The sequence below is a fragment of the Magnolia sinica genome, chromosome 4 (assembly GCF_029962835.1).
Source record: "Magnolia sinica isolate HGM2019 chromosome 4, MsV1, whole genome shotgun sequence".
Taxonomy (NCBI): Eukaryota; Viridiplantae; Streptophyta; class Magnoliopsida; order Magnoliales; family Magnoliaceae; genus Magnolia; species Magnolia sinica.
In genome coordinates, this window is record NC_080576.1 from 14,013,505 (window position 1) to 14,074,452 (window position 60,948).

Here is a 60,948-nt window from a genome sequence, read left to right on the forward strand (position 1 = left end):
GAAACCTTTCTAGGGACACCTAAGCTTTATATACGGGCGAGAGCGAATTAGGTACACCCCAGGTCGAGTACGTGCACAGCTAAACGAAGAAAAATTTCTAACAGAGCTCCCACCGAAGGAGCATTCATTGTAAAGTGAGAGATTGTTGGTGTCCAACCAATCATGTTTCGCCACATCACTTCAGTAGCCTTGTTCAGTATATAATCCACGCCCCTTCATGTAGGGGAGCTTCTAACCAATCTAAGATGGGTTCATATTCCAATAACTCTAATTACACTTCTAAATCTCTTTTTAACTTCCCAATGTTGTAAAAAAATTCATGAAATGAAAATGCTGCTCCTGCAGTTAATTCACTCCTCATAAATGTCGCACCTGCAGTTAATTCACTCCTCATATTCCACCATTTGGATTCTCCAAACCTTCGATGTTATACTCCACTGTTTCGATTCTCCAAGCCTTCCTCATTCCTAAGCTAAACCCTGAAAAGAATTCAAATATCCAGCAAGACACAGCACAGCACCCTTCTCCTCCTCCTGCTTCTTCTTCTTCTAATTTCATGAAATGTCATCAAAATTTCCACCAAATTAGACTAATTAATCGTGAAATATTTGGTGCAATTCACACTTCAGTCCGCTACTTACTAAATAATTCTCAAAAGTTCTCAAAAATGTCACTGTTTTCTACTACTAGTCATAACAAGAATGTGATTGAAAGGTGTTCTCTTTAATCAGTGAGTGGGGTTTATAATTTTGGGGTGGTCTGTTTTTGTTTTTTGGTTTGCTGGCTTTTTTGGAGCCTTTGGCTTCCTCAATAAAAATTTCAATTCTCATAATAAATTTTGTAATTAAAAAAACGTGATTGAAAATCCAAATTCTTCTACCCATCTTTGCCTGGAAACCGAACAATTGGGAAGTCGCATGCAACTACAACAGATTTTAATCATGCCAAACAAAAAGGCCCAATTCATAATCTAATAACAATAAAATCAGATCGAATTATCAAGTATTTGGGCTCTAATGTACATAATCCGAATACCAAAGAACCCCGAAAGACATAGACAGAATCCGACCGCTTTCACCACCAATTCGACGAATTCCAAAGCAACCCATCAAAAAACTATTTCAAAAACCCGAGATTTTCTTGACCCAACAACAAGACCAAAAGCCTAGAAAGGACCCGAACCCGTCGTCGAGTGCCATTCAAAAGCAGCAAGAACAGTCGAACGGACAAAGAGGGGTACCTCCAGAATCTTTCCCAATCCCCAGCTCCTCGGCGGAGTAGATGGTGAACCCGTCCTGCGTTTTCCTCCTCGGCCGGGGAGGAGGATCGACTGGCCCATCCCCTTTGAAAGACACCTTGTTCTTCTTGCTATTTTCATTGTTCTTCTTCTTCTTCTTCTCCTTCTTCATGTTCTCCTGATCTGTATTGGAGATTTCCGGGTCCGGGTCTGTCTTCTCGGGTTTCTTCCTCTTCTTCTTGAAGATCTCTTCGATTTCATGGCCTGGTTTTTGCTTTTTGGAGATGGGTTTTTCGTGGGCTGGAGGAGGCGGTGATGGATTTCTCTTCTTCGCCATGGAAGAGTCGGACTATGGGCTGCGGGTTCCTGGGAGCGAGACTGAGCTATGCGTAGGAAGGGTTTCACAAAGTAACTTCGATACTCTGGCGGAGGGTGATGGTTAATACGTAGGCACCCAGAAATGGACGCGGATTGCGTCCTACCCCGCCCGTCTCTGACCACGAACGGGCAGTTCTGTGGGCGGGCTCACCGTTATGTAGAGCTGTCCACGAGCAGAGTTAGCTCGGTAGCTCGCTCCACTCGGATCGAATCTAAGTTTGAACCGAGTCTAGCTTGAAACGAGTTTGAGCCAAGTCCGATCTCGCCCCAGCTGGACTCGACTCAACTCAAGTACTGCTCGAACTCATCTCAACTTGGCTCAACTCAATATAGGGTATATATACCCTTCAAAAAAAAAAAAACCCTACTTATATGGGTGGAACTATCAAACTATGAGGGTAAAAATATCCAAAAAGAAAATCATGACAACTCAAATACCAAACATCCTGAGAGAGAGAGAGAGAGGGGAAAAAATAAAAAACAGGATCTTGATTGTTCTAAGAACCTTAGAAAAAGGCAAAAATAGATATATATATATATATATATATATATATATATATATATATATATATATATATAAAACATAAAAATCGGATCTTAATCCCTTTGTAAAATCCTTTTATAAAAAAAAACCCCCAAAAAAGAAACAAAATCTAGATAACTTTTTCAAAAGATTTTTTTTTTTTTTTTTAAGATTCTTGACAGCTACAGAAACCTTTTATAAAAAAGAATCATATCTTAATAGGTTAAAAAACTCCAAAGGAAAACCCTAAAAACTCATAGAAAAATCACTTCTCAAATCCCTCCAGAAGAAAAAATCTAAATTTCAACAACATCAAAGACTTAAAAGAATCCCATCTCTTCAACTCAAATCACCTGATGTGAGACCCAACCCCGCTTCTCCCTCTGGCTTGCAATCTGTCAGATCTTCGAAGAGCAAAAGCAAGAGTTGTTTATGGGCAACTCGGATCAAACTCTGCTCAAACTTTACTGAGCCGAGCGCGAGCTGCTGCTCCGAGCCGAGCATGTGTTGAGACTCGAGCAGTCCGAGTCGAGCACGAGCTAGGCAAAGCTGGGATCGGCTCGACTCGTGTACACCTCTGTTGTTATGTATTGGTTTATCCATGACGTCGTCCCTTTTCTCATATATGAGTGCAAAAATAGATGCCGATCCAACACTCAAGCGAACCACACCATGGATGAATCTTGCATTTAATGCTTTCTGCGTTTAATGAAACCAGGCTTATTATTTCGCATGATCCACTTGAGCGTTGGATCTGCCTATTTTTTCCTCATATCTTCAAATTAAAATGATACGAGAAAAAGGGACAAATTAAATGGATAAACAAATACGGTGGGCCAGCCTGCAGAACTACCCTTTCGTGGCTACCGGGTGTAGGACACAATCTCTGTCCCCAAAAATATTGTACACGTGGAAAACAAGTAGCACAAATGAAATTGTCCATATGTGGGTCCTGATTTAGATGGATCATAAAACGTATGGGCTCCACGGTTGCGAGGGTGATTCGGTAATGACCTCTCCAATTATTGGTCGGTACCAGTGAAGCTTCATGTATCCCACCACAATGTATGTGTTTTATACATGTCTATCCGACCAATTTTTTCTAGCTCATTTTAAGCTAACGGCCCAAAAATAGGCAGATCCAAATCTCAGGTGGACCATGCCACGGGGGAAAGTAGTGATTGAACATGCACCATTGAAAATTTCTTATGAGCTGTGAAGGTTCTAAATCTAACTGATATGTGTGTTTCCATTCCTCCGAGTTTATGTGACTTTATGTACAGGTTGGATGACAAATTAACCCTACCATGGGTCTTAAGAAGTTTCAACAATGGCCTCAATATCCCTACTAGTTCCTTTAGTGTAGTCAACGTGGGCTTTGGCTTTGCCTTGACAAAGTAAATGGATTGTTGTATTTGATGTCTTAAATCTAATCAGATTATGCGCATATTTTTTCACAAAACTGCAAAAGTGCGGGATTTGGAAGCAATGCCATGATTTCTAGATTTATCATTGCATTTACAACTATATATATATATATATATATATATATATATATATATATATATATATATATATATATATATATATATATATATAGGTGTAAACAAGATTGAGAAGTATTCTAAAAAATTCTAAGGCTTTCTAAAATGGTTATAGGGTTTCTAAAAGGTTGGAGTAATGGAGATATTTGAGGATTGCTCAAGTCATCAAGTTTGATATTGAGAAGTACCCATGTAAAAATAATTTTGAGCTATGGAATATCAAGATGGTTAATCTATTAACTAAGCAATGCGAAGTTAAGGCTTTTGAGGAGCGGAAATCGACTATGAATGACGAAAACTGGAATACTCTTGACGTGAATGTTTTAGTTTCCATTCATTTATGCCTCATGGATGAGGTTTCGTACAATGTTTTGAGGGAGAAAACTACAGCTAATTTATGGGCGAAGCTATGGGATATCTATGCGAAAAAATTCTCTAAATATCACCTACACTTGAAGCTACAATGGTGTACCTTCAAGATGGCAGAGGGCGGAGATCTTATTAATGGTTGTGATGCGTGCTGATGCAAAGTGGTAAAGCAATAACACTCGCATCAAGGCAGTTGAAACGTTATGAGCAGAATTATCTAACTCACGACTTAAAGCTTGCAACTGTAGTGTTTGCCTTATAAATTTAAAGACATTATCTTTATGATGAGCAGTTTGAATTGTACTATGATCATAAGAGTTTAAAGTATCTTTTTTTTTATCAAAATGACCTAAATATGTGACGGAGGAGATGAATGAAATTCTTCAAGGATTATCATTTCAACATCTGCTATCATCCAGGCAAAGCGAATGTCGTAGCCGACGCATTAAGCAGGAAGACACGTAAGTTGATGGTAAGTTCGATGATTAAATAATGAGATATACTTGATATAGTTAAAGATTTTGATGTTAGACTTCGTATCGATGAACCTTGGGCTTATATCGGTAATTTATTGGTGTAGTCCACTATAGTAAGTAATCTCTTAATTATCCATTTAAATTAGCTATTTAATTCTTATATTAGGATGTAGTTATTCAAGATTTTTTTTCTAGGTACGACGAATAATAGAAGCACAGAAGATTAATGCATGGCTGTAAGAGAAAATAACAAAAGAAGCAAGAAAGGACAGCTCGGAGTAGTGAGTAGGCTTTGATGGTGGGGTCAGATTTCAAGGGAGGTTATGTGTTCTAGACATATCTAAATTGAAATAAGATGCTTAAATGAGCGCACCGTACAAAATTCACCATCCACACATGAGGAACCAAGATGTACCATGATGTGCAGCATCAATATTAGTGAAGTAATATGAAGAGGGAGATAGCCAACTACAATACAAGGTGACTTACCTATCAGCAAGTTAAAATGGAGCATCAGAAGCCGTTGGGACTTTTATAATCGTTATGGGTCACAGAGTGGAAGTGGAGGCACATATTGATGAATTTTATTGTCGGACTACCGAAAATAAGCCGTCATCATGATGCAATATAAGTGATCATTGATGGGCTAACAAAGTCAGCACACATCCTTCATATACGTATTTCTTCATCCCTAAACGAATTAAGTAAACGGTATATCGATGAGATCATTAGGCTTCACGGCATTCCTGTGTCCATTGTATCCGATTGAAACCCTAGGTTTACATCGCGCTTTTGGAAGAGTCTTCGAAAGGCATTGGGAACGACGCTAGACTACAATGTGACTTTTTATCCGCAAACTAACAGACAAATAGAGTGGATAAAACAAATCCTATACAACATGTTTCGCAGCTGCATTATTGACTTAAAGACGACCACCTCTATTTAGTATAATTCACCTACAATAATAGTTTTCAGTCCAATATTGGCATGACGTTATTCGAAGCTTTATACGGAAGACCTTGCAGATCACCAAATTGTTGGACCAAAGTGGGTGAAAGAACATTGTTGAGACCGAAACTAGTGCAAGCGACATCCGAGAAGATTGTCGTTATCAAAGAACGTCGACGTACCGCTTAGAGTCGCCAGAAGAGCTACGTTGACAATCGCCAAAGGAACTTTGAGTTCGTCATAGGAGACCATGTGTTCCTGAAGATATCCCCGATGAAAGGAGTCATGCGGTTCGATAATAAATGAAAATTAGCACCACGTTACATCGGACCATTCGAGATCTTGCAGAGAGTGGGCCTCGTAGCCTACAAACTAGCCTTACCTCCTTGGTTTTTTTACATTTTCGACGTATTTCATATATCTATGCTTCGAAAGTACGAAAGAGACATATCATATATCATTAACTGAGAGCTACTAAAAATTCGAGAGAAGTACCCTCATCTCTTCATATGATAGGTATGTTAAATTTCGAAGACGAAATTTTTGTTAAGAGGGATAAAATGCAACAACCCATTTTTTTGTGAGAACCAACCCCACCTTCCACACTTGCGTGTGGCCCATCTGAGTTTTGGATCAGTCTCATTTTTGGCCTCATGTCCTCTCATGGACAGGCCAAGATGATGGACAAAGTAGATTTATAACATCATTAGTGGGACCCACCACATTAAAAAAAAAGGAATTATCTTTCCACACGTCACCACAGACTAATCCACTCTCTCCCTTCTTCTTTCCTTTTCGTATGGTAATGGGCACCGAACCCTCCCATCAATCGAAACTGTCCACATTCCCCACTCTTCCATTTCATTACCCACCTCATTTAAAAAGGGAAAAAAAACAAAAAAATAAAAAAAATAAAAAAAAAAAGAGAGAGAGGGAGAAAGAGAACTCCGTAGATCAAAAGAGAGAGATTGGAGCAGGGCCGAATCATCATATTTTTTAAGGTAGGTAATCTTAACTCGAAGTTTAACATTTTCAATTAATTATTATGTTATTTATTCCAAAATTTTAATAGTAATATTGGTTAAATTAATTATTATGTGATTGATCTTTTTATTTAAAATTTATTTAATTATTTAGTTTAATTGCTGAAACTGTGAAATATCCCTTGAAATAATTGTTGAATTAAATCGGTTTAATTCATAGTTAAATTTTAATTCAATATTCAAATATACATATCTTAATTAATAAATTATTGAAAGTATAAATTGATAAAAAAATAAAATCTAATTTTAATTCTAAACTTGTAGGAATTAATAATTTAAATAAAATCTGTTATTAAAATAATCAAATTCATCAACTTTGAAATTTATTTAATAAATTAGATTATAATTTGATTGATTTAAATCTAAAGTTAAATTTAGATATAAATTAATTCTTAAATTATAAAAATACTTTATTGTATAATTTATTAAATTTTAATTTAATATCCGAACAATATAATTTTTTTTTAATATTTGTTAAGTTTATGTGGTAATTAAAATAAAATTTAGAATTTAGAATTTAGTGAATAAAATACGAAATAAATATAAATTAATTCTTAAATTGTAAAGATATTTTATTTGTATAATTTAATAAATTCTAATTTAATATCATAACTATATGTGTGTGTGTGTGTGTGTGTGTGTGTGTGTGTGTGTTTGTGTGTGTTAAGTTTATGTGATGATTAAAATAAAATTTAAATTTTAGAATTTGGTAAATAAAATAAGAAAAAAATATAAATTAATTCTTAAATTATAAAGATACTTTATTTGTATAATTTATTAAATTCTAATTTAATATTATAACAATAATATATATATATATTTGTTAAGTTTATGTGATAATTAAAATAAAATTTAAAATTTAGTGAATAAAAATAATAAATATTTTTATACTAATATTTAACATTAAGGAAGTAAAAAATTTGATTTAATTAAAGATAGAATTTAAAATAAATTTCTTATACGTTTTAATAATTTCTAAATTTAATAATAATAAAAATATTATTTTATTTAAATATTTTAGTTATTAAAGTTTCAACAATATTATATATAGAATTATTAATTGGAAATAAAAATTTATATTGTTGACACTTTCGATTGCGAAACAATGGTTCGTCTTACATGCATGTTTAGTATTCATTGAGCATTGATTTTAATATGTTGGGTGTGACGTAAGCAAATAGGGTGATCGTATCCCTTGGGTATAAGACCCTAAATCCAGCAAGTAGGGCGATTGTGTCTTTTAGGTGAAAGACCTTAAAACCCACTGGATATTTTGGAGTCTCCTCTGTATGCGGCGTATGAATACAATTGTGTACAAGGACATATGTCAAAGGTATAACTAGAGTAGTAGTCTAATTAGCTAATATATGAATGAGTCCATCATCATGAGGTGCTAGTGCATGGATGTTAATGCAACGTGGCCATCCACTTGGGTACGGTGTTGTAAGAAATGATATATATTGTTTATGAGAATTCATGGAAAGTATTATAGGCATCACAGTTTTATAATTTTATTGCTTAAATTCATGTTATTTTATTATTTGTATTTTATTTTCTTCCATTGTTTATAAAAAATTGATATAATCTGAACAAATTAAAATTTGGGTAAGAATTGACTTTATTGGGCTGTTATGTTCACCCTGCTACAAAATGTATGGGTGTAGAGCTGGAATACTACGAGCAGGCGGATCTCTACTATTAGTTTTATTTTTCTAAAAAATTAAGTTTAGTTTAAATTTTATTTCAGTTTTTGTTATTTAGGTTTAGTTTAAATTTCAAATTTCAATGTAAAATTTTTTTTTTTATCAAAAGAGTTGAATTTAATAAATATTTCAGTAGTATTTTTTTTTTAGATAACTTTAAATATCCATTAAATTTGATTGAATCCCATGAATTATAATAAATATCAATGCATTAAAATTCACGAACTTGAATATTAAGGCATGATAGCAAGTCATTGACTCGATGAAAAGAGCCAGGGGAATATTGCAAACCACTACATGCTATGATGGTGCACTAGACTCTCACCGAAGGCCAAATCAAAATTTATTGTGAAGAGTTTTCAAAATCCATTTCTAATATATATATATATATATATATATATATATATATATATATATATATATATATTATGGACTTCAATCAATAATAATAATAATAATAATATTTATTTGATCTTCAAAGTAAATAAATACATGCCAAGATTTGAACTGTACGTACATGACAAGATTTGAAAGCCCAAAAATAGCCACATGTGATGTGTGGGCTACACTTTCCTAGTCGCCGATTGGTCACGACTCACGTCGATCCATTCCACGACATCACGAAAAATAAAAAAGAAAAAGGAAAAAGAAAAACCCAAGATTGTCAGCGCGGTACAATCCACCTGCCCGAAATCCGTAGCCATGGCTAAGCGAATCACGCGAGGAAAGATGGAAGGAAACGGATTGGCTACTCCCGTTTGCTATGTGGGTCCCACCATGACGGATGTGTTTCATCCATTCCATTCATCCATTTTTACAGATCATTCTAGGCTTGATCCCAAAAATTAGAGCGACATAAATAGGAAAGTAATAGTGATTGGATATCCGCCATTAAAATCCTCCTAAGGCCCTCTCTAATGTTTAATTGACATCAAATCTGTTGATTAGGTTATGTATACCCAGATGAAGGGAAAAAAATGATCAGCTTGATCCAAAAATTTTATGGACACAAATTTTTCTTTAACGTTTGTAGTTCATTCAACACTGTTTCCTGTAATGTGGTCCACTTGAGATTGGTATGTACCTCATTTTTATTCTCATATATAAAATGATCTAGAAAAATAGATGTACAGCATGGATGAAACACATACATCATGGTGGGGCCCACATAGCACCGACCAAGCAGGGGAGTTGCCAATCCGTTTCCAAGATAGAATCGGTGAATCTCCGGAAACGTGCCTAACCGTCCACGTCCCGAGAGCGGATTAGGTGTGGACCCGGCCTCACGGCGGACGTGGCAGCCCTTACCGTGGGGCCCACCTTTATGTATGTATTATATATCCACTCCATACATCTGTTTCTGCATATCATTTTATAGCAGATGTAATTATCTGGTGGACCATACAAATTGTAGATTGAACACTCTACCATTAAAATCTTTCTGAGGTCCACTGTAATGTTTACTTTCCATCCAACCTCTAATAATGTTAATAAACTTGGATGAAGATAAAAAGGAAATATCAGATTAATCAAAAACTTTAGTGGCTCATCAATTATCATTAATGTCTTGAGTTCTCCATAAGGGCTCCAAGGGGACACCGTGATGTATGAGTTTTATCCATACGGTCCATCTTTCCCTTAAATTTTTTCATATTATTTTACATCATAGTACTAAAATTTGTGGATGTCCAACTCTCCAGTGCACCACAGGTTGATGATTAAAGTCTTATCATTTTAAACTTTTTGGAGATTGCATAAGCTTTGAATCAAACTTATATTTGTGATTTACTTTTATCCAAGTTTATGTAATTTAATGAATAAGTCGGATGTTAAATAAACATTACCGTGACTAATTTGGATAAAAAATAAACATCAAAATGAACCATAAGAAGCTTTCAATTAAGAGTGTTAAGGCCAGGTTAGGCCCCGTAAAATAGTAATTTCGAACGGAAAAGCACAACAGCATGATCCAAAACAGTTGGAATTTTGGCTCAAGACCAACCCACTATGCCTAACCGGTTGATAACCCTAATTTCAATTGTGGTCATAGAGGTCTCCATGTCAACACACCACCGACATTGGTGGTGTGTGTCACACCACGCAATCCGCTTCCCGTCCTCGTTTAGTAGAATTAGGGCAAGGAGCACCAAGTGAGCCTTCAACGTGAGGTTATCATTCCAAAGTCCAATCGGGTCCACTCATTACATTTGTCTTCACCTAATTATTGGGCTGTCTCTCGCATACGTGCACCGAGTTGGCACGTTGGCCTGTCTCTCGCATATTGTTTTGCGTTGGTGTGGTCCACCTGAGATTTCTATCCCTCTAGTTTTTGGGATCAGGCCACAAAATGATCTGTAAAAATGGATGAACAGCATGGATGAAACACATACATCATGGTGGGGCCCACGGTGCACCGACCATCAGCCACGGGGCTGGTGGCAGGGGGATTAGCCCATCCGTTTCCTGACGAGGGTGTTTTGATTTCATAACTAGCTGATTGGCGGACGTTGAACGGTCGAGATGGAAATGTCAACGGAATGGATTCAACAAAAATGCCAACAGGGATCCACCGTTACATATGTTTCTTATGTCCATGCCATCCATCCGTTTCGCCTGACCAGTTTTTATTTACCCAAAAAATGAAGTGAATCGAAACCGACCACACTTCAGAGATTTGGATTTCTGCGTTTCTGGGCTCATCCCCTAAAACGATCCCGACAAATGGATCAACGGCGTGGATATAAGACATACCTTGGTGGCTCCACAGTCAGGGATCAAGCCGGATCCGTTGAAAATGACCCATCTTAAAATAGCACCAGACCCGCGTATCAACCATCACATCTAACCAGAGCATAAAAAAAGCAACTCCCCTCTCCCCTCACACCGTTTTCAACTATCCCTAAGGCAATAAAAGAATCCCAACCATCCCTCAGACAATAAAAGACATCATGGTGGCCCCACAGTCAGGGATCAAGCCACGTCCGTTTAAACAATCCAGATATTGGAAAATGACCTATCTTATATATAATATAGCACCAGACCCGCGTATCAACCATCACATCCAACCAGAGCCTGAAAAAAAAACACCAAACGCCCCTCTCTCATCTCCACGTTTTCAACCATCCCTCATAAAAGAATCCCAACCCACGGGCAGAGAAGAAGAAGGAGAGATCTGTCTTTCTGCTTTTGGGGGAAAAAGAGAGAACGAAGGAGGTGGGGGTAATTTTCTACTGTGCGCTAGGATGGCGAAGGATCTTACCCTGCGCACCCTCTTCTTCCTCCTCTGCTTGGTGGGCCTTCCTTCGAGCCGGGCCGTATGGTTGACCGTCCCTGCTTCTGGAACCAAGTGCGTATCGGAGGAAATCCAGACCAACGTCGTCGTCTTGGCTGAATACAGCGTCATCCCCTCTGACGACCGTTCGCATCAGATGCCCACCATTTCCGCCAAGGTACTCCAAGATCTCAATTGGGTTTTCGTTATTCGACGCGCTTCTAATCTCTTTCATGTGCTTTCGATCGAATTGGCGTTTGGTTGAAAGATGTTTCTTTTTCTCCAATTACGATTGCGATTTCCGGGTTTGATATTCTCATTTAGGATTCAGATTGAGTTACTGTTGATGATGATTTCGATCGATGGCTTGACATGTGGTAGCTCTTGCCGGTCAAGGACTGAGATCGGCGTATTGGGTATCACCTCGTTCACAGCTTATACCCAATACATCATACATGTAGGTCTATGCGCACAATTTTCATCGGTGGGAAACAGCGCCTTAGCCCTTAGAATGGATTAAACCATGTTAATAAACATATGAAAGCACATATCTCCCTCAGATATGTGCTGATAATAGGTGAATCGGGAGCAAGGTTTTAAATCGGTCTATCGGTATCAAATTATTCACCTCTGACATGGTCCCATATTGCCCTTGTATCGGGTTGTTTCGGGCCGATTAGGGCTGATACAGCTGTGTTGTTCAAGGCGATACCAATACATACGATAGTTCAAACTGCTTGAGGTTCTTGTGTTGACTGACTTGTATTGTTGGGCATCGAAACCAATATGTATTGGACAATACATATTGTTTTCGGACAATACTTTAAACCTTGCTTGTGGTGACTATGTAATCAGGTAATCTAACGGTCTTCAAGTGGATGTATTGTATGGGTATTTTGACTATTATAGGGACATATTGCTTGGAATTTGGCTTGCTGTTGAAGTTTTGAGATTTGTAGTGTTTGATGCTCAAGAACAGTTAGAAATGAATTGGTTGCTGCACCTGGCCCAACCATTTGGTTATTCAAATGTCTTCCATGATCGTGGTTGCAAAAACTCTCCAGGATTGGGCACTATCTTGACCTCAACCCTGAGGGATCCTAATATTAATTGTTATTATTAACTAAATGATCAGATGAGAAGTGCTAATGTCACGTGCACAATATAATGCCCAAGTATAACATGCACTCCATGGGATCAGGTGGCACAGGTGACATCCAGAGCACTTATCTTGTGGGGATGGGCCACATCGAAGAACCACAATTCTCAGGTTGCCTGATACCTGCCTGAATGGAGAATATTAGTTCATTGAATGTATTTTTCCTTCAAAATTCCTCTGATTGACTGATAGCATCGTCAGTTTAGCATGGCATCTGGCTTAGATCACTATGACGAGGCCCTCTAGAGCAGTCAGCAATGCTCTGAAGAGAGCTTCCTTGAGGTGAAGATTCCATCATCAACAGAGACAAGGAATGTTCAAAATAGGTCTCTCCTTAGTAGTGGTGACTGGTAAGTGATGCTTCCTTTGAGGGCATAAAGGACTTCTTTTTTTTTTTAGTCAAAAAATAAATATAAAGGATCTAGACATGGACCTGGTTTTAGTTAAAAGTAGGAATCTGCAGTGAGGAGACTCAGGGATTTGGGCCCCTCCATGCCGTTTACTATTGTCCGATATTGAAATCGAGGAATCGATCTCACTGCTTACTCTTCTCTAGACGTCTAGGCCAATTTCTGGGGAAAAAAGATAGAATCATGCGGTGTTGGGAGAATTCTGGATGTTTTCGGTCCTATATCTCTATAATTTGGATCATGGCTGTGGTTCGGTTGGGGTCGACAATTCTATGAAGCATTTTTGGCTTTATGGAGCTCCGCTAAGAGTAGAGCTGCCTTTGCATGGCTTGTTGGAAGGGAAAGAGTTCTAATTGTGGATAATATTCAGAAATGGGGAATGATGCTCCCAAATATTTGTGTCATGTGTACGGCTGATTTGGAGATTGCCAATCACCTCTTTCTTCATCGCCCTATTGCATCTAGAGTTTGGAATTTATTTCTCTCCAAATTTAATGTCTCTTGGGCCAACCTGATCTCTATTAGTTCCCATCTTGATAGGGTGGCATTATCACGACCTCAAAATTCAGATACTGAGTGTGTGCCCTCATACCCGAGTTACGGTCCATGACTCGTACACTTAATGTACTTAAATCAGTGAGTCACACCATTTTAATAGAGGCATATAATATAATCTGAATTCCATGTTCTCATTAACATCCATCAATACACTCATATCAACCACTAATCCATTCACAAACGTTCACCACTACACATCCATAATAATCGAGAACACTAACTAAAACATTTATGTACACCCATTTGAGACTTTTATTAAGTCATTGTTTAGAATCATCTAGTTATTAAAAAAAATATAAAATCTAAATAAACAGCTATTTCAGAGCAGAAATGAGAATAATAGTAGGAAACACATGCCCCATTTAATCATTCTACCGATCCAGCGAAGTAAGCTCGTCTTCGGTTAAATATGTTCTGTTCTTGTGGATCACCCACTGGTTTGGCCTTATGTTTATGCTCTTGAGTCGTTGTATCTGCTTTAATTCCATCTGTACGGTTTTTCCATCAATACACCGTCAGCTGGCTAGACCCAGTGAGTAAACCTATTATGGTTCGTGTATGATACAATTAAAATAATACACACAAGTAAAGTATAACAGTCGAGCATAAAAAATCATAAATACAATGCAAATAATGCAATTAATGCAAATGTTGTGAATGGTGTTAATGATGCATTAAGTGGGTATAAATAGAAACCATCCACTTGCTTGGGTTGGATATTGACAACTCACATATGCACTCAGCAGGCTTCTACCATTGGTAGGCATGGGCAAGGCCCGCATCTCACCCCCATTGGGCAGACTTTGACATGTAGTGGGCTTCTAGTGGGTACAATGGGATGTCCAGTAGGTAATCGTACAAGAGCGTTAACGATGCAAGGCATGAATGTTTAATACATCAATAATTATATAAATTGTCATATACGTCTCTATGTATATGAGAGATATTTCATATGTTCATAATTCCAAGAATATCTCAGCACTAATCAGTCCATAATCAATCCAATTCAGTCGTTCACAATCATAATCATAATACAATTAACCACATCAATACAATTCTTAATTATATAGAGAGGAAATATGTTGGGATCACTCACTTGATGATTTGGTGAGGAAATTTAGTGAGAAATTTGAAGGAGCAAATCAAGGAATACCTATAATTCATATACAGTGCACCACAATATTAAAAATGAATGGATGATAAAAGATCAAGTTCATAAAGCCCTCCTTGATTTCTTTGGATTACTCAGGCCATAAATGGGAGTGATTCTTAGGTTTTACAAGGTAATGTACCTAATGGATAGGGTTTATCTTATCCATTCTAGCCAAAAAGGCAGACTAGATATCTTATAAGATGAACCACCACATGGATGGCTTGTATTTTGTAACAACATGCTATGATGATACATATTATAGTATGTGAATGTGTTGTTGTCCTAAACACACCTGTGGCTTGGATAAGTTTTACCATACATCCACGTATGGTAGAAATATAATATATTATATATATCTAACACATTTTTTTCAATGTGGGTCCTACTACAATGATCTGAACTAATTACCTGGTTACCATTGCTGTGGTGAACCTTGGGAAGAAATTTCGATTCAATTCGAAATATGTGGGAGCCGCAATAACCTAAAAGATTTTCATACAACCACCATTGTTTTTTTACTGATGCGCCACACAAATTTTGGATGTCCTAAATTTACACTCCGAGCCCAAAGTGGCCTTTCAAACCAAATGGATGGGGTGGATACAACTAGAGGTGGGTAGGATCCGACCCGACTCGTTGGATCCGACTCGATTGAACTGGTCGAATCCAATTTGACCCGAACCGAAACCGAAAGCCAGGGTCGGATTGAGTAGACCCACTCGGATCCGACGCTAAATCGAGTCGAGTTTGGGTCATGTAGCAACTCGATCCGATCCGATCCGATCCAGAATTCAATTCGGTTCGATCCGATCCGGAATTTGATTTCGGACCGGAATCGGGTAGTATAAAGTCAGATTTTACTTTTTTTTTTTTAATTTAAAAAATTTAACCTTTACTCTTCTTCTTCCCGAACCCTAATCGTACCTGAGCCGACTTCCTCTCATTCCCTCCTTTTTCTCCCTCTTTCTCTCCCGATTTCCCTCATCTCCTTCTCTCTCCTGATTTTCCTCATCTCCTTCCTTCCCTCCTCCTTTCTCTCCTGATTTCCCTCATATTTCCTTCCTATTACCAGTCTTCGGCTCGGCTTGACTCAGCCCAATCTGAATCGACCGGATAGACTCAACTCGATCCGACTCGGTTTCCCTGATCGAGTTGGACTTGGTTCGGGTTAGGCTAGCAAGGAATCAGTTCGGATCAAGTCAGCCTTGCTGGACTCGATCCCAAATTGGATTGAGTTCGGGTCAGGTACTTGCAAAAACTAGATCGAGTCAAGTTGGACCTAATTTGGTCCAAGTCCATGGCCTAAGATGGTCTCCAATGTCTGGAAACCGCACTCGATTTCCAACGTTGGAACCAAATTTTATTTATTTAATTTTTGAATGGGTCCCATGATAATCTGAGCCATGGGTGAGATGGGCAATCCCCACATAAGGGGTGAGCCCAAAAATCTCCTCAAAACAACACTTCTGTGGCCCACGTGAATGCTCATTAGTAATCATTTACTTTTCACGGTTGAAGGCACTGCGGTCCACCTGAGTTTTCTTTTGAGTAAAATTTTCAACGCCAAGTCTCTTATTAAGTGACAAGATCAATAGAGAGTATGGATTTGTCACTCGCAACAAGACAACCCCACATAGATGACCCACGGATCCGGATCAATTCTGGTTCCGTAAATACATAAATTTCGCTTTTGCAAGCCGGAGAACTTCGTAGCGTTTTATATATTTTTCTGATGGTCTACACAATGTGTGCACTAAATCTATTCCATTCACCAGTTTACCAACATCGTTTTAGGGCACTGATAAAAAATGAGCCAGATTTGTGATTATGGTGGACCGTACCATCATGAACAACATTGACTATTCTTCCGTAATTAAAACATATATCTTCCTTATATTGGGCCATCGTAATTGTCTGTCTGAGATCCGAGTTGTTCATTGGTTCACCTAATTGTTTTTGAAGGGTTAAAAGAATTATTATCTTCATTGGAAGTCCCTGCGGCCCCGATAGATCTTCCAACGGTGAATATACCATGAATTTTATTTTGGATATTATGGCCCACCCAAATGTTGATTTAGCCAAATTTTTGGATGTTTGCCATATTTTGATTCTCGGAATCTAATGGACCGAATCAATCGGGTCCCACATGCACCAGTAAGCCCAACACATAATTCAAGTGAAAGCAAAAAAAGTATCTGTTTATATGTTTTGCTTTTCTTCCTTGTTTTACATGCGTGAGGTGCTCCAAGGTGCACCGTGCATATACACATTTGTTGATATGTGTGCACATGAGTTGTGCCCATGGTAAATCCGCACCGTCCATCATGCAGGCCCAAAGCATAATAATATAAATAAGTAAAAAAAAAAATATTAACTAAAATACTGACCTTGCAAGCCCTTCTTCCTCTTTATCTTTCTCCCTTATCATTTCCCTCCTTTTTTTTAAAAAAAAAATTCCTGCTTGGAGAGAACGCCCCGCCCTTATAAAAAGAGAATGGTTCCTCGGATAAGATAAGGGTGAGGATTGTTGCAACCAATTTCATCATTTAAAAAAAAAAAAAAAATTTAAAATTTTAGCCCTTGTAAAATTTTGGGTTGACAAGGCTCTTCAGGCTGAAAGAGATAGTGATTCTTGAATTCTTGAGAACAGATAAAAGAGATGGGAAGTTAGATCAGGATTGCACCCAACCAACAACAGCCGTTAGAGAAGAGGCAGCGAACTAGTGGTCAGTTTCAAGCACCTAGTAGTCGAGATCAATTCTTTTATGAGAACTATACATATTGCAGGAAATACGAACACAAAGCCCATTTTTGCAGAACCCGACTAATGGATATTGGCCAGATCTAGCTAGCCACTTCAACAAATTCCCCCTCGGTTGCAACTTCCTGCATCATCTCAGTAGTCTGGGTAGTCTTCATAGGCATCATGATCCTTGCCTCTCAGGCCACAATAGTATCAGCAGAACCGGCCTCAACAAGCAGCTCAGCCTCCGGTATCTCAGAATTAAGGAGGACAACTTTTCAGACAACCCCCTTAAGCCAAAGTATATACTATAACACTTGTTGAAGAACCAGAACTAGATAACATTGTTATTGAAGGTACGGTCAATGTACTCGACAAACCTATTGCTATATTATTTGATTTTGGAGCCACCATATCATTTATTGCAAGTGCCGTAGTGAAACGACTAGGGTTGTAACCTATTAACCTTAATAAAGCAATTACCGTAGAATCACCAGTGGGGAAAATTGTTACCTTGAACAAAATATGCAAGTCGTGTGAAGTCACTATATGCAGTATTATAATGCCAGCTGATGTAGTGGTGATGGATATGAAAGGATATGACGTCATTATAGGAATGGATTGGCTTACCACTAACCATGCTAAGATTGACTGTTGTGCTAAGACCATTGCATGTTCCATTCCTAGAAAAGAATATTTTCAAATCCTGGGAAAAAGAAGGATAATAATGTAGAGCGTATTATGGTACTGAAGGAAGAGGAGTTGTCAGAGTTGAGCATATAACAAATCCCAATTGTGAGAGAGTATCCTGAAGTTTTCGAGGATATATTTGGATTACTGCCTCGACGAGAAGTAGACTTAGTATTGATCCATTGCCAGGCACTGCCCCGATATCAATGTAGCAGTATCGAATGCCTCTAGTTAAGCTAAATGAATTGAAGGAACAATTGGAAGGATTGAAGAATCAGGGTTTCATCAGGCCCAATACTTCACCATGGGGTGCACCAATACTTTTTGTGAAAAAGGATGGTAACATGCGTTTATGCATAGACTATTGTCGGCCAATATTCGAAATATCGGTATCATGCTATGCATCGGGTAATTTATCGCACTTTTTCGGAAACATGGGGAAACATTGGGAAAATGGTTGAATTTTTCAATAAAACTTAAGGGATTGTTAAAAAAGAACTTAATAAACATTTTAAAATCATAACATCTCAGAAAAAAGTGCACATAATAGATTTCCTTTATAAAGGGTCATAAGCTATGTGTTGGTTGACTGAACTAATGCAATTATATTCAAATTGAATGCGTAAGATTTATAAATGTATCAAGCATGTATGAAAACACAATTAATTCACTCAAAAGCAAAAAAGGAAGTAGAAATTGTAATACATATCCATCAATAATGTGACCGGATTGATAAACTTCCCACGTCTCCCCATGCAATAGAATGTGGACGCGAGTAGCGACTCGCTATTGAATGGTGCTTTGTAGGCTCCACCACGATGTATATGTTTTATCCACTCCGTCCATACATTTCGCCAACTCATTTTAGGGAACGAGCCCAAAAATGAGGTAGATTTAAATCTCAGGTGGACCACACCACAGGAAAAGTTGGTGATTGAATAACCACCATTAAAAACTTTCTAGGGGCCACAACTTTTAGATGAAGTTGATATTTGTGGTGTCACTTCATCCAGGCCTTTGTGACCTAATCAATAGGTTAGATGGAAAATACACATTATAGTGGGCCCTAGGAAGTTTTTAATGGTGGCCGTTCAATCACAACAATTTTCATTGTGTGGTCGACTTGAGATTTGAATTTGCTTCATTTTCCGATCATGCCCTAAAATAATGTGAAAAATTAAATTAATGGCATGGATATAACACATACATCATGGTGAGGCCTAGAAAGCACCATCCAACCACCTTGCTACCAGTAGTGTCAGTAGGGTCCCGCGGATTTAGGGAGTTCCTATGCTAGGATGATGGGTGGGGCCCACTATGATGTTTTGTGAGAAATCCACCCCGTTCATCCGTTTTGAGAGCTCATTTTAGGACATGCGACCAAAATGAAGTGGATCCAAAACTCAAGTGAGTAGCACAAGCGGAAACAGTGGGATTCAGTGACCACCTTTGAAACATTCATATGGCCCCAAAAGTTTTGTATCATGCTAAGCTTTCACTTCATCCTACTGGAAATGACCTTATAAACGGTTTAGATGGCATATTAACATCAAAGTGGAGTCCAGGAAGGTTTCAATGGTAAGAAATCATTTCCCCAATTTTCCCTCTCATGTGACCCACTTGTGTTTTGGATCTGCCTCAATTTTGCTCGCGTCCTAAAATGAGCTCTCAAAACGGATGAACGAAGTGGATTTCTCACAAACATCACGGTGGGCCCCAACTAGCATCCTAGCACAGAAACTTCTTGCCAAAGGCTTTTGCAAGAAATCCATGTCCCAATCCACGTACGCCCTAATCCACATGCGACAGAATAGTGTTGTGGGTGGGACCCTGATTGTGGGCCTCACCACGATGTATGTGTTGTATCCACACCGTTCATCCAGGTCTTTGTGGCCTCACCAACAGGTTGGATGGCAAATAAACGTTCCGGTAGACCCCATGAAGTTTTATTGGTGGGGATTCAATCACTACTGTTTCATGTGTTATGATCCACATAAGATTGGATTTGCTTCGTTTTTAGGATCGTGCCCTAAAATGATCTTTCAAAATGGATGGACGGTGTGGATGTAAGGCACATACATCACAATGGGCCCCATAGGGAACCCCCGAGGATCCAACCAATCCGCGCGGAACCAATGATATGGGCATCCACCCAAATTGCACGGATGGAGCAACAATGTGGGTGGGACCCTGACTGTGAGCACCACCATGATTTATGTGTTGTATCCACACCGTCCATCCATTTGGAGAGATTATTTTAGGGCTTTAGCCAAAGAATGAGGCCGATCCAAAGCTCAAGGGAACCCCAACACAAAAAACAATGGGGGCAGTCATGCCCACCATTGAAACTTGAAACCATTTCTAGAGTGGTCACCATGATGTTTATTTGAGATCCAACCTGTTCATAAGTTCATACAGATATGGACGAAGAGAAAGCACAAATATCAGCTTGATCGAAAGCTTCTGTGGCCCCAAAGAAATTTTTAATGGTAAGCATTCAATCCCCATTGTTTTCTGTGGTGGGGTCCACTTGAGCTTTGGATTTGCCTCATCCTTTGTCTCATGACCTAAAATGATCTTTCCAAATGGATGGACGACATGGATATACAATACATACATCAATGTGGGCCTCACCGAAAGGTTCGCACTGTCTTATGTGCAACCGGGTTGCACCGAATCCACTCTCCCTTAAAGGGCGCAGATTAGGTGTTTCCCAAGTAATAGCTTACTGGGTGTTAACCCTACAGGGGGGCCCACCTTGATGATATTCTATATATCCAATTTGTCCATTCGTTTTTCCATCCCATTTTAGGACGTGGTCCCAGACATTAAGCACATCGAAATCTCACGTGGGCCACATCGCATGAAACAATGATGATTGAACAACCATCATTAAAAACTTCGTAAGGCCCACCCGAGATTTGGATTTACTTGTGTTTTTGGATAACTTCCTTAAATGATTGAAAAAAACTAATGAGTGGCGTGGATATGAAACACATTCATCAAGATGGGCCCCAACACGGTAAGGTTAACACCCACTAAGTTGTTGTCCACATAACAACTAATCCACTCCTAACTTAAGAGACGAGAGTTTGAGAGAAGACTCTCTTCTTCTCTATTAAAGAAGCTGTAAGTCCTCACCCGTTCCCAAATTCTCTTTCGAAATTCCTTTTTTTGGCAAATCCCAACCAAAATCCCATCTTTCTTGGCGGAAAATTGGTTTCCTTCCAAAATAATTTCCTTCGAAGAAAATAAAACGAGTTTTAGGGATTTTCATTTTCTTACATGATCCGGCAATGTCAACTGCGGCCCATTAAATCCAATCGAAAGTGACTCCTTCAGAAAAGATCACAAAGGTAAGATAATTTTTTTCTGTATTTTTTGAATTTGTGGATGGAAATTTTCGCAATATCAAGGATTATCGGTTGATATATCGCAAATATCACTGATATCTCACGAAAATTTGCGATATCTTGCAATATATCGCACGGTACACAGAAGCTTGTCAAATTTTCAGTATTTTTTTCAAATTTATGGGGGGTTTCGTATCGTTAGGCCCTGATATCGATATATTAGCCGATAGTATCGATATTGTGAACATTGTTGTTAGCTGAATGAAGTGACGATTAAGGACAAGTATCCTCCGCCATGTATTGACAAATTATTTGATCAGTTGAAAGGAGCATGTTATTTCTTAAAGATTGATTTAAGATCAGGATATCACCAACTGCGTATTAAGGAGTCGGATATTTATAAGACAACCTTCAAGACATGTAATGGGCACTACGAATTTTTGGTTATGCCCTTTAGGCTGACTAATGCCCTAGTTGTGTTCATGGACTTAATGAACAAAGTATTTCAGCCATATCTTGATCAATTTGTCATCGTGTTTATTGATGATATACTGATCTATTCGAAGATTGGCGAAGATTATGAGATACATTTGAGAACAATGCTAAAGACTTTGAAGGACAATCAACTGTATGCCAAATTCTCTAAGTGTGAATTTTGGAGGCAGAGTGTTAAATTTCTGGGGCATGTAATCACAAAGGTCAGTGTTGCGGTTGATCCAACCAAGATCAAAGCGGTGATGAAGTGGGAGCAGCTCAGGAGTGTAACTGAAGTTGGGAGTTTTTTGGGACTCGTTGGGTACTACAAGAGGTTTATCAAGGACTTCTCTAAAATTTATAGCCCACTAACAAGTCTGACTCGGAAGGGTGTGCCTTTTAAATGGACTGATAAATGCGAAGAAGCGTTTGTTAAGTTGAAAAAGCTTTTAACCTCTACTCTTGTTCTCACTCTTCCCAAGGAGGGAGTAAAATTTGTCATATATACTAAGGCATCAATTTTGGGCTTTGGTTGTGTACTTATGCAAGAAGATAAGGTGATCGTGTATGCGGTAAGGCAGTTGAAGAATCATGAATGCAATTATCCGACTCGCGATTTGGAATTGGACTCAATCGTATTCTTTAGAGGTTTGGCGACATTATTTATATGGTGAAAGATTCAATATTTTCACAGATCACAAGAGTCTTCGATATTTGTTCTCTCAGAAATATTTGAATATGAGGCAACGAAGATGGGTTGAATTCCTGAAAGATTATGATTTCGAGCTATTATATCATCCTAGCAAGGCAAATTTTGTGGCAGATGCCCTTAGTAGGAAGCAACAAAAGTAGCAAACCATAGCTAGGCTAATGGTTCAAGAGTGGCAAATGATGAACTATGTGAAGGACTTCGATGTTGAACTACCATTCTGAGAACAACGTATTCGCTTATGGGCACAACTTTAGACCAGTTTACAGGAAGCCATGGGCATGACTTTAGACTACAACACAACTTATCATCCACAGTCTAATGGACAGGCTGAGCGTGTGAATCAAATACTTGAAGATTTGTCACGTGTATGCACTCTCGAGTCTAATGGATAGACTAAGCGTGTGAATCAAATACTTGAAGATTTGTCACATGCATGCGCTCTCGATTTCAATGGTAGTTGGGATGATAACTTACATTTTGTTGAATTTGCTTATAACAACAACTATCAAGCAAGTATTGGTATGACTCCGTATGAAGCATTGTATGGACGCCCCTGTCGTGTTCCTAACTGTTGGATTGCAGTAGGAGAGAAATGTTTGATTAAGCCAGATATTGTCCAAGAGGCTTTTGAGAAGGCGGAGCTCATTCGGAAATGGCTTCAAGCAGCTCAAAGTAAAAAAATAGTTACGCGGATAACCGAAGACGTGATTTGGAATTTTAGTGGGGGATCATGTATTCTCGAAAGTCTCGTCAATGAATGGTCTGATGCGATTCGATACAAAAGGAAAGCTTGCCCCTCAGTTTATTGGACCTTATGAGGTGTTAGATCGAGTGGGAGCTGCAGCATACAGACCCGTGTTGCTACCACAGTTGTCGAGTGTTCACGTCTTCCATGTGTCAATGCTAAGGAAGTACAAAAGAGACGCCTCGCATATCATCGATTCACAAGATCTTGAGCTTCAAAAAAATATATCTTACATGGAAAAGCCAGTTCGCATTTTAAACCGTAAGGAGCGTGTCTTAAGAACCAAGACAGTATCATTAGTCAAGGTGTTGTTGAATCATCATGGAGCCGATGAAGCATCGTGGGAGCAAGAAGCCGAAATGCGTGAGAAGTATCCTCACTTGTTTGAAGAATAGTTCAAGTAAATTTTGAGGACGAAAATTTTCTTTCAAGGGGGTAGAATCTAACAACCCAACATTTTACAGATGCTAAAATTTAAAATTTAAAATTTATTAAAAAAGATCAAATTGGTTGCAATAATCATCACCCTTATCTTATTCGAGGAACCATTCTCTCTTTATAAGGGCAGGGCATTCTCTCCAAGCAGAAAGAAAGAAAAAAACAAGAGAGAAGATAGAGGAGAGATAGATAAAGAGAAAGAAGGGCTTGCAAGGTCAGTATTTTATTTATTTATTTATATTATTATGCTTTCGGCCCGCATGATGGACGATGCGGATTTACCATGGGTGTAACCCATGTACACATATATCAACAAGTGTGGATATGAACAGTGCACCTTGGAGCACCTCACGCATGTAAAACAAGGAAGAAAAGCAAAACACATAAACAAAGACTTGTTTTGCTTTTACTTGAATTACGTGTTGAACTTACTGGTGCACGTGGGGTCCAATTGATTTGGTCCATTAGATTCTGAGAATCAAAATACGGCAAACATCCAAAAATTTGGCCAAATCAACATTTGGTTGGGCCGTAATATCTAAAATAGAATTCATGGTATATTCACCGTTGGAAGATCTATCGGGGCTGCTAGGACTTCCAATGAAGATAATAATCTTTTGACTCTTCAAAAACAATTGGGTAAACCAATGAACAACTCGGATCTTAGATAGACAGTTAGGAGGGCCCGAGATAAGGACTGTATATGTTTTAATGGTGGAAGAACAGTCAGCGCTGTTCACGACGGTACGGTCCACCAGAATCACAAATCTGGCTCATTTTTTATCAGTGTCCTTCAACGATGTTTGTAAACTGGTGAATGGAATAGATTTAGTGCACACACATTATATGTGTGGACCATCAAAACAATAATATAAAAAGCTAAAAGCTCACCGGCGTGCAAAAGCGAAATTTATGTGTTTACGGAACCAGAATTGATTCGGATCTGTGGGTCATCTATGTGGGGCTGTCTTAATGCAAGTGACAAATCCATACCGTCTATTGATCTTGTTACTTAGTAAGAGAATCGGCATTAAAAAATTGACTCGAAAGAAAACTCAGGTGGACCACAGTGCCTTAAACTGTGAAAAATGAATGGTTGCTATTGAGCATTCATGTGGGCCATAGAAGTATTGTTTCGAGGAGACTTTTGGGCTCACCCCTTGTGTGGGGATTACCAATCTCACCCATGGCTTAGATTATCATGGGACCCATTCAAAAATAAATAAATAAAATAAAATAAAATAAAATTTTGGTTCTAATGTTGGAAATCAAGTGCAGTTTCTAGATGTTGGAGACCATCTTGGGCCATGAGATTGTGGACCCCATAGTAATGTGTTATACCACCCCATCCATTTGGTTTGGAAGGCCACTTTGGGCTGGGAGTGTAAATTTAGGACATCCAAAATTTGTGTGGCTCGTACAGTAAGAGAACAAAGGTGGTTGTATAATAATCTTTTAGGTTATTGCAGCTCCCACATATCTTGGATTGGATCGAAATTTCTTCCCAAGGTTCACTACAGTGGTGGTAGCCATCTAATCAGTTCAGATCATTGTAGTAAGATCCACGTTGAAAAAAATGTGTTATATATATATAATATAATATATTTCTACTATACGTGGATTTATGGTAAAACTTATCCAAGCCACAGGCGTGTTTAGGATGACACATCCACATACTATAATATGTATCATTATAGCATGCTGTTACAAGATACAAGCCATCCATGTGGTGGGTCATCTTATAAGATATCTAGTATGCCTTTTTGGCTGAGATGGATAAGATAAACCCCACACATTAGGTACATTACCTTGCAGAACCTAAGAATGACTCCCATTTATGACCCGAGTGATCAAAACAAATCAAGGGCTTATGAACTTGATCTTTTGTCCTCAATTCATTTTTAATATTGTGGTGCAGTGTATATGAATTATAGGTATTCTTTAATTTGCTCCTTCAGATTTCTCCCTAACTTTCCTCACCAAATCATCAAGTGAGTGATCCCAACATGTTTCCTGTCCATATGATTAAAAATTGTATTGATATGGTTAAGTATATTATGATTATGAGTGTGAATGATTGAATTGGATTGATTATGGATTGATTAGTACTGAGATATTCTTGGAATCATGAACATGTGAATGCCTCTCATATACATAGAGATGTATATGACAATTTATATGATTACCGATGAATTAAACATTCATGCCTTGCATTGTTAACGCTCTTGTATGATTACCTAATGGACATACCATTGTACCCACTAGAAGCCCACTATATGTGGAAGTCTGCCCAGTTGGGGGGGGATGCGGGCCTTGCCTATGCCTACCAATGGTAGAAGCCTGCCGAGTGTATATGTGGGTTGTCGATATCCAACCCAAGCAAGTGGATGGTTTCTATTTATACCCACTTGATGCATCATCAACACCATTCACAACATTTGCATCATTTGCGTTGTATTTATGATTTTTTATGCTCGACTATTATGCTTTACTTGTGTGTATTATTTTAATTGTATCGTGCACAAACCATGATGGGTTTACTCACTGGGCTTAGCCAGTTGACGGTGTATTGATGGAAAAACTGTACAGATGGAATTGAAGTTGATACAACGACTTAAGAGTAAGAACATGAGGCCAAACCAGTGGATGATCCACATGAACAGTGGACATATTTAACCGAAGACGAGCTTACTTCGTTGGATTAATAGAATGATTAAATGGGACATTCATTTCCTATTATTATTCTCATTTCTATTTCGAAATGACTTCTTATTTATGTCTTCTAATTTTTTTGAATAACTCGATGATTCTGAACAATGACTTTATAAAAGTCTCAAATGAGTGGACATAAATGTTTTAGTTAGTGTTCTCGATTGTTATGGATGTGTAGTGGTGAATGTTTGTGAATGGATTAGTGGTTGATATGATTGTTTTGATGGATGTTAATGAGAACAAGAATTCCGATTATATTTTGCCTTTATTAAAACGATGTCGCTCAATGATTTAAGTACATTAAGTGTATGAGTCATGGACCATAACTCGGGTTTGAGGGTGCACACTCAATATCTGAATTTTCGGGCGTGATAGAAATGTATCAGAGAGAGGTTTTCTAAGAAAATCTAGTGTGACTTGTAGGTTAGTAGGCCCCCTTGGAATTAGAAACATAACACTTAAGATTTTCTATCTAAATGTTGTGTGAAATAATGAATGTCGAAACAAAAATTAGGGTTCCCTATTCGAGTATATTTTGTGATATGTAAAAAAAAAAAAAAAACCTTTAGAAACTAAGTAGGAAGTTCCCTGCACTCTGATTCGAGTATATTTTGTGTTGAGATGGGTTAGTTTGAACCAAAATGAATTTTCAGGATATGTAGTCCACAAACTCCCGTTGGATAGCAATAAACAGCATGAATCACCCAACGTGTAAAATTCATTACTATAAAGGTACTACTCTAATCAAGGCAATTCAAAAGCCTAATCGAAGATAGAGAAGTATAAATTAAAATAAAAATAATTAGAAAATTCGAATATGATAGTCACTCTGCTGATTCAAGGAGTTAGTACAGGCATGGGGTGGAGTTTGTAAAGAAAAGGAAAGGTATATGGAGGCTATGCTCAATGGCATGTTTATGGGTGATTTGGGAGGAAAGGAATGGAAGGTGTTTTGGGAATGCGAGTCATGTGGTGGGTTGGGTTAAGATGCGTGGGTCTAGTCATTAATTGGGCTTCAAGCTTGGATGGGAATATTGATTGTAACTGTTTGTAATTGTTTGTAAATTAGGGGCTGTTTTGGTTGGCTATTTTTGCTTCTAACTTTGGAAGGCTGGTTTCGGTCTCCTTATGTATAGTTGATGCTATTTTGTGCTGTCTATAAAATTTTTGTTACCTCTAAAAAATAAATAAATAAAAATCTGCACTAAGACTCATGGTTTAAGGTGAATCTTGTGATTCACGAGGAGCAACTCAAATTTTACAGTTGAGCTGCTTTAGGACTTCTGAAAATCACGAATATGATGGGGAGATTATTCCTAATTTGGTTGAGTTTGGGTTCTGAGGCGGTTTTACCCTAATTTACTGACCGGACTCGGTCGATTATTGGTCTGCATCGACCCACGATTTAATGGGTTGACTAGGCGGGTGAAGAAAATGATTTATTATTATTATTATTTTTTAATGTAAACTAAATGAATGAAAATACAAAAATTTGAATAATTAAATTAAAAAAACACAGTATCAAATAGAAAAATAATTCATTATTTTCTTCTACTTGTTCAAATGCAAAAAGAAATAGAAAATAGAAGGAATTTGGAAAATAAGAATATAAGATAATTCCTTATTTTCTTCTTCTTCTTATGAAAAAAAGAAATAGACAAAAATTGGAAATAAAACTAGAAAATTCATTGTTTTTCTTCTTCTTCAATGTAAAAAATAAAATAAAAAATTGACAAAAATTACCGGTATTTTCATCTGACTCCTTCCCCTCCGTATTAGCTGTAGAGTCTAAGCCCCCCAAAAAGAGGGAGGGACATAAAGCGAAGCTACTTGTTTGGGTGACAAAGGGACTGGAGGAAAAGTGAAAAATCCTTCTCATTTCACAAAAAAAATTTCACTTTCAAAATCTACAAATTACTCGTTTTTTTCTCGTTCGACCCATTTTGACTTGTCTAGGTCAACCAAATTATGTGCATTGACCCAGGAATCTCATGCAGTATTGGTTCTCCCAACCCAGTGACCGGGTTAGCCATCGAGTTGAGTCGACTTGTCTGGATTGCAAAGCATGTTTGGACCAATAGAAGAGAAAAATAAATGACAGCTCTCAGATCCAGGGTCAGGTTTTGTGTCAAGGTCTGAAATAGGCAATGACTTTCTAATTTATGAAGTTGGAGGATTAGGAAAAAGTGGACAGCTTGAAAGATGCTAAAAATTCCTGCGAGGAGAATAGGAGTATATTTGCAATTTAGAGGAGATTCTTGATTTCTTAGGATGGAGGCCAAGCTTGAAGATTCATGATGTCTTAAAACTAGAAATTAGGGGGGACATTTAGGTACATGTGATATATTCAAGATCCCATAAAACTTGATATCAGATGGATTACAGTTTGCAAACCAAGGGAGTCCACTTGGGACATGGCTGACTTGACATGATTGCTAACTTGACCTCTTTTTGTTTTTGTTTTTGTTTTTTAAAGAGCTAACAAAAAAGGAAAAACAAGCAAAAAAAAAAAAAAAACATAAAAAAAGACAAAAATACAGGAGTAGAAAATTTCAAAACCCAGCCCACAAAATCAAGGAGCCCACTCCTTGATTAATTGAACCACTTTACAAAGGACCTCCAAGAGAACAACTATTTCTAACCCGGTCAGGGTCACGAGAACTAGAGATGCATTGGACTTGGGCTTGGTTTCACGAGTCCATGCGTGACATGGATGGCCTAATTGAGCCAAAACAGGTTGAATGAATCAATTACTAGCATTTTTTTTTTTTTGAAAAGAGAGAAGGTCAAAAGCGAGTAGGATTGGAAAGGAAAAAGGTCTTAATTGTGGATGATCTTTAGAAGCACTCAATGGTGATCCCTAATGTGTGCTTTGCGTGTATGTCACATGTCAAGTCTGTCAATCGTCTCTTTATCCATTGTCAATTCATGCATTGTGTGTAGCGGTATTCTTAGAAGCTTCAATGTGGATTGGTGATGCCAAGTTCAGTTGGAGGGTTATTCATGGGGTGGCATAGAGTGGGCATTCTAAAAAGCAAGCTAGTGCTTTTTGGCGGTTATACCTGCTGGCTAGTCTTTGGGCAATATAGGGAGCAAGTACCTTTTTCGTCAATTATTTTATTTTCTTCTTCTTCTTCTTCTTCTTCTTCTTTTAAATGAAGAAGAAAAAGAAGAAATAATGAAAATTTTCTAGTTTTAACTGTGGATTGATTTTTATTTTTTTATGTTCCTTTTTTCATAAGAATAAGAAGAAGAAACTAACGATTTTTTTCATTTTCCTATTTTATTTTTTATTTTTTTGTTTCTTTTTTCCATTAGAAGAAGTTAATGTTGCATTCCCTTCCCTAGGCCTTTTTATTTTTTTATTTTTAATTTTAAAAACCATTTTGTATGTATATTTTTAGTTTTCATTACTTTATTTTATAATATAATAAGAGATTTTTACTGCAAATTTCCATTGAAATTCAAAATTTACTAAATAATGTCTCCATGAACCGGATTTACTAGGTAGTGATTCTCAGGGAATGAACTTACTAAATTACCCCAATTTTATTATATATATTTTTTTTCTTTAAAAAGTGATAAGGATGAGAATTGAGGTGCCTACATGGTATGCTTATGACATCCAACCCGTCCAAGATATGCACCCTACCATCATGATTGCTTGAACAAAAGATTTGGTTGATAGAATCATCGGATGGGTTCTATGTGAATTTGCATGTTTTTGGGTAGTGTTTTCTATGGTGTGGCCCACTTTGTGGTTGGATTCGCTAGAATTTCATTCCTCTAGTCTTTGTGATAGGAATCATCTATTGGATGGGTTGGATGTCATACACGTCCAACATGGGGCGCACAATTCTCAACTTAATCACTTTTAAAAGAAAAAATAAATGAGGGCAATTTTGTAATTTCAACCGTCGAAAGGCACTTCACTATGTTTTGGAGGCATTATTTTGTAAAATTAGAATTCCAGATGAATTTTGTGGTAAACATCCCTAAAAATAGTAAGAAATTATTTTCTTGACTGCATGGTTGACCCATTGAGCCCCAAGACTACCCGGACCCACTAACCGATTAAGTCTCAAGTCGCCTCCTATTTGGCAAACAGTGCATTTAAGTGCTTATGATTTTTCTTTCTTTCTTTCTTCTTTATTTGTTGGCAAGCAACAACTAATTTGATTAGAAATAAGAAACAAAATGAAGACAACTTTAAAAATACATTAGATCCGTGTGATTTCACAAAGCCTGAATCAAAATGACGAGTCAGTGTCAGAAAATGCATTCACAATCTTCTCAACAGAAAATATGTTAATTAATCAAGTATATGTAGCAAGTATAGTGATGAGTACATCACGTCACATACACCTTTGTGTACGTGTCAGAGGAGGAGGCGGGCCGCACCGGTTTCCTTGTGTCTAGGCAAGTATCCTTGATCTTGACCCCATATGCATGTGCGAGCATTTGGAATACCCCACACAAGGAAGATGCACATGGGCTGCTTTATGGAGTGATCCGGACCGTTGGATTGGAGGGACGTGATGATTGGGCTGTTGGATCACATGATCAGGCCATTAATCGTGGATCGTCCACACTAGTTTTTGTTAGACTTTATCAACTTATAGAATTTAGTTATGTTTGGACACCATTATGAGTGATTTTAGTTGATTTTATTTAGACTGTCTATTTTCGTTAAAATTCACAAGACGGTGATATTTGTAATTTTTGAAACTTCTTCGAGCTCTAAAAAGAGGAGGGGTTTGTGACCTCTCTCCCATTGGATTTTGTGAAAAAAAAAACAAACAAAGAAGCTTTGCTTCTTTTCTTCTTCTTCTTCTTCTTTCATCTTCATGAGATTCGAAGATACTTCCATGTGATTTGGAAGGAAAATTGGTGTGAGGCTAATCTTTATCAACGGAAGTGCAAAGTCTCTATCTATCCCCACATCATTATCCATTTTCCCTCTGTCAAGGTATTTTCTTCAAAGTTCTTTGATTGTTCCATCCAAAATCTTCATCTTCTCTTAAACCTAACTTTCCCATACCCATTACCAATCCAAACCCTACAAGACCTAAACCCTCCCAACCTAGCCACACGTGCGAACCCCTTGTGCCTTTTGGTTTCCCATCACCGTTAAAATCAAAACCCTCTTCTTCCATTCCCAAAACCTTAACCCTAAACGTAAAATCCCTCACTTTCCTATTTTTCCAAATTACCAAATCCTAACTTTTCACATTCCTCAATTCACCCACAATCCTTACACCCCTTTATCGAAAACCCATCTTCCTCAACCAATTTCTCTTTGACTGTGGATTGATGTTCATGACATTGAAAAGTAATGTCCCGGCTGCCCACACTTAATTTATGCGAAAGGAATGTTGTTTTGCCTCTTCTTGGGTGCACTAGCCCCTCATCCATAACCATCTCTCATCAAATTAGGGTTTGATTTATTTTTTTGATGTTTTAGCCCATAATCCCCCGACCTATGAGGGCCCTACGGTCGCCTTCGTAAGTTAGCATGCCGCCCCATTGTTGATGACGGTCCTCGTGGGCACCAAATTGTCTCCTAAGTTCTTAATTAATTAACTCGACTTTGAATACAAGTATGTACTACATCGAACATCTTAAATACATCTTTGAAAGCCAATTCACTTCACATGTCCTGATTAAGACCATTAAAATATCTTCAAATCTTTTGGTCTTTGTACTCGTGAATGTATGGAACTCCTTGGCATATTCATTAACTATTTTGTTCCCTTGGTGTAGATTATCGCGTCTTTGATAGAAGTCGCAGGTATAAATCATGGGTAGGAACTATTTTTAACTTCCCTTTTCATCTTTTTCCAAGTACTTTTTCCTTATAGTGATGCGTGGTCGGAAAACTCCATAGCCACTAAATTAACTTTCTGATTATATGCGATTTTCTTGTACTCCAACACCTTTTTTTAAAGGTAACATTACTAGGATTGAACCCTAGATCACTCACATGCACTATACTATCTCTACTTGCTTATCTAACGAGTGGAAGACTACTCCAACACCTTTTTCACCTTGCTTAGTCAATCGATGAAGTTGTTAACATATAAACAATTATGGAATTCTAGAATTTCTACCTTAATTTCGGGCTCTCCATCACGTTCCAACAATCGAAGGATTTGATGATGGGTATCTTCACAAGTTGAGGCTGCAGTTGTGCGTTAGGACCTTCCCCTATATGTTCATATGCTTGAAATTTGGTCATATTCCTTCCATGCTGGAGCTCTCCCGCTTGATTAGTGAGATTACCTACCATATGCATGAGTTGATTTACTCACTCTGTGAGTGCACGGATTAATTAGATTACTTGAGCAAACTCATCCTGTGTTACCTCCTTTGAAGCCATTAGGAGATAAGTAGAGTTGAAGATCCCTAAAAATGACTCACTTTGATGCCAAGATGGTGCAACCTGATTATCAAGTCATGAGATATCGAAACCCGAATTGTAGAGAAATGAAGACGTAGACACTCAAAAGAAATATTTGAGTGGAGAGGGAGAAATAACTCTATTGATATTCAAGCTTCTTCTCTTACAACAATCGAAGAAAATTCACAACTTATAAGATGTGAAATGCCTACCTCTTACACCATCTCCTCCTTTTATAAACCCTAAAGACAATCATTTGAAATCAATCATTTATTTGAGATTTTTTTTAAAAATAACTTGCTGACAAAGATTAGACGAGCCAAGTGATTCAAGTCAGGTCTTCTAGATGGTCCTCTCTTCCTATCTTTCCCATCGGTTATTGCATTGGGTATATGTCCATGACGAAAACCAATACGTATGGGAAGATATGTCCCAAAATCCCCACAGAATGTATCACAACATGCCAATAAACATTCCACGACAATTATGTCCCTCAAATATCGGCTCATAATTGGTGAATTGGGAGGTTCTTGGTGTTATTTGCTTGTGTTGGTGGTCATCAAAATCGATATGCATCGAGCAATATGTATCAATTTCATACGATACTTTAATCTATGCTCTACCTGATTGATCTTGCCAAATGCTCTTTATATATGCACAGGGGATGTGAGGTTGGAAGTGATGGCTCTTCTGAAACCAATTGTTTCATGCCACGTGACTTGAATTTTGCTGGTTCACACTAATGAGAACCTGCCATGTCAAGGTCCAAATCCTTCAAAACGATAGCGATACAATCAAAGTCATGTCATAGATTGGTTATGGAAAGCGTCGTGTTGATGACGGTGATCTTGTTGGATAAGATCTCTAGAAGATCTTTTGAGATTCTCCTTGATCCGAAGCTGCAAACTTTTCAAGTGACAATTGATGCAGGACAGAATGATCTAACCTAATATGATGCCATGAAATTAAAAGACAAATTAACTAGAATAATGGAACGACAAAATAAAGCTAATTTGCTATAAATTCAGAAAGTTCAGATTCATGACATGTTCAAATTCAAGCCTACGATAGTCCCGCAATGCGAATCTCGTAAATTATTAATTAACCAGGACTAATGGGAGATAGATCCCCCATCCTTGCATAGGGTTAAATCTAAATTCAATGGAAATCATGTCTTATGAGAGTTTTGACGTGTTAGGGCTGTTTAAAGGCTAGGAAATGTGGGAAAATGATTTGGGGTATCTAGGCTTAGAGGAATTAGGGTTTGGAACATTAGGGTTAAGATTTCAGATTTTGGGGTTGAGGGAAGGGTTTTTAGAATTGGGAATATGGGTTTCAGGTTATGGGAATTAGGGATTTATGATTTGGCTAAGGGATTTTTAGATTTTGGGGATTGAATATCTAAGGTTTTGATAATCGAGGGGTGGAGAATTAGGATTTTGAAAATTAGGGTTTGTGGAATTTGAGAATTTTAGGGTTAGGGTTTGGTTTGGGTAGGGATTTGAATGGATGAAGGTTTGATTGAATGTGGGTTCTAGGGAGAAGAAAAATCAAAGAAGAGAGATTGGGGGAAGTAGAGAAAGAGAAAAGAAGAGAGAATAAGGAAAGATAATACTTTGATAAGAAAAGAGGAGTAGAAAAGATAAGTAGGGAATCGCTCCCCATGGCTTCGCATCACCAATCCAATCACAGGATGAAATTTTGCTCAATCACAAAGCAAAAGGAGAGAAATCTCTTTCATTCATAACATGCATAATGGTTAGGGTGGGGACGTTGAACCCTTTATAGTATCAGAAAAGACCTATAAAAAGGCGCTCTCAGATAAAATTCTCAACATAAAGACGCTTAATGAATTAAAGGTTGTTCCTAACTCCCTAATCTCAACACAAATATGAGTTATACCAAAAATAACGAAACATGTAAACAAACTAAACAACTAAATATTTCGTGGCCCATGGCGGTCCACGATCAAGATGTTTGATTATGATAATCCAATGGTCCGATCATCGTGTTCACTCGATCCAATGGTCCGATGTGTCCATCAAACTCTTATTGCAGCCCACGTGCATCTTCCCAGTGTGGAGTCCTCAAAGATGCACGAACATAGGCGCAGGATTTTCAATGTGGCTAGGAATGTGAATTGGGTCAAGTGGGCCCCATGTAATGATTGTCTAGCTATAAGAAGATTGGCTCAGCCCTCCCTTGGTATGGTGCTCGAATTTCATCATCAACTACCCTCGGCTAGAATTGAGATGATGTTGAAAATGTCAAGTCCAGAACTAGTCTCTTTGGAACCCTTGTGGCAATATGCGCCGGGAGACCTCAGATTCTGATGCCTCAGAAAATCTGCTTGCAACCTTGAAATTAGCTGTCGTGGCTCAATACAGGTCTTTGGACATGAGATGGACAAGGTCGTCAGTCTGGTGTTGGGTTTCACTGTTCAGGTAGCTTCAGTACTAATGGTTACTCGACCCTCCTTGGGTGGACCTCCTTAGTCACTTGTCACACTTTGTACAATTCAAGCCTCGAGCAATTTCAACCGAAATAAGCAAGGTGAGCTTTTAAAATTCATGTCAGTAGATCCTACTGACACCCATATGGTGCGACCCACATAAGCTAGAATTAATTGGCAGTACCAAGTACCGATCATGTATTACTCTTCCAAAGCGAGCTGCCATCAGATTGGATTGAATTTGTTGCTCCCCAAAAAATTAAGGAAATCATGACAAGGTAGTTGGCACCATATCCTCAGTTCTTGTAGTTGACCTCTCCAGGGTAGTGAAACTTTCACGTGGGTTTACAGCACTCTTCAGTGTGACTGAACTCTGAAGTACCACCAAAATGGATAGTTCAGCCATTTGAGCAGAAACTATCTGCTTTGCGTTTGGAGTGGTGCATGAAAAACAGAAAGTACATTTGGAGTGAGTCACTCCCTGCTTTTCTGCCCCAAATCTCTTTTGTGGCCTGATTGACAATTGACAAGGAACTCCTTTTGCTGCTGAAAGCAGAACTTCCCAAGTGCGAAATAATTTGGGCAGATAATTTAATTTCGATTTATCAATCATAGCCGGTGATGGCATGGCAAATTTGCAAATTTTAAAATTTGAAGATGAAAAATCAGATTATTCGGGAGCTGGAGTGGGTAAAACAGTACTCATCTGGGAGGTGATAAAAAACATTGCCAAGGCTCATGGAGATGTATCTGTATTTGGCAAAGTAGGCAAACACACTTGCAAAATAAATGATCTTTACATGGAAATGAAAACATATGGAGTGATTAATGAACAAAATATTGTAGAATCAAAAGTAGCTCTAGTCTATGGTAAAGTGAATGAACTATCGGGAGCTTGTATGAGAGTTGGTTTGACCGACCTAACCATGGCAAAATATTTCTGGAATGTTAATGAATGAGACACTTCTATTTACAGAGAATTATCATCTGTTTCATCCAAGCAGGATCAGAAGTTATCTACCTTACTAGGTAGAATGCCTTCTGCTGTGGGTGATCAACCCACCCTTAGTATAAAAATGGGTTCTTTGTAAGAAAGAATTTCTTCTACTTCTTAATTAAAGATGGGTTTGTTTTTCCAGATGGATTGAGATAATTCCAGATCATTCTTTATCTGCATATGTTTCTGAGTTAAATAGGCATTACATTGGCTGTTCTTTTGCAGGTGACGTCCCCATACGGAAACACACTTCATCACCAAGAAAATGCGACGGTAGGTCAATTTGCATTTACAACGACTGAGGCTGGTAACTACCTCGCATGTTTCTGGGTGGATAACTATCATCAAGGGGCAATAGAAGCAGTTGTCAACATCGACTGGAAAAATGGAATTGCAGCAAGGGACTGGGATTCCGTTGCAAAAAGAGAGAGGATCGAGGTAAACACTTGGAAACCCACCCCGGTTTTCCTGTAATCTGAACTTGAATGCCTCTTTTTTTTTTTTCCTTCACTGCTGTTTCTGTTGTTGTGGTTTCGGCACGTGTAGGGTGTTGAGCTTGAGCTGAAGAAACTAGAAGGGGCAGTGGAAGCCATCCATGAAAATTTATTGTATCTCAGAAGCAGGTAATGTATCTGTGATTGTGGTTCTAGCCCTGGATTTTGAATCCTACTTGCCACACATGTGCCAACATGGCATGTGTAGGCACCATGGTCCGTAAATCAAGCTGGTCCCAGGTGGGTCACCATGTGTGTTGATTATAAGACCATTTTCAACCTTCCCTTTTGTCATGCACGTGCCCACGTGATGATTGGACCGACCTACTTTTTAGGTCGTGAGTCATGATACATGCTAAGTGAGGCCCACCCAATTACCAGCACAGCATGTTGCCTGAGGAGGCTATTGGGTTCAAAAATCCTGCATTTTGAAGTTTGTCATTTCTTTCATGGTTCTAATGCATTGTAGGTAAAAGCATTACCTCCATTTATGCCCCCATTCAAGTAGGATGATCTGTAATTGCATACGCAGGGAAGCGGATATGAGGATAGTGAGCGAGAAGACAAATGCAAGAGTTGCATGGTTCAGTGTCATGTCCTTGGGTGTCTGCATAGGGGCTTCGGCCTTCCAATTGTGGTACTTGAAGCGTTTCTTTCAAAAGAAGAAGCTCATTTAAATTACTGTGGACTGTGACCCTTCATGTGAAATTCTCAGTTTAATTTAATTACGACTTCAAAAACCCATTTATCTTCCTGTAATCAGAATCGTGTAGGGAAGAATTTTGAGCAGGGATAGAATTTCTGGCCACCTGTGGATAACAAAAATTATGCGCGTGAAATTTTGGGTAATGCAGGTTCTGTATTTTGCCAGTTAGTCCATATTGTCGGTGGGCACCATGCATGCTTTTAGATAATCCCGACTAGCCATTTGTTTTGCAAGGCCGATCAGAACTACCATTTAAACTGTACATGCGACAGGTCTGCTTATGGACTATGGACATGGTTTTCATGCTATGGATGGTTTCGGTTATCCAGACTGGCCATGAGATGGGTCCCACCCCCATCACTAAGAACAGGCTCCAATACGGGATAGCTGAATCCTACCATTGCTGCTCTGGGTTTGATATTTTTTTCCCCCTTTTTTCCTCTTCTTTTTGGGCAGATACTGGGGCTCCTCTGTGATAGCTTACCACCATGTAAACACTCAATTGCACACCTGGCTAGTTGTAAGACAATCCAGACCGTCAAAGTTGCGGACCGAATTATAAATGGAGCATAACCAGAATACTACAACGAGAAAATGATAGTAACCTTTGATTTTTGCCCTTTGAGTTCCAGCCAGTCATTAATATCCAGGGATCTGACAGTTAAAATTCCTTGATAGAGGTGGATATTGTAACCAAAATGTTCTGCACAATTTGGATGGCCTGGAGAGCTGTGCCTGACTGCCACCATCTAATAAATGATGGTGAACTATCAAGGAAGTTGTGCCCATAAACTCTCTCTGTGAACACGTAAACTCTCTGTGAACATGATGCACGGCCACGCAATGCACTGCTAGGGCACACTGTTAAAGTTGTATTCCCAGAAGACTAATTCTAGACACATCTGTTCGGGCTGTTGTTTGTCAAACACCTTGAAATATGAATAGATGCATAAGAACATGTAGAGCCTAACTACATTGGCCGGGCCCATTAGCATATGCATAAACGTGGCAAATTTACATGAAATGAGGGCACATGGCACATGTTGGGTGCTTGAATGTTGAACATGGTACATGCAGAGGCCTGGTGCACTTGTGATACATTGGTGCATATGGCGTAAGTGGTGCATCCACACAATATTCAGATAATCTAAAAGATTGGAATAGTAAGTTGCCCGTATGATGCAGTACTGCTTTGAGTACTCGAGGATAAGTGCCTATACGTAACAAGATTAAGTTAAATTTCAAAATTATGGTAATTTTATTTCTTTCTATACATAACCCGAGAATGGAAAGTATTTTTCAAGATTTTCATCATTCCAAAGTAAAAAATACCTCCAAAGTAATGATTTTCATCCATGCTGTCCATTCATTTTGCCAGATTATTTTATGCATGAGCTAAAAAAACAAGGTAGATCCAAAGCTCAAGTGATCCTCGGTGGGGATGATGATGTCCACCATTGAGCCCATCGTTTTCTGTAGTGTGGTCTACTTATCCTTGGATCCGCCTCATGTTTGGGCTCGCCCTATAGTAATTTGAAAAAATGTATGAACTGGGTGGATATAACACACATCATGGTGGAGCCTACACTGTTTTTCTTTAAAAAGAGGTTGAAATTTGCACCATTTTCGAGGTGGAATTCCGTCTCTTACTGTTGGCAAAAACCATCATTATGTTTTTATCACCATTTGCCTCCAATCAAACAGTCCTCTAGGGGTAGGGGCTTAACAGGGATACATCCTTTGATACCATACAAAGGAATGATGACTAAATACAGACTACAGGGATACATCCTTTGATACCGTACAAAGGAATGATGACTAAATACAGAGACTACAGAAAAAAAAAAACTCCCCTCTCTTGTTGTATGAAGCAAGCAGGCCTGAGGATGCTGAAATGACTAAAAGAGGCCATTTTGTGGCTTTTGCATGGGATCTGCTCCACTCTTGCACAACTTTTTTTTTTTCAAAATATTATTGAGAATGCCTGGATGAAAATATACAATAAAATATTTGTGATAAATTAGTAAATAAATTTGAAGTTTAAATGTGTCTAATAAAATGAATCACTCTCAACTTCTATTTACTTTTGCATTAATTTTTGCAATAAAATTGCAAAAAACAATAATAATTGTCAAGATTTTAAAAATTCGATGTCACCAGAATGTCTCATTTAATGAATTTTCTACAAAACTTTCACAAGATTAGCAAAATCTGTGCAATATTTTTTTGAAAGGTAGAACTACAATGGATTGAACCCTGGATCATTTAGACAAGCTAGTCTCCAATATTCGTCACAAATGTACACCATTAACCATCTTTTCTTTACTTTTTTTTTTTTTCTTTCTTTTTTTTTTTTTTCCTTTTTTTCTTTCTAAGATTAATTTTTCTCATACACATGTTGCCTACCTGATGAGTGGGCCAGCAAAATTTTTGGGCACATGTTGCCTACACAATAAACTAAAAGGGTCCAAACCCCATTCATGAACTCTACCATCCCATTTCCCCCACACAAGCAAGCTTCCTTTGGATTCATATTTCTGAGTTTACCATTTGCAATTTCCTCGATGAATTCTTAGGTTTTGTTCGGGAATCATATTGAAATGAAATGTGAAAAAATATGGAATCATATCTCACAGCCCCATTCTCAAGGAATCATATTTACAGCAAACAATCTTTGGAGGAAATCCTCATGATTCCACACTATCCAAACATGCTAAGATATCACATCACACAAATACGATTACCATTTCCATCGAATTACACTGGAATCCAGCTATCCAAACATTACATTAGAAATAAAATGAAAAGAGAAGGAAGAAAAATGAACAGCCATTTTTCGAACAATTAAAAGAAGGCCAATTAGAAAAGAATGGTCAATTTTCAACTGAAGTGCAGTTAAAGTTGCATTGACAAGATCACTAGCTTTTATGAGCACCCAAATTAAGCTCTTATGAAGTCACTTGAATCAAGCGCCCTGCTTATTCGATCTGGATGACCTTATGGTTCATGTGTCCGAATCTGCAAATATCCTCGAAGAAATCATCTGCACTGCTGTGGCAGCTCTTCATCTGCGAGACCCTAATCACCATTCTTCGCAGTCTCTGACTGCATTTAACCAATGTCTCAATAGTGCTCATCTTCTGTTCTGCATTGAGCGGTGACCTCACAGTGATCACAGTTTCCTCCAAGCAAGGAATGGTAAATCTTGAATCCAACTACAAAAGAAGAGCACCCACTTCTTTTAAGAAAACCAAAACTACATGCAGCAAATGAATTGAAATTTTAAAATACCACCTACAGCTGGGTGTTCATGTAGTGTCACATGGTGAGTGCTACTTAACAATACAAGCATGTGAATGGCATGTGTGAAAGATTTGGGTGGAGCCCACAATGGATGTCCCATGGTCCAAAAGATCCAATTGGTCCATTCTTGGAGGCAGGCCACATAGATGTTGCGAAAAATTGAGTGGCAATTATGTTTGGGTTCCACTTGTTATGCACTTACGCTTCTTAAGCTGTTCTTTTGGCACAACGCAGCAAACATTGCTCCATGAATTTCAAAATTCTGCAGTTTTGGATGGTTGTTGAAGAACTCGACCAAGTCAATCTCTGGAAAGGCCTGCAGATGATTTGAATCCCCGGTGAATTCAATCTTCATAACAAGGTGTCTCACCTCACTCGAGCATTGAAGTATGGAGCTTACTGCATTCCAGCACCACTGCACTCCTCGAATGGACAAGAACTCAAGCCCCGGAAGCTTTCCCAAGTCTACCTTGCACACTTTACCTGAAAAACAACAAGGAAAGAATGATTAGAAGGTCAGAACAGATAATTAGAGTTGTTATTTATCATCTCTTAAACTGCATTTGGATGCACTATTGAATTGAATTGCAATAGTTATTTCAATAAAGTGAAAAAGTGATCAAATTGCAATTACCTTAGCATTCATATCGAGGGATCACACTGCAAACTTAAACTATGTCACTTTCAAGTTGAATGGGAATTGGGAAAGGAATGCAGCTGCAATTTGAGTGCTACAAATGAAATCATCACAATTTTTGGTCATTTCCCACTGACTGAAGTACTTGAGGGTCGTTTGGCTGCATGGACTTGGATTTGGATTTGGATTTTGATTTTGATTTTGATTTTGATTTTTTTTTAACTTGTGAATTCAAATCCAGGAGTTGGAATCCTTGAGATTTTCATTCTGTCAGTCATGTTTGACAACCTGGATTTTCTCTCTGTAGAATCCAGAAACTGTGTTTGGATATTGAGAGGGATGGAGAGGAGATCTCCTTAAGCAAATTCAAAAAATATAATAGGTAGAGGGGATTTCCAATTCTCAGATTTTGCAAACTAGCTTTTAGAGAGGAATCAAAAAGTGGGCTTTACTTCAGATTTCAAATCCCCAAATTCCAGGGAGCAAAACACAGTATTTTGGCTAGATTTGGATTCAATTCCAAAAGCCCCAAAATCCAAGATGCCAAATAACCCCCTTATCAGAATTCAATTCAATAGTGTTCATCTAGTCAAAACCTCACTTCAAGAACATCCTATTTCCGACTTCTATAGATATAATAAACACGATGCTTGGTTGATTTAGCTAATCTAAATGTAAGAGAAGCTGTAATATCATATTCAATTTCCTGTTTAAAAAAATAAAAAAAGTTTTCTATTGTAATCTGTAAATATGGCAATGGAATGACATTTCCAAGTTTTTCATGTGGTTACCCTCGTTATTGGCGATGGAGACGTTCTTTAAGCAATGATTCTTATCGACATGGATCCAACTACAACCTTGGATATCAAGCAGTTGAAGCTTTGGAGAGCTGATTGAGAGTGAACAAACATCCCAGCCGCAAAAATCCAGTCTGCACTGTTCCAATTGCTGCAAATTGATTGTAACTGATATCAACCCGTTACAGCCAAGCAATGATAAGTTGGTCAGATTAGGACAGGCCCGAATAGTATCTGACAATGCCCTGTCTTTCAACGTCGCTCCAACTATTTCCAGAGTACGGAGACTCTGAAATTCGCCCCAGTTGGGAGAATGAGTTATTAAAACACCCCAAAGCTTTAGAGTTTGCAAACCTTTTGCCCATCCAATGCAATCCAATTCTGTGATGCTCCCGGGCAGAACTTTCTTTTGCATGGGATTGTCCATACGGAGCTCGAGATGCCGAAGGGACCGGCTACTGATCAACAGCCAGGACGTGAGGCTTGTGGTGGAAAAGGGGCAGTATATGATCAGTTCTTCTAAACAGACGGCTGACATGATAAGCTGTCCAATAATGGCGTCAACATCGGTGCTTTCGTCACCAAAAGAGTTCCGAGCGAAGTAGAGGCTTCGAATGAAGGGCATCGATTCCTTCCACTGCTTAGAGACACAAGCGCAGGTGGCTACATCTCTTGCATTCGTCATGTTGGAGAGGATGTATTGGACAACAGCATCAGGTAAAACATCCATTCTTTGGAATCACTAGCAATACACCCAATAATGATAGTCGATACAATCAGATAATTAAACAAAAAGGAACCAGTATCTATCTTAGCAGAGTTATTTGATACTCTAGCTGTGTATTATGCTTGATATGCAGGAACATAGAAATGGTATAATTGGAATATATTAACTCTATTTGACGAATAATATGGAATCACATATTTCTAAGTTACACACCAAAATCCAGATTGGCTGAACAGTCTTATTCATGGATGGTTATTTTTTGAAATATGATCCTTGGATATTTTTCATTATTAACCGTCTAATAAATGCCAATCAATCTAATAGTCAAATAAACCAACAAAAGTATTTTTTTAGTTCATGAATACATCTAAATGGTAAATATAATTTGGACAGTTTATTTTGAATTACATGTAGGAATTGAGAGTATTCAGTTTCTCAGTGATTTCTAACACCTGCTTATCACCCATCACACTCTAGCAGAGTATCAAGATATTTCTGTTTATTTTATTGATTTGGTTACACTTATTTTCCATTTTAGGAATTGAAATAGAACAAAAGTTTACAGTTACAAGGGCAAAAGATCATAAGAAAGGTTGTTAGAATCTTCTTCAGCTCGAATTCCTCAAGCGTGCCTTATTATGTCTTGGTCAATAGATAGCAAATCATGATTATACTAACATTAAAATTAGGATGTTTCCTTGCTCAAGTTGAGCTTCGGAATGCTTTACGAGATCTATATATAGAGACATGTATAGAAAAGGTGGGGCTTAAGATCAAATATTGCAATATTGCACCACGAATTTTTATTTTCATTTTACTCTTTTGTACATTCAAACATGGTGAGCGCTAGTTCCTTAGGCTCATTAATTTAGCAATCCTCAGGGAGAAGGTGGGGATTTGGGTTTCCCATATCCTACAAGGGTCGCATAATTACAAATTGAAAAGTGTATTTTCATCGACCACTAGTGGATAGAAAAGTGAGTTCCCAATTACTATAGGCTTACACCAAAGGTTAGCATTGAGCCCAAGCCGTCACACATTGGTTATCGACGATTTAATAACGCATTTCCAGGAAGAGATCCTATGGTGTACATTGTTTGCACATGGCAGATTTGATTGACAAGACCAGGGATTTATGGAAGGATGCTTTAGAATCTAAAGCATTTAAAATTAGTCAGACTAAAACAGAGTCTATGGAGTGCAATTTTAGTAATAATAGGAGTGAAAATGAGAAGTTAAGATTGTTGACTTAGAAGCTTCTCAAAATAAACACTCCCGATACCTTGGGTCACTGATTCATGAGAGTGGAGAGATAAAAAAGTATGCCCATAGATTTCAACCTGGTTGGAAGAAATGGAGATGTGCCTCTGTAGTTTTATGTGTACATCGTGTACCAATCAAACTAGAGGGAAATTTTTATAAGATAGTTATAAGACCAGCCATGCTTTATAGGATGGAATGTTGGGCAATTAAAGAACAACATGCTCATAGGATGTGTAGCTAAAATGAGAATGTCAAGATACATGAGTGGCAAGACGAGGAAGGATAAAATTAGAAATGAATGCATTCAAGGGAACTTAGGAGTAGTACTAATAGGTAATAAGTTGAGGGAAATTAGACTTAGATGTTTGGCCATGTGCAATGGAGACCGAGAACTGCACAGGAAAGGCCCAAAAGGACATTGATGGAGGTAGTAAGAAAAGACTTGAAGACTGAAGGTCTAATTGAAGGTTGGAATGTTGGGCAATTAAAGAACAACATGCTCATAGGATGTGTAGCTAAAATGAGAATGTCAAGATACATGAGTGGCAAGATGGGGAAGGATAAAATTAGAAATGAATGCATTCAAGGGAACTTAGGAGTAGTACTAATAGGTAATAAGTTGAGGGAAATTAGACTTAGATGTTTGGCCATGTGCAATGGAGACCGAGAACTGCACAGGAAAGGCCCAAAAGGACATTGATGGAGGTAGTAAGAAAAGACTTGAAGACTAAAGGTCTAATTGAAGGTTTGTCCTTTGATAGAGTGGAATGGTGGAGTAGAATGAATGTAGCTGACCCCAATTAAATGGGATAAGGCTTAGATGACAATGACGACGAAAGAAATTGGACTTAGAATTATAAGTTCAATTGATTATACGTTGCATAACCCAATGTGGCTGGCTAGCTATAGGTAGAGATCTCACCTTTGAAACCCAAGTTTCTAACCTTCTAATAAAAAAATGTATATTCTCTCATAACAAGTATAAATAAGGGGTCATTTGGATGCCTGTAAGTTTTTACGTTGTGACTTTCACCTGTAAGTCACTTAGGGGTCGTTTGGATGTTGGAAAATGAGGCAAGTTGTAAATGATTTACTAGCCAATCATTTACAACTTGCATTTGGATGCCTAAAATGCTTGTAAATCATTTACTAGTTGTAAATGATTTACCACCTTCTCTCCATTGTATTTGAGAACTCCAACCTCTCTCTCTCTCTCTCTCTCTCTCTCTCTACAGCAGCAGATCTTGCTACCGGCCTTATAAAAGAGCATTTGAATTCACAGGCCCACTTCAATGGCTCACCTAATGCTTGGTTTTATATGAGGATCAACCCTGAGCTTTAGTGAGATGGGCTTAACCTAATTATCAACTTTAAAATCCACTCTTATATGCCATTTGAATGTTTTTATTTATTTATTTATTTATTTTATATAAATGAATTACTTCTCTAAACAATCTTAGGTGTGAATAGGGCTTGTTTGGCAGCTTATTTTTGGTACGAATTAAAATCCATTTCGCAATTACCATGGAATTCACGGTAATTGGAATCCTAAGTTGTGTTTGGCATCAGGTACTTGGAATCCACGAGGGTCATAGTGAGAAAGAGAGGGATTTCAATATCGATAGATACTCAATGATGTGATTTCACAATCACCAAACACAAATCTTCTATTACTGTGGATTCCAATTACCTGATACCAAACACAACTCAGGATTCCAATTACCATGGATTCCATGGTAATTGTGAAATGGATTCCGATTCGCACCAAATACAAGCTCCCTAATGAGCCCTTAAAGAAAAACTCCAACAGTCAGATTTCCGGCCGTTGGAGGATTCGATGGTTATGTGAATTGAAATCACTCCGCTCGTCTCGGATTTCAATTCCCGCTGAACATGCAGCCAAATGGAGTTACTTTTTGCATTTCCTACAGGATTACCACCAAATACCAGAGAATACCACTGATTCCTTCGTGCCAAACGACCCCTTATAGCATATAAACCATTTACAGGCTATCCAACCAATGTAAGTAAATCATTTACAACTTACAGCCAAACAGACAAGCTGTAAATCATTTACAACTTACAGCCAAACAGACAAGCTGTAAATCATTTACAACTTAAAATATTTACCACCATACAAACGACCCCTTACGGGGAAGTGACTTCTCACCCCCTACCCGATGAAGTTTCCTGGCAGTTTTGCTTGTAAGTGACTTACAGGTGAATTTCCTCCCCAAAACACCGCCTGCAAGTCACTTCCCACTTACAGAACTTCCAGGCATCCAACGACCCCTAGGAGAAAGAATTGAGATTTATGTAACAAGTAAAACCCATGTAAGCAACTCACGAGGGGGGAGAACCCACGTCTTGCTTGATGCAAAAGATCAAACAGATAGCATGAAAACAAGTATATACACAGAAAAAAGCGGAGTTATGCGAGTGGGGGTGGAGAGAGAAGGAAAAACTCACAAGGAGATGCTGAAATTTGGGGGTGTGGACCTCGTTGGATGATGGGAGATGCGTTTTGGATGAAAATGAAAACGAAAATGGAGAAGAGATGGAGATAGAGAAGGGATCTGTTAGCTGGGTTTTTTTATTCTCTTGAGAGGAGCGGCCTTGGCGCTGCTGCGGGTATTATATACGGTGCCCCGGTGTATGTGCTTATTTAAATTCAAAAGGTGAGGGACCAACTTTTGGGGCCAACGGGAATGAGGATGGCCCGCATCTTCTAAAGTTTGAATTTTTTACCGTTCCAATATTTGAAATTGGAAATATAAAATAGAAAAATGATGACATACAGCAGCTGTATCTTAAGTTATGATGCATCCATTTTTTCTGGCCAATATACATATATTGAGAATATCATATCCTTATAAAAATGTAGGATATACATTTTTTATTACTTTACATGAAAATAAGACCTATCTATTCATTCGGTGGACCGTACAATTACATGAAATCACATCATCGGTTGTCCATCAATATTTATTTTTGACCTGATTTTTATTTTAATCCGTACTATTTTCATATAATGTAATCATCATGCTGTGCCCATACCTTTTTACGGACAGGATTTTCCAAATATATGACACGGTGGTAGGATAAATTGGCTGTACCATAACTTATGATACAGACGATGATCTGATCATTTTTTTTCGATCAGGAAACTATAAGGTGCGTATGGATCATACGTGAATAGGGTACTGATGCAACCAGTTCATCTAGGTCTTCACATTTTTTAAGTGATCCGAACCGTTTATCTAACGGGTAATTTATGGATATGAGAATATTGAAAATTATCCTTCTCTTGAAGTTGTATCTCTTTGATTAGTTACCTACAAACAGGCGGTCAAGAAGAAATACGGCAATGATGCTGAAAAAGGTGGCATATTTCAACGGTTGGGATCTAGAATGTGAAACGTTTTATCATTGGCCACCAGAATGGTAGGGCGTATTGGTTTAGCGGTTCTGATCACACAATGGAGGAGATCCTAGTAGCAACTAGATGGGCCTTCTCGTTCTTCGCATCAGGACCCTATGATATCAAAGGAGGGATATTAGAGGAGTCGCGCTGGGTAACTCGCGCCAGGCACGTGGGGGTTACTTTCGCAAACTCAGAGCTACGTGGGAGGAACTCTAACTAGATCCACCCCGTCCATCAGATACGATGCCATATGTTAATCATTTACTATAGAAATCATGATCATCCAAAACTTTAGGGACCCACACAGAAGGAAAAAAAAAGGTTGGGAAGAATGCACATCGTTAGCTTTGCGTAGGGGCCACCATCTAATCTATTCATATGATGTGTCTCGTCAGGATGAAAGAATTCCCGAAAATTGTTATATTCTAAAACTTGGGTAAGCTACGTCACTTGAATTTAGAGGTTTTATGGGGTGGCCTACATGAGTTTCAAATCAGACTGATTTTTTGCATCGTCTCTAAGAAGGGTGTGATAGATCTGATGGACGGTGTGGATTTTATACAATACCCCAAGCTAGTGAAAATAACCCCGGCAGGTACCTGGGCGAGGCACCCTAGGGTTTTTCGTATTGGACGCTCCGTCGCACTAGAAAGAAACATCCCACATGTGGGAACTTACGAAAGGTGTATGTAATCCGTGCCGTTCAACATTCAGTTCCCTCAGTGATTGTCTTATGTGCAGGCGCGGATTCAGTCAGGTGGGGACCCGACCGAGTTCCCGTCAGGTCTTTTCATTGCGGCCCACTTCGATCTATGTGCTGTACATCCACGCCGTCCATCCGTTTTGCTAGATGAAGCATATCCAAATCTCAGGTGGACCACACCTCAGGAAACAATGGTGATTGACCATTATTATTTTTTTGGCCATAAAAGTTTTGGATCAAGTTGATATTTGTTTTTTCCCTTCATCCATCCAGACCCGTGTGACATTATCAACTTGGATGGCAAAAAAACATTACGGTGGACGCTGGAATGTTTTTAATGGAGGGTGTTCAAGGATCAGTGTTTCCTGTGGTGTGGTCCATCTGAGATTTGGATCTGCTTCAATTTTGGTCCCATATCTTAAAATGGGCTGGAAAAACGAATGGATGGTGTGGATATACAACATATAAATAGAGGTGTGCCCCACAGAAAAGATCCGATGGAACTCGGTGACGTCCCGACATGCCTGAATCCGGCGGCCATTCGTCAGGTATGTGACACATACCCGCCTAATGCAGCCCACCATATTAATGTCCAGGATCACACAGGCACGTGCCAAGTTGGCACACGTTGGGCGATTGTTTTGGCACTTGAAGACGAGGCTTGTGTAATTAACTGGTACGTGCCGACGGGGCACACATGTACGATATCCTGGCCACTGATCAAGTGGGTTCCATATGTGGCCCACCTAATTAGTGTGGTGGCTTGAATTTTGGGCCAGGAGATGTTCAGTGGTGGTAAACAACCTTTGTTGGGGGCCTAAGTCTCGCACCTTTGTCACCTTGGCATGTCTACTGCGAATTAATAAATGGAACCCACGGCAGATTCAGAAGATGGCCGGACCATCAGATGGATGGCCCAACATAGACCTCTGTTGTATCTCTCATCCGTGGGGATGAAACAATGCCTGAATTATGGAACCATGGAATCTCTCTCTCTCTCTCTTAGCCAATATGGTTGTATGTGTTATATATCCATTCCGTTCATCCGTTTATCCAGATTATTTTAGGACGTGGACCCAAAACTGAAGCAGATCCAAATCTCAGGTGGACCACGCGTTAGGAAACAGTGATGATTGAATGCCTATTATTAGAAACTTCTTAGGCATGCCGTAATGTATATTTATCACCAAACCTGTTGATAAGGGCAAACAGACCTTGATGAAGGGAAAGTACAAATTATCAGCTTGATTTAAAACTTGTGTGGCCCTCAAAGAAGTTTTCAATGGTCATTGGTCAATCACCATTGTTTCCTGTGGTGGGTCCACTTGAGATTTCGTTCTGCTCCAGTTTTGGGCCCACATCCTAAAAAGGGCTGGAAAATGAATGGACGGCATGGATACAACACATACATCAAGGTGGGCCCACAGTCACAACCTTACCGAATTCAAACAGGTCCTCACCGGACTGAATCCATACCTTTATTGTCTATGGACAAGATCTGTTGGAACAGAAGCAGATTGCCTGGGACGCCCTGTCGCAGGAAGCTACTGCAGTTAGGTGGGATGCAAAGTGATGTTTGTTAGAAATCTATCATGTCCATCCGTTTTTCCAGCTCTATTATTATATATGACCCCAAAAATTAGACAAACTCCAACTAAAATGGGCCACACCAAAGGAAAACGTAGGTAAAGAAATACCTACCGTTGAAACCTCTCCAGGGTCCACTGATGTAACTGAAAACACAAATATTAGCATGATTCAAAACGCCCGCGGCTCCACATGTTTCAGCGGTGGATATTCAATCCTCACCGTTTCTTATGCTCACTTGATTTTTCAATTTACTTACGGTAGGCCTCATCTAGCTTCTGATCAGGGGAACTTCTTGTGACACCTCTTTTGACACCTCTTTACACTTTGAATCTTGATTAAGAAATTTATACACTATGGGAAGAAGATGTTTCTTTGGCTAATAAAATAATAATTGTTGTTGATGTTTTCATCAGCTTTTCTGAGATAAGTACTCTTTTTTACGCAACTCCAAATGTGAAGTACGCGTTTGGATTTGTGTATACTTTCCATGTTAGCCACCCCCACTTGGGATCGATACCAAGACCTCAAGTGTTCAAACGAGGTATCTCCACTCAGGCTGCCAGTCTGCCAGTTGAGCTATAGATTTGTGTATATTATTATAATGGACTGTATATCTATAATGTCTTAAGTAAATGCCCAACCAACTCTATCAACCTTCTGATTTGTCAAAGGAGAGCTTATTGTTTGCATCAGACTACTCAAGGAAGAGAACACAATGGCAGACTACTCATGACGGTTTGGATTCAAAGTACATGTAATGCGTTGTTGAAGATACCCTCTTGGAGTTGGGTAATGCATAACCATTACTATGGAACCCACCACCAGAACCGTGTTTATATTGTGACCCTCCATCCGTAATGGATGGCTCATAATACGCTTCTTCCAAATCGTAATCATTTGTAAAATTTTCGCCTCAAATTATATATATATATATATATATATATATATATATATATATATATATATATATATATTCATTCTGGATTATCAAAGACAAGTGATGTCGGCTCTACTGGGATATGAGAACAACATGATGTTGTCCCTACAAAAAGGTCAAAATAACCCAATACAAAAAATTTAGTGAAAGAATAAAACAAAATAGCAATAACAACAACAACAACAACAACAACAACAATAATAATAATAATAAAAAGTAACTTGTAATCAACATAATAAAGTCTTCCACCTTTCTAACAACATAAAAAAACTTTTACTTGTAACAAAACGACATTATGTGCATTCCAGCGACAACAAGAATCCAAAATATTGTCCACTACATCCACGGAAGAAACCCACCATCATTTCAATTCCACATAACCAATTAATCTAACCGTTTACTTTCTCAATGACAAAAAGAAGAAGAAGAAGAAGAAGAAGAAGAAACTATAATGACAACATATATCATCAAAACACCAAGCAGAATACATAGTAAGGCCTTCATCTTTCCCTTACGGATGTAATTACCAATTTTTCTTTCTCTCTCATCATCATGTTCAAGAATGCGCCTGATCAATCTATCAACTAGAATGGTTTTTTTTTTTTTTTTTTTAAAGTCGAATATGGCCACCCACCTACGTTACTATGTCTTCAAAATGCCTTTGAAGTGAACTTTCCACACGATTTGCTATCCTGACTGATCATTGATCAAGAGACTCCTATATCAACAAAAATGGGATGTCAGTTTTCTAAGATTTATAAAATAAATTAAAAAAATGCATTTTCATGAAATAATATGCTTCCATCTTAAATTTGTTACATTCTTTGCTGGTCTCGTCATATGACTTGAACGATTAATGTCTACAGCTACTAAATCGGTTTACTTGTACTTTGCATTCCTTCCAATTGTCATGTATTTCTGAAACTCTTACCTCAAACATCATGTAAAACTTTTCCATTGTTACTTACAAACGAAATTTGAAGATTATATCACAGAATAATCCTTCATAGTCTTACACTATAAAAGAAAATAATGATTAATGATGGGAGCCTTTATGCAATATAATTCTAGAAGCGAAGTAGTCATTCTCATTTCAATGTACATGTGTTATCATAGCAACGACAGCTACCATTGTCCCTGCAAAGTTACATGGGTGATGTAATTGTCAAATTTAAAACTACATAATCAAAATTTAACTGAGATGACAAGTTGAATTACGAATGCTCCAGAATTCTAAGTAATTATATAATTACGTAGAAGATAATTCCCATCCACTTTACTTGTAGACTTTCAAATTATATGGTATATAACAAATTCAAAACACTTTTCCAGTTTAGGAACAAGTTGTGTCAATCGTAACCGGCATAATAATTTCTCATCTACTAGAAATACATAAAATAACAAATTATATGATGTTTCACCACTTTTGTAGAACAATCTTACTAAATTACTCCTAATATTAGGAGCAATGTTTCATTTTTCAAGAAAAATCCTTTGATACCATATCTGCAACTGTCTCAATTCTGCACTTAATATATAATAAGATCAAACTGACCTGTATTATATTTTCAATTACCAATTACATTAACCACTATATTTCTAGGCGAATATAACAGAAGCAGAAAGTGGAGTGCGAACTACTATCAATCACGCAATAAATCACCATTACATGCCATAAATAATAACAAAAAGATGTGAAAGTGTACTTCCAACATCAACACAGGAGATATAAGTGCATGCTCTAGTTTGATGAGGATGAGAATCCATATTGTATGTGAGAGATTGACATTTCTTTATTAGTGTAATGTTATATATGACTTGGTGTTGTTATACCATTTATGAGTAACGACCTTTAATTTTTACGACTATTTTTCTTTAAACTATTCTGAAAAAAATTCATTAAATCTATGTAGCATTAACTGTCAATAGAAACATGAGTATACTGGAAATAAAGACAGCAATATAGGACCACACTAATTGAAATTACCATTGCAGAATATAAGGAATTAAACACCGCAAACTTAATCACCACACTATTATGTTGCAAGTGTCTCAAACATAAGCTAGCTAATATAAATAACAAAAAATGTCTGAAAGCATGCATGTTTGGAAAAGACTGTAGGTGTTAATCAAAATATTTTTTCTTTTTTAATATGCCACGTGTAAATGGGAGGACATTCCACTCAAAATAATGTTTCCCTAAGGGAGTATAGGGAGACTTTTGACAAAGGGTTAGTAGACGTCGGGTCCATCTGATGAAGAGGAAAACTTTGATGCTCTTGCAGAGTGGAACCAAAATTGAACTGTCGAAATTGTGGGTCCCACTTCTGATGGATTTTACACCAAACTGCATCCTCTAAAGGAATGCTCGGTCACATTACATAAAACAATTATGACGGAAAAAAAGCTACCCAAGATCATCGTTAAAAATAAATTATAGTGGTCAGTTTGTTTTTCAATTTTTTTTTTGGATCAATTGAAATTCAGAATGAACAGTTTTTCTGAATTATGTTAGTAAGGTCTTCTATCCATGTCTTACTACTACATATCGAACGGTAGCTTACTAATGGTGGGACGTAATGCATGGAGGAGGAAATAGTGATTTTTACAGTCATAACAGATGTGGAGGAAGCCTTCATTGCATGGGGAGCATTTACTGGGGTTCCAATTAGGGAGGTACCGGGTGGACACAACGATGACCATCTCGAACCCAACAACACAACACAACACAGCACGAGATTAAGGGAGACACCCCGCTATCCCCACATTTTCAGACCCATGAATGTATTTGGATGTACCCCTGCGCATTTCGAGGTAGGTGAGATCAACAGCGTAGGGGATAATGGATGTATTATGCTTGGGTTTGTACGTGCCTTATTGGTATTTATCATGATCATAAAGTTGATCTTGTACCACTAATTTGGGTATACAAAATGTATATAGGCAGTGGACTTAGCAGACTACATTTGTCATGGACCTTAGGTCTGGTATATATAATGGTATAGGCTCTTTTTGGACTATGATCTTGCACATGCATGTTTTTATACAACATGTGAATAAATATCCTCTGAACAGATTTCTTACGCATAATACCTATGGACGCAATCAGAGGTCTACAGCTATGGCTCATGGCCTTTGTGTACTTGCATGTCACAAATGATATAAGCATAGTGCGTTTCATCGAAGATGTGATGCATGATATCACAATCTTTTTGAAACAAAGGGGACATCGCCATCAACCAAATTGTTACGGCCATTGCCCTGGGGCTCCCCATGTCTCTGATCGTGGACAATCAAACAAAATCTCCATTTTATTGTGGGTGTGGCTTTTGTACTAAACCTACTAGGACCTATCTGTAGACAAATGAAACTATCAGGGGCTCCATGTGTCACGCCCCGTGTTTGTGAGAAATCCATTCCGTCCAGCTACTTTGCCGGGTCGTAATAATACATGATTCTAAAGGTAAGACAGATTTGGAATTTAAGTGGGCCATAAGGCTGGAAATAGTGGAGTTGAACGTTTGCTGTTAAAATCTTCTTGGGTTGATGGTGAGCGGTCTGGATTGTTTGGTGGGTTCCGCCGATGAAGAATGGTGGAACAAGAAAGAGGAGAGTTTGAATGGGAGAGGAAATTGGGGAGAGAGGTTAGGTCGTGCGGTTACCGGTGCGAAATGCAACCGAAGGAGGAGAATGGGAGAGAAGTTAGGTCGTGTTGTGACGTGCACTAGTACATCACTGCGTTGTGTTTTTTTTTTTGCACGGTGGGCCCCATAGGGATGACGTGACGAATCCACTCCGTTCACTAGTTTTATTAAAACATTTTAGGGTATGGGCCAAAAATGAGATAGATCTGAAGCTCTAATGGGCTACACCATAGGAAATGGCAGGACTTAGTTCCTACCGTTTATAAAAAAAAACGGGTTGTTATATTCTACTCCCCTTAACAAAATTTCATCCTCGAAATGTACTACACTATCGACAACACTCGAATCTCATTGACTCAATCCCCAATGATGCAAGAGTGTGATGCCACTATACTACAATGCAAGGACTCAACGCACCAATAATAAATAAAAACAAATAATAATAATTTTCACAACTAGGCACCAAAATTTAATTTGGAGTAAGATCACACCAACTGTCATACAATAGATCAAGTGAATAGGCAGTGGACATCACCAACCCCGCACTAGGAGCCACAACATTCAAAGTTAGACGCAACATTCAGAATCACAGCCATAACACTTGAAGACTCAACCATAGGAACAGGTTTTCTATGGCCATACCGAGTATCTCAGTAACAACCTTCGTTGTACACATCACATTGACCCATACCAAGGACCACGTCGACAATCTCAACAACTACTTGAACCATATCAACAACGACAACAATGACAACATTGTAGGTCTTCACGACGCTCACATCAGCATAAGGATAAACTGCCACACCACTAGAGACTAAGCAAATTTCAACACACAGGTATGTCAGCCATCGTTTGAGGGAATGTCATTGCTAGAGGACGCGCCAACACCGACTGCACCATTTACAATGAGATTCGAGTGTTGTCGATAGTGTAGTAAATTTCAAGGACAAAATTTTGTAAAGAGGGTAGAATGTAACAACCCATTTTTTTAAATAAACGGTGGGAACTAAGTCCTACCATTTCCTATGGTGTGGCCCACTAGAGCTTTAGATCTATCTCATTTTTTAGCTCATACCCTAAAATGTTTTAATAAAACTAGTGAGCGGAGTGGATTCGTCACGTCATCCCTATGGCGCCCACCGTGCAAAAAAAAAAAAACAACAATGCAGTGACGTCCTAGTACACGTCACAGCACGACCTAACTTCTCTCCCATTCTCCTCCTTCGGTTGCATTTTGCACTGGTAACCGCACGACCTAACCTCTCTCCCCAATTTTTTCTCCCATTGTCCTCTTTCTTCTTCCACCATTCTTCATCGGCGGAACCCACCAAACAATCCAGACCGCTCACCATCAACCTAAGAAGATTTTAACGGCAAACGTTCAACCCCACTATTTCCAGTCTTATGGCCCACCTAAATTTCAAATATGCCTTACCTTTAGAATCATGTATTATTACGACCCGACAAAGTAGCTGGATAAAATGGATTTCTCACAAATATATCGTTGGACCCACCTAGCTTCCGTTGCAGTAAGGGATTTGGAAGGCTTCCACGATGCAATCCACGCAGATTGAAACCTTTTCGATTTTTCCTCCTTTCTCTTTCCGTTTTCGAGCCAACCTATAAATCGGGAAATCTCGACTATCCATTAGATACATCTTCAATCTGCAACGTCTAAACTATGCCATTCAACCTCCACTCAACACATCAAGTAGGTGATTTTTCTGATTGAAAAGACTATATTATTATATACTTTTATTTTATTAATTATTTATTTCGTATTGCTGATTTAAGTCATTTAATTTTGATTTTACATGATGTAGAATGCATTTATTTGATTCTAATATGTGGAATAAATTCATTTGATTATTGTTAAATGCTTTTAATTATATTATGGCTGCTCTGCCCTGAAAGGACCATTATATTATTTTGACACGGGTGCTCTGCCCAGGGTCATTCCCGAAATGATCAATTTAAATACAACTCACAATCCTGGAATTCGGGTTTGGGCCTGGCCAACTCGGTTACCAAATTTCAAAATTCAGGTACTCGAATAGGGTGTCTAGGACCCGAATTCCAGACCCATGACCTATAAAAAAAATAAAAAGATAAGGTATGACAATTTCATATGCATTTCTTTTTTTCCCACCATAGCCCAAAACTTTAAAATCCAAACATATACCAAGATAACTAATTATATAATCTATTATTATATTGATGCATGATTATTTAACTTAACTTGAAATAAGAAAATCAAGTCAAACATTACTATATTCAGAGTTCTAAAATAAAGTAAAATTTATCGTATGTAGAATGACATGCCACATTCATCTAACCACATTCCATGCTCCACTACTAATAGTAGTATCCTGCATCTTCAAAATGTTCATAACCTGAAACGGTTAAAACATAATGAGTTAACAACTCAATAGGATCACATCAATCCCGAGTTGAAAATCTCACAAATATTAGTAAATTTAATCTCGACATATTAATCAAAATAAGACGAACATTGGATGTAAAATCATAGTAAATAATTTGACACTCATGAATATGAAATGAATAAATTGTTTAATATACCTTTTCTAAAAATACTAAGATTTGGAGTGGGTAAAACACTCATGTGTGCTGATCCTTTTAGGGGATGACCCATGGCGGAGCACCGATGTTGATCCTTTCAGGGTATGACCCTCGGCAGAGTACCGGTAAAACCTTTTAGGGACAAAAGCCCAGGGCAGTGCATCCGTATGTACTGATCCTTTTAGGGAATCACCTAGGGCAGAGGACCTGTGCCGATCCTTTTGGGAATGACCCTGAGCAGAGCACCTGTAAGAATCATTGCATAAAAGAATAATTGTTCACATACGATGCATCTAACTTACAAGGAAACATTATAGCAAATAATGTCAGAGCACCCATAACAAATAATATGGTGATCCTTTTAGGGCGGAGCACCCGTAAGAATCATTGCAGTAAAAAATAATTGATCACATAATAAATATTCATCATCACCACTAGATAATATCAAATGTAAATAATAATAATAATAATAATAATTGCATTGGTTCAGTAGTCAAATAAAGAATATCCTTTAATAGGGAATTACTTATGAATGTTTCAATGTCTCGATTATATAAGGCAATTTCTTATGAATCTTTCAATAGGGATTGATCACCTACCTGCTATGGAAAATTTGTGTGATGGGAGGAAAATAATCTGAAGCGATGCTGATCTGTCACACCTCGAAATTCGGTACTCGAGTTGGCCAAACCCGAACCCGAATTCCAGGACTGTGAGTTGTATTTAAATAAAATATATATCGTAACCTACATTATTTCATGTATTTTCAAGGCAATCAGAGCAAATAAAAGGATAATAATCATTGTTATTAAATAACGTTCACTAATCAAATCTTGAACCTTTAATTACATAAAAAAATAATAATAATAACAAAATGTATTGAATTTTAAGAAATCTTCAAATAAAACAATAGGAAAAATCATCAATCTTGCCCAACCGGTTCTTCATATACAAACCCTGCAAAACAGTCTATACGGGTGTGAGCGCGACGGCTCGTAGGGTCACATCCTTTCTAAAATCGAAAATTCTACGTTAACACAAATAAAACTCAATAAAATAAATAGGAACAATTACGAGTATTGAATCGGCATTTTACATGACAACGATAATAATTTATTTTTTCCATAACAACAAAATAAGACAATGTAGTCATCTAAAATCTTTTTTGGTTCAATCCAGGGCAGAGCACCCATGTGTGTTGATCCTTTTAGGGAATGACCCTTGGCAGAGCACCTGGTGAATAAACTTTTAGGGTAAATACCAAAGGTAGAGTACCCGTGTGTGTTGATCCTTTTAGGGAATCACTCAGGGCAGAGCACCCATGCTGATCCTTTTGGGTATGACCCAGGGCAGAGCACCTGTACTGTGCCGATCATTTCGGGAATGATCCTGGGCAGAACACCCGTATCAAAATAATATAATGGTCCTTTCAGGGCAGAGCACCCATAATATAATTAAAAGCATTTAACAATAATCAAATAAATTTATTCCACATATTAGAAATCGAATAAATGCATTATACATCATGTAAAACTAAAATTAAATATCTTAAATTATCAATATGAAATAAATAATTAATGAAATGAAAGTATATAATAATGTAGTCTTTTCAATCGGAAAAATCACCCACCTGGTGTGATGATAAAACACTCTGATATAGATATAAATTTTCGTAGGATTATTCTCAAGATAACAAAGTCTACTACAACTCTGATTCAATGTAATGATCACAAACAAAAATAGATTTGTATGATAGAATTGGTCTGATCGGATAAGATTTACGATGGACTAAAGAGCGATCATGGAGACTTCATGCAGGCTAGCCTCATCTAACCGATCGATGGAGGACCGTCAAATTTCGTGGGTAGCCCTCTCACGGACAAGCCTCATCAATCTCTCCCACCTGCGGCCATTGCTGAGGTCGTGGCCTTGGAAGATGATCTAACTCAGTCAGAAGGAAAAAAAACGTGGAGGATGACGCCACGTAAGCATAAGATCTGGAGATGGTTAAACCCAAAGGGATCTTGATGATGAAGAGCCCCAATATTAAACTGAGTATGAGCCCCTGGCCCATGGGCCACCGATCCCAGTAGCTTGAGTTTGGCTAGCGCCAACAGCTGCATTCCCATCTCAGTCAGAGAGAGAGAGAGAGAGAGAGAGAGAGAGAGGATTGGTTTGTGGTGTGACGTGCATCACCACGTCACTCTTGTTTTTTTTTTTTTTACAGAGTAGGCTCCACAGGAATGACGTGACAAATCCATACCGTTCATCAGTTTTGCCTATCAAAGTTGGGGCATGTGCAAAAAATGAGATAGATCCGGTGCTCTAATGGGCCACACCATAGGAAATGTTAGGATTTAGGTCCCACTGTTTATAAAAAAAATGGGTTGTTACATTCTACCCCCTTAACAAAATTTCATCTTTGAAATTTACTACACTATCGACAACACTCAAATCTGATTGTAGATGGTGCGGTCGATGTTGGCGCGTCCTCTAGCAATGACATTCCCTCAAACGGTGGCTGACATACCCATGTGTTGAAATTTGCTTAGTCTTTGGTGGTGTGGCAGTTTATCCTTGTGTTGATGTGAGTATTGTGAAGACCTATGATGTTGCCACTGTTGTCATTGTTGATGTAGTTGTTGAGATTGTCGACGTGGTAATGTATCCTCGTAAAGTTGAATTATATTGTTTGAGAGTGTTGTCGTGGCCAGGTGTATACATTGGTTTGAGGTCGTGGCGCATGGCTCCTTAGACATGTCTGTTGATGCCAAGTGGTATATCTTGTTGATGTGGCTGCTGAGGTGGTCCTAAAATATCCTGTGGGTGGCCCTTGCTATTGTAACCACGGTGGAGGTCGTTGATGTAATTGTTAAAATTGTTGTGGCAATCCTTGTGGGTACGATGGAGATGAGCTTAATGAATAATGGTTGTGCTGAAGAGTAAAGTGGAGATTGTCGGTGCATGGATGACAACCCATTTTGTGGAGGTGGCCTTTAAACTTGCTTAGGTGGTCCCTGAATTTTACAGTTAGCGAAGAGGATGGGGTCGTGCATAGACATGCAACATAGTCTTCATATCCACAGTTGTAGCAGGATTTTAACAGTAAGGATGTAGAAGTGTGATCGTGGTTGGTTAGTATAACCAAAGCAACCTAAAAATACTTTAGGTCCTAGCTACTCTATTTGCAAGTGATTCAATCTAAAGGCATCAGGTTCAAGCGTTCATGATAGAGTGACATGACTCGAATTGTTTACAAGTACAATTTATGATCGGTTGAAAATATGCTTCACAAAATATTTATTGAATTTCCAAGGAAGGATTTGGTGGCTGGAGTTGGTATACATGATGGTTTAATAGGGACGATGCTGAGATATATATTGAAGTTGAAGTGCAAAAATTTCTAATGTTGAAGGCACTGTACCATTTAATGCATTGGATAGTTTCAAATATTGGATTAGTCAAAATTATTTTATTTATTGATATATCTATAAGTCTGTTAATATGCTATAAAATTTCAACATATACTGAGTTTTACAGAAAATTCTAAAATTTAGACAGTGAAGGTTGTCCAAAATTAAATGGTTTATGAACGATCTGACAACAACCCAAAATCGATCCAATAAAAGTATAGAATTATAATTTTTAATAATTT

At 38.2% G+C, this 60,948-nt stretch overlaps 3 protein-coding genes and 1 long non-coding RNA gene across 7 annotated transcripts; 2 read left to right on the forward strand and 2 right to left on the reverse strand.

The window, feature by feature from the left end:
• Positions 1-913: 913 nt before the first annotated feature.
• LOC131242511 (uncharacterized protein C6G9.01c) lies at positions 914-1,679 on the reverse strand. Its single transcript, XM_058241202.1, has one exon. The coding sequence runs from the start codon at positions 1,572-1,574 to the stop codon at positions 1,200-1,202; it is 375 nt and encodes a 124-aa protein (XP_058097185.1). The 5' UTR covers positions 1,575-1,679; the 3' UTR covers positions 914-1,199.
• Positions 1,680-11,279: 9,600 nt separating this feature from the next.
• Positions 11,280-37,856, forward strand: LOC131242512 (transmembrane emp24 domain-containing protein p24delta3). The gene is made up of 4 exons (XM_058241203.1): positions 11,280-11,670; positions 36,714-36,926; positions 37,035-37,111; positions 37,515-37,856. Exons 1-4 carry the CDS (start codon positions 11,464-11,466, stop codon positions 37,657-37,659), a joined length of 642 nt encoding a protein of 213 aa, XP_058097186.1. The 5' UTR covers positions 11,280-11,463; the 3' UTR covers positions 37,660-37,856.
• LOC131242513 (uncharacterized) lies at positions 27,187-27,837 on the forward strand. The gene is made up of 2 exons (XR_009169650.1): positions 27,187-27,264; positions 27,372-27,837. It is a non-coding gene; the product is annotated as an uncharacterized LOC131242513 (long non-coding RNA).
• A 2,556-nt stretch (positions 37,857-40,412) lies between the features above and the next one.
• On the reverse strand, positions 40,413-47,127 carry LOC131242514 (F-box protein At1g10780-like). Of its 4 annotated transcripts, none has more exons than XM_058241204.1 (4): positions 46,885-47,127; positions 42,420-43,167; positions 41,194-41,474; positions 40,413-40,903 (listed from the first exon to the last, which is right to left on the reverse strand). In XM_058241204.1, the coding sequence occupies exons 2-4, from the start codon at positions 43,153-43,155 to the stop codon at positions 40,667-40,669; spliced, it is 1,254 nt and encodes a 417-aa protein (XP_058097187.1). In that variant the 5' UTR covers positions 43,156-43,167; positions 46,885-47,127; the 3' UTR covers positions 40,413-40,666. The 4 variants fall into 4 exon arrangements, with proteins under 4 accessions (XP_058097187.1, XP_058097190.1, XP_058097188.1 ...); XM_058241207.1 differs by lacking the exon at positions 46,885-47,127 and adding an exon at positions 46,634-46,705; XM_058241205.1 differs by lacking the exon at positions 46,885-47,127 and adding an exon at positions 46,593-46,695.
• Between the last annotated feature and the right edge of the window lie 13,821 nt (positions 47,128-60,948).

Coding starts and splice junctions, on each gene's coding strand:
- LOC131242514 (XM_058241204.1), bottom strand. CDS start 43,155: ATGGATGTTTTACCTGATGCTGTTGTCCAATACATCCTCTCCAACATG. Junction 41,475..42,419: donor CTCCATCGCCAATAACGAGG/GTAACCACATGA, acceptor GTTGTTTTTCAG/GTAAAGTGTGCAAGGTAGAC. Junction 40,904..41,193: donor AAAAGAACAGCTTAAGAAGC/GTAAGTGCATAA, acceptor CTTCTTTTGTAG/TTGGATTCAAGATTTACCAT.
- LOC131242511 (XM_058241202.1), bottom strand. CDS start 1,574: ATGGCGAAGAAGAGAAATCCATCACCGCCTCCTCCAGCCCACGAAAAA.
- LOC131242512 (XM_058241203.1), top strand. CDS start 11,464: ATGGCGAAGGATCTTACCCTGCGCACCCTCTTCTTCCTCCTCTGCTTG. Junction 36,927..37,034: donor CAAAAAGAGAGAGGATCGAG/GTAAACACTTGG, acceptor CGGCACGTGTAG/GGTGTTGAGCTTGAGCTGAA. Junction 37,112..37,514: donor TTATTGTATCTCAGAAGCAG/GTAATGTATCTG, acceptor TTGCATACGCAG/GGAAGCGGATATGAGGATAG.